The 52,477-nt window shown below is 46.6% G+C and overlaps 2 protein-coding genes across 10 annotated transcripts; one reads left to right on the top strand and one right to left on the bottom strand.

The window, feature by feature from the left end:
* Positions 1-3,657: 3,657 nt before the first annotated feature.
* LYAR (Ly1 antibody reactive) lies at positions 3,658-24,367 on the bottom strand. Of its 4 annotated transcripts, none has more exons than XM_024993353.2 (10): positions 24,195-24,367; positions 18,496-18,712; positions 15,259-15,436; positions 13,841-13,955; positions 12,882-12,989; positions 12,677-12,760; positions 8,701-9,112; positions 8,220-8,306; positions 4,506-4,591; positions 3,658-3,975 (listed from the first exon to the last, which is right to left on the bottom strand). In XM_024993353.2, the coding sequence occupies exons 3-10, from the start codon at positions 15,378-15,380 to the stop codon at positions 3,841-3,843; spliced, it is 1,149 nt and encodes a 382-aa protein (XP_024849121.1). In that variant the 5' UTR covers positions 15,381-15,436; positions 18,496-18,712; positions 24,195-24,367; the 3' UTR covers positions 3,658-3,840. The 4 variants fall into 4 exon arrangements, with proteins under 4 accessions (XP_024849121.1, XP_059743574.1, XP_059743573.1 ...); XM_059887591.1 differs by having other exon boundaries at positions 18,496-18,674; XM_059887590.1 differs by lacking the exons at positions 18,496-18,712; positions 24,195-24,367 and adding an exon at positions 23,417-24,095.
* A 38-nt stretch (positions 24,368-24,405) lies between these two features.
* On the top strand, positions 24,406-51,038 carry ZBTB49 (zinc finger and BTB domain containing 49). 6 transcript variants are annotated; one of them, XM_059887425.1, is made up of 8 exons: positions 24,406-24,494; positions 29,384-29,554; positions 32,871-33,973; positions 37,361-37,407; positions 44,294-44,367; positions 46,109-46,191; positions 46,278-46,439; positions 49,959-51,038. In XM_059887425.1, the coding sequence occupies exons 2-8, from the start codon at positions 29,403-29,405 to the stop codon at positions 50,633-50,635; spliced, it is 2,298 nt and encodes a 765-aa protein (XP_059743408.1). In that variant the 5' UTR covers positions 24,406-24,494; positions 29,384-29,402; the 3' UTR covers positions 50,636-51,038. The 6 variants fall into 6 exon arrangements, with proteins under 6 accessions (XP_059743408.1, XP_005208302.2, XP_005208303.2 ...); XM_005208245.5 differs by having other exon boundaries at positions 24,406-24,533; XM_059887426.1 differs by lacking the exon at positions 24,406-24,494 and adding an exon at positions 29,697-29,968 and having other exon boundaries at positions 29,465-29,554.
* Positions 51,039-52,477: the final 1,439 nt, after the last annotated feature.

The raw sequence follows: 52,477 nt of genomic DNA, 5'->3' as shown, positions 1-52,477 counted from the left end.
AGGCTGAATATATACTGCTGCTCAGTCCTGTTGGACTCCTGGCGACCTCATGGACTGTAGCCTGACAGGCTCCTCTGTCCATGGAATTCTCCAGGCAAGAATACTGGAGTAGTTGCCATTCCCTTCTCCAGGGGATCTTCCTGACCCAGGGATTGAACCTGGGTCTTACACTGCAGGCAGATTCTTTACCATCTGAGTCACCAGGAAAGCCCCTCCAGTTACCACAAAGTACTGGTAAATATATATGCCTTTTCTTTCATGTGAATGAGCATAATAATTGATCTCTAATTTCCTTCCACAGGGAAGGAGTTATAATCTTTAGAGTGCTATGGCATCATGGTTCTGTATTGAGGTAAAAGTTAGTGATGTAAAATTACTTATGCTGAGCCCAGGTTCATCACTGAGACCAAAAACCCCTACAACAAAAACACACAAAAACAAACAAAAAACAGCTAGGAAGATCAGTTTTCAGTGGTGGAATAAAGAACTAAGATACACTATTAATGTGCTTTCACTAATAAAACCACTGATTTCTTAAAACTTTCCTCATTCAACTGCAAAAGTGCTCTCTAAAAGAAAACAGTCTATATCAAAGACTGCTAATCTTTTTCTTACTCCTAGAAATTTTGGGGGGAAACAGAAGTAATTTTAGGCTGCTTTGATACTATCAAAGTAAATTGTTTTAATAGGAATTGGTCAGTTCAAGTTTTAACTTCAAAAGAAAAATGACACGTTTTGAAGGACACTAGGAATTTTTTAAGGATATTCATAAAATCTGCAGATCTGTAACAATGTTATTAATCTTGACTTTGATTATCTTATTCTTGTAATCACCCCGTGGAGGTGGGTTTAAACCGAGAACTAGGAACAGGGTCCTTGAAAGCCTCTTTCCTCAGAGGGGTCGTCTTACTTCACACCAAGGTAACAAGTCACTTATACCTGCCTGAAACAAAATGAACCTGGGGAAACTCCAGTGCTTTTGCAATTTTTAAACTTTCTCCACCTCAATGCCCCCTGTCATCAGCTGTTTGAATTTTTAGACTTCTGCATTACCTGAGTCTGGCTGCTACAACCCATCAGAGGCAAGGGTAGCCCCGAGTTCACTCCTATGTGGCCTCCCTTCACTGTTCTGAGCCTCAGTTTCCTCCTGAGACTGCAAGATGCCTGGTGTGTCTGACATTGAGGAGGACCCCAGCCTGCAACACATCTTAATCTTTTGTTGGGCAGAATACACCCCATCTTCTCTCAAATGCTGTTTGTAAACAGCATCACAGAAAAAGGCCAGCTGACAAAACCAGGAATACTAGAAAGAAATGAATTTAAAAAAAATTTAATGATGTGTCAAAATACATCCCTGGCAGATTTGGGGAAAGCCAAGTACCAGACCCATCAGACCAAGGGGACAGCAGAACATAGAATTCAATCTTACTCTCAACTTAGACGAAACAAAGCTGTAAAGCCCAAAACAAACATTAGACTGGTTCCGAAGTTCCCGGAGCTCCAATATCATGTGTGTTTGAGTTCAAGTCAAGCCGGCAACTGACCAAAGGGTGGTCTCCGAGCTAAGACCACGGGAAGCATCTGTGGGTTGTGCTTTGCAGTTAGAGCCATGAGGCAACAGCAGACAGAGGAGCCATTCTCGCCAGCTGCAATTTCCAATGAAGAGACGCGTGGCCATGACTCTGACTGTCAGAATCGCTGTCTGCTGGCCTTGCTTCACTGCCTTCTCCAGCCCGCTGCTCTCCAGCATTCCGACACAGCCAACCCCGCGTGCTGTGCTGCCAGCAAGTTGTAATGCCGGAGACTCGCAGGTGACGGCTGACACGGAAGGCAGAAGCGAGGACCCACCCCAGTTCAAGTATGTGTTTTCTGTCACATTTCCAAACTCTGCCTTAAAGGCAAGACAGCAAAACTGACAAAGAATAGAAATCCACACAAATCCTGAAGTACTGTGGTGCTCGTACGCACAGATAGTGCTGCATACCCACCCCGCCCCAGGGCGGACAGTGTCGCTTGCTTCTGCTCCTTGCAGCCCCGAGACAGGAAGACGTCCTGGGCTGGACGCAGGGCTCTGCTTTGCCCCTAACTGTGTCCTGGGTTTTCTCAGGTGGTGCTGGTGGTAAAGAATCTGCCTGCCAATGCAGAAGGTGTAAGAAATGCGGGTTCAGTCCTTGGGTTGGGAAGATCCCCTGGAAAAGGGAATGGCAACCCACTCTATTCTTGCCTGGAGGATCCTATGGACAGAGGAGCCTGGTGGGCTACAGTCCAAAGGGTTGCAAACAGTCGGACATGACTGAAGTGACTTAGCACACCTGCACGTGTTCTAGGTCAAGCTTCACTTTCCCACTTTTTCCCCTTTACTTCCAAAATGTCTAAAGCCGCTCATGGCTCAGAAGTTGTTCTTGCTAACAGCAGTGATGGCAACCACTGAACGGATGCCTCTGGCCTCCAGGTATGGTGCTGTCAGTTTTTCACAAATTAGGTCCTTCAATCGCAACCAGAGAACACCCTTTACTGTTTCAATGTCTGGATGAAAAGAGTGAGGTTCAAAGAGGTTAACAATGGAGAGACCAAGCCAGGGCCTGACTCCAGGCCTGATTCCCAGGAGTCTTCCTTCCTCTGGACACAGTGCCCCTGCATCCAGCCACGACACAGCAGCTTGTCCCCAATCAGACCAGAATGTGGGGAAGGTCTGGGGTAAGCTGGCCCATCTGAGACTTAGAGGCCCACAGCATATCTCCATCTACCCCGCTGCCCTTCCTCCTGTTAATCCCCCCTGGCCTAATCCTTCCAACACTTGTTCCACGTCCCACTCTTGCTTTCACCTCTAGCAAAAGGTATTAAAGATGCTAGTTAACACTGGTTAAAGGGGAGATTCTTTTCTTTTAAATTTTATTCTATTATTTCTTTTAAGTCTTTTTTTCTTTTTTATTTACTTGGCTGTGCCGGGTTTTAGTCACAGCATGCACGATCTTTGATCTTCGTTGCAGCGTGCGGGAATGTGTGATCTGGTTCCCTGACCATGGATGGAGCCCAGCTCACCTGCACCGGGAGCCCAGGGTCTTAGCCACTGGACTACCAGGGACGTCCCAAAGGAGTGATTCTTACCACACATACCAGCTGTTGAGGGACTCATGGGCAAAACCTACTCAGGTATCAGAAAGTGGCCTGGCTCTCCTCTTGCACAGTGAACGAGGGCTGAGACCATCTAAGCAGGGCACTGAAACGGTAATACAGCTAAACAATGGATTAGCTGTATCGTTAATACGGCTGGTTCCCTGTATTTGGTCACAGGCCACACACCCCCAAATCCAGTCACCGATCAATCTGTCTTTGGCTGAAGATGAACTGGGTCAGAGTGGATGGGTCAGACTTACATAGAAACCCTGACTGAAGAGCAGAACTGGCTGGGCAAGGGTTACTACACATAAACAACTGTTTCGACCGCTCCTGGGTGAAACACCACAACTTTAAACATACATTTAAACCACACCAAAAATTAATGCCCGTAAACCCTCTAAATGTTTAGAAAATGATGTGATAAAAACAAACGCTTTCTAGTCTGATCAAGTTACTTTTTGAATTGTCACAGTTGGTACTATTTCCCATACAAGAATATTTTAAGTAAAATAATTTTCACTGCTACAGAATTAGAACTTGGGATAAGAATATATTTTATTTTCTCATAGAAGTTCTACCAAAAATATACTTTTTTCTTAACTTAAAAATACGGCCTTGGAAAGCAAAATTCGAGTTGTTACAATTTGTTACATGTTTTACAAACAACTATGAAAGGAAAGAGGTCAACAGAATGGACTCAATTATTAAATATAAAGATGTTCATTTTACAAGCTTGACCTTGTCCTTTAACAACTTCAGGGTGGGGTTCTTGCTGATTTTCTTGTTGAAGATGACCAGGAGTTCCTCTTCAGATTTGTGATGTTCATTTGTCACTGCATAATACTGAGCTAAAACCTTCACAAAGAAAGACAGTGGTCAAATAGGTATTAGTCCTGAAAATTTAGGAGTGTTGGTTCTCTGGCCCCCAACACAGCGGACAGTGACAAATCAAAGAACCCAGGTGCTGGTTACATGGGGGTGTCCTGCTTGTGGCAATTCACACAGCTGCACACGTGTGACACGTGGCCGCCTGTGTCAGACACCAGCAAAAAAAAATTACAAAGAGGGAAAAAAACACTGTTCTGGAATAATTGAAAGACAGTAACACATCTAGAGCAGTAATTTTCAGATTTAACACCGACGCTGCTCTGGCTGAGGAGGTGTGGGTGGGGGGGGGTGACGCCATCCCCATCCGCACCCTGAACGGCTAAAAAGGAGAAGCTGGAATGTCACTGAGACATACACACACCTATGTTTACAGCGTGTGTATATATACACTCAAGTTTACAGTGTTTCAGATGTAGAAAAACAGAACAGAATTATACGTTTTAAAATAAAGAACTGATTCTCCCCAGCATTATATACCTGATTCGCACCCTTCATACCTTTTTCCTTAGCTTCTTGATTGTTATTTCATTGTCTGGGGCCTGTTTCAGAACTGCTTTAATAGTTCCCTTCCAGTTGAATTTACCTACAATGTAGAAAATAATATGTAAAATACTGTGTTTTGTGGTACTACAAAAAGGGTTAAGAAACAGCTGTGTGTGAGAGATCCAGTCTCCCTACACCCCAGTCAACATTTGGTAGTGGTACGACGTTTGTAGAGCAAGTTTTTGGTCTTGATGAAGCCTCATTTCTCCACCACCTATTTGCTACGCAGGATATGAACAAGACCAGAATGAACAGGATGCCACAGTTCTGCGTAGCAGGCACCTGACCTGTCTAATCACAGTGGCCGAGAGGCACTGACTCTCGTCTATAATACTCATTCTCAAAATGAGCAGAAAAACTAAGTATCGTTAAGTACCACCATCCTACAAATTCCTGTAGAAAGACATGAGTTATTTCTAATGAACTCAAGATTTACTAAGGATCTGCTAAGATCAGTTCAGTCGGTTCAATTCAGTCACTCAGTCGTGTCCGACTCTTTGCGACCCCATGAATCACAGCACGCCAGGCCTCCCTGTCTATCACCAACTCCCGGAGTTCACTCAGACTCACGTCCATCGAGTCAGTGATGCCATCCAGCCATCTCATCCTCTGTCATCCCCTTCTCCTCCTGCCCCCAATCCCTCCCAGCATCAGAGTCTTTTCCAATGAGTCAACTCTTCGCATGAGGTGGCCAAACAAAAGAGTTCGAAATGCAGTACTTGGATGCAATCTCAAAAACAACAGAATGATCTCTGTTCGTTTCCAAGGCAAACCATTCAATATCACAGTAATCCAAGTCTATGCCCCAACCAGTAACGCTGAAGAAGCTGAAGTTGAAAGGTTCTATGAAGACCTACAAGACCTTTTAGAACTAACACCCAAAAAAGATGTCCTTTTCATTATAGGGGACTGGAATGCAAAAGTAGGAAGTCAAGAAACACCTGGAGTAACAGGCAAATTTGGCCTTGGAATATGGAATGAAGCAGGGCAAAGGCTAATAGAGTTTTGCCAAGAAAATGCACTGGTCATAGCTAAGATCAAGGGGCTGTGTAAACACAGTAAACAAAGCAAAGATTGACAGCAGGCTAGGACTCATCTAGGGAACCTTTACTTCTGGGAAGATGAAGACGAGTATGCAGAAGGTACATAATTCTGATGAAATGAAAGAAATCAAAGATTTAAATCAACAGACATGCCATGTTCATGGCTTGGAAGACAACACAGTAAATAAAGTGATTGATTCTCCCCAAACTGATCCAATTCCTCTATCATCACAGCAAGACTTTTTATAGATATAGGCAAGATTATTATAAATCTTCTAATTTTGCAACAGAATAAAGTGAGAATAAGCCTACCCCTTTTCAAGACTTTGGATATACCTACTCGAGTCAAGAGTGTGTGGTGGATGGACGGACACACACCAACGAGAGAGAACCCAGAACAGACCCACACCGATGCTGGAGAAAGGCACTTCACTGAGAAAAGACAGCCTTTTTAAATGGTGTGGACCCACTAGACATTGATGAGCAAAGAAATAAACCTTCAACCAAGTTTCATATCTCATAAAAATTAATTCAAAATGCATCATGGACTTGAGTGTAAAATATGCAACTATAAGACCTTTAAGAAAGAAACAGAAAAAAAAAAAAAAAAACCCTCCATGGATTTAAGGCTGGCAAAGAGTTCTCAGATGACTTCAGAAGTATCATCTCTTAAAGGAAAAACTGACAAACGAGGCTTCATCAAGACCAAAAACTTGCTCTACAAATGCAGTACCGCCACCAAATGCTGACCAGGGTGTAGCGAGACTGGATCTCTCACACACTGCTGGTGGGGATACAACATGGTACAGCTACTCTTGAAAAACCTGGCTGTTTCTTAAAAAACTAAACATGCAAGTAACGTCCCACACAGCCACTGCACCTCCTGAACACTTCTTCCAGAAAACAGGACACAGGAAAACCTCTACGTGAGGGCTTACAGCCACTTTATTCATCAGGACCACGAACCGGAAATAACCCAGATGTCCGTCAACAGATGAATGGATAACCAAGCCGTGGGACACTCACACCACAGACCACTGCTCACAGTGCAGAGGAATGGACTACTGAGATGTGCAGCCACCTGGATGAATCTCCCTAGAATAAGGCTGAGTGAAAAGGGCCAATCTCAAAAGGTTACACAGTGTGAAGTGAAAGTCGCTCAGTTGTGGCCGACTCTTTGCAACCTGATGGACTATACTGTCCATGGAATTCTCCAGGCCAGAATACTGGAGTGGGTAGCCTTTCCCTTCTCCAGGGGATCTTCCCAACCCAGGTCTTATGCATTGCAGGCGGATTCTTTACCAACAGAGCTATCAGGGAAGCCCATTACACAGTAAATGATGCCATTTATGTCACATTCTGAAATGACACAATTCCGAAATGGAGAGGAAAACGGAGAGCTACATGGAAGTAAGGGATAGGCTGACCTCTGGGGCAGAGGGGGGATGGGGCGAGAGGAGGGTGGGCGTGGCTATAAGAGGGCAGTGGGAGCATTCCCTTCGGGGACAGGAATGTTTGTCTAATGTTTGTCTCTTGACTGTTTAGGGTCAGCACCCAGGGAAGTTTTGTCCTACGGTTGTGGGAGGTCTCAGCCGCAGAGGAAACTGGGTAAGGCCACAGAAGGATCCCTGAAGTCTAATTATTTCTTAAAAATGCACGTGAATCTACAATTATCTCAGACCTAAAAATTTTAAGTTAAAAAAAAAAAAACTTCACATATACAAAGTTATAAGCTAAGAAATCTAACTACACTTGGGCAGTTACTGAACTTCCGTGAATAAAGCCTCAAATCCCATTTGGGCCCTTGGGCCTGTTCTTAGTGGCAGGCCTGGGGGAGTGTTCCCGGTCTGACCAGTAGGAACAGCTCTGTGGAGAAGACAGCATTTAACAGGAGCCCTGGACTTCCCAGGTGGCTCAGCTGGTAAAGAATCTGCCTGCGATGTGGGAGACCTGGGTTCGATCCCTGAGTAAGATCCCCCAGAGAAGGGAAAGGCTACCCACTCCAGTATTCTTGGGTTTCACTTGTGGCTCAGCTGATAAAGAATTCACCTGCAATGTTCGATCCCTGGGTTGGGAAGATCCCCTGGAGAAGGGAAAGGCTACCCACTCCAGTATTCTGGCCTGGAGAATTCCATGGACTGTATAGTCCATAGGGTCTTAAAGAGTCGGACAAGACTGAGTGACTTACACTTTCACTTTGGAGTCTGACAAGTACACATTCTGGCTGAAAGAGATGGTGGCTGTTGGGCTCCAAGCAAGGGGATACCAGGGACAGACCCAGAGACAGGAGGAGAAACAGTCAAGCCTGTTCCTGTACCTTGGACTTCAGGGTACATCTATGGGAGTGATAAGAGTTAGGAACAAGAAGGGGCTTACTTTAAGCTCCAAAGACCATACATGTCTCCAATCCAGACGGCTCTACATTCTATCCTTACAGCTGGAGAGACCCTTGTGAGACTGACTGACAGAGTACTCACTATTACTCTGAAGTCACACCTTGGAGTATGGGTTTTGCTCCAGACTCTTTCCTGTACATCCAGAGGGCATGACCCACCTGACGGGCCCAACCCTTCCCCTTCTCCCTCAACCTAGAGAGGGCAGAGCTGCAAAGCACAGTAGCCGTACCTTTTGCAGGAGCCTCATGGTTTTCCGGTTCTCCATCCTCAGAATTTTCTGGGGGCTTAATCTTTTTCTTCTTAGAATTTGCTTCAACTAAGTCATTAGGAAGATTAAAAAAAAAAAAACAGATTTCACATTTATAACAGCACCTACTGTTTAATGAGAGGCCTACAGGGCCAAGCCCCTAAAAAAAAAAACCCATCACCTTGCTCATGCCCCCAGGCACCCCAGTCCCGAGGCGTGGGGTTTCTCCTCCAAGGCAGATGACAAAATGGGCAGTCGAGAGGTGGTGTCGCCTGCCCCGGACTAAGCCCAGGTTGGCCTGCTCCCAAACCTTATGCTCTTTGCCGCGAGTGGTTTCAAACAGTAAGGTCTGACATATTTTTATCCATCCCCAACTCACAGCTCAAACATTCTTTAACAAACCCTTGGAGCGTAAGTGAGCCACAAACCTAACAAACCCTTGGAGCGTAAGTGAGCCACAAACCTTCTGAGTGCTTGCGCTTTCTTTTCCCTGGACCGGCGTCTGCCTGCTCCCCCACCTTGGCGCCTCCATCCACCGCCCCATCCTGGGCACGCTCGGCCTTGCTCTTCTTCCTCTGGCTCTTCGTCCCTGAGGAGCCGTCGGCTGCCTCCTGCTCGGCCTCCTGTGCTGCTTTGCGCTTTTTAGGCTTCTGACTCTTTGCGTCCTCCTGGTGGTTTTCTAGTCTTAGTTCTTTCTTTTCTTTTTTCGTATTCTTCTGCCGTTCTGCCTTCCTTTCTCTCTTATTCTTCTTGGCCTCTGCTGGCTCTTCGGTGCTGCTGTTTGCTTTGGAGGACGGGACGTCGGCATTGTTCTCTGCACACGGCTTGGTCACTGGCTCTGGCGGCTGCTGATCTGGCCCCTTACCAACAGGTTCCTTATTATTAAGCAAAACCAAGACACACATAAATACTCATTCCAGACACATATCATTGTGTGTATCTACTGAATAAATTCCTCTAAGGAAACTGTTATTACTTACCATTTTATAACTGCGACCCTCACCCCCGCCCCATTGCTCACATGTAGCAGTTAATACACAAAATGAATAAAACTACCCCCAGCCCACATTCCTCTCTGCCTTTAACAGATATTTTCATTCCACTAGAAAAATGAAGGATCTCTATGTCACGGAAAAGTCAGACCTTTAATTCTGGCTCACTAGCCGCCTGTTACGTAGAAGACAGGCATGTAGGTGTGGCAGAAACCACCAGATTTATGCATCTGCAGGCCTGGGTTCAAGTTCCAGCTCTGTTCACTAGCCAGGTGACTCAGAGCAAGTTATTTATCTGCTTCAAACCTATTTCCTCATCTATAAACAAAAAGGTAGTGACACCTACCTAACACAGTTTATGTACAAATAAAATGAGAAAAGCTAAGCTTGAGAAAGCAGCTGGATGTACAGGAAGAGTTTTATAAACTCCTGAGTACTAGACAGAGGTGCCCTTATCACCATCACTGTTCAGATGGATGGCTACCCTGAGAGGAATGTCAGGGAGGGACACCTGGGCGGAATGTCAAGAATGGTAAGTAAGGAACCATGGAAATACGCGCTGGAATAAGACAAACTTCCTATTTACTGCCCCACCTGACTCAAACCGAGTGACTTCAGCACAGCCAGCCCCACTGCCTGCTGCACTCTGACTATAAATATGCTACGGCTTCCACGCCTGCCCCTTCCTAAGAGAGGACGTGGAGCAATTCACTGAACTGCTCCACAAGCCCTGATGCATCTGCAGGGCTGGGGCCGCTGCAGGGGTCCTGCAAACCCCGGGACTCACGGTCAAGCTCCATCTCTGTTAAGTAACTGGCCAGGTGGCAGTCCTCCTCCTTTCAGAGGCGAGGTCACGAGGGGACCAAATGGAGGAGGACTGGCTTTCACTCCTGTACAAGCACTCTGCTGAGGTCACGTGGCCCGTGAGACCCAGTCATAGGCTCAAAGAGTAGTATTTGGGTATTGAGACTAAACAACTGGAGTTTTTTCAGTAAGAATTCAGAGATCAAATCATCCAGGCACATGCCGGGGAGGCAGGCGATGAGCTCAGAAAGGACTCAAGAGGAAGGGGGACCAGGACACCTCGCCCTGTCCTACAAGTTCCGTCCTATGGTACAGTGTGTTGTGAGCAGCAACCCACCAGGGTCAGAGCACCGCAGCCCCAGGCCTGACCCCTTCAGCCCAGTCTCCAGCTGCTGCCCTGCCTCCACTTCCTAACCAAGTCCGCCCCCTGCACTCCAGCTTCTGGGAGAGAGGGGAGACAGGAGGGAGGGAAGGAAGGAGGGAGGGAGACACACACTCACCCACCCAGCAGCCACTCAATCAATGAGTGAACAAACTCACATCCCACCAGCTTCCTACTTCGTTCCAGACTCTCCTCCAACGTGGTCTCCTTAGACACGATTTCACTGCCTCTGTCCTGACAGCGAGACTCTCCCCTCCTTCACTCTCTGCCCTGTCCTCTGCCTCCCATTTCTTCCTGGCCTGTGTCACCACCTGACATCACAGCATCAGCTCTTAGAGCAGCTGTCGGTCTCTCCTGCCAGAATGCAGCTCTGGAGGGAGGGACCCAGGTCCAAGGATGGCTGGGTCCACAGTTACCAGGTGCCGCTGTGCACTGGGGCAGTGAGTGTTTCACCTGAGAAGGATACAAAGCCTCCAGCCCAGCACCCCCAGGGCCTTGGCACCATCTCCACCTCCAACTCCAGGACATGCTGGGACATTCACTGCCCAAAAGCAATGACAAGCTGCATTTTACAGAGCTCAGAGTTTACCACGAGCTGCTTACTGGTTATCTTATTTAATTCTTATATATTCACAGCTTCAAAAATGAAATTGGAAAACTCTATTTTTTGAACTCTGGAGTTAAGCTAAATAACCACAGACTTTTATGACTGTTAGCTAAAATAATGGAAGTGAAAGTGAAAGTCACTCAGTCACGTCCAACCCTTTGCAACCCCATGGACTATACAGTCCGTGGAATTCTCCAGGCCAGAATACTGGAGTGGGTAGCCTTTCCCTTCTCCAGGGGATCTTCCCAACCCAGGAATCGAAGCCAGGTCTCCCGCATTGCAGGCGGATTCTTTACCAGCTGAGCCACAAGGGAAGCCCCAAATAATGGAAATAACCTTTAAAAAAATAGGTGCCACATAAGTGCCAATTGAATGATTGGTTACAAGGTTTCAAGGGCCCATTCGTGTGTTTAGAGACAAATGCTAGATGCACTGCCAAGAGAAAGTTTCATTTTTTATCCCAATTTGTGGTCACAACTATTCTCTCTGCATAAAGCACATCAACAGCTGACAACTGTGAGGAGAATAGAAGCCCAGTTGGACCCCACTGTTGTTTTGAAACACTAATGATGTCTTCAGATGGGATATAAGCTCCAAGTAGGGGCAAAGTGCAAGTGAGTTAATGAGAAAAAATGTTGAACAACGGAAGCAAGGACATGCCTACAAGACGTCACACCACAACTTTCTGCAGGTGTATTCCACATCTGGGGCCTCTCGAATCAAAGCATCTTCTCGGAAGGTGGTCTACTGATGTGTTCCAAGCAATCCCTCTGGCCACTGGAAGGAAGGAGACCAGCACCTACCGAGCGCCCACGCCCTGCTGGGCACGAGCTGGGAGGCTTGTACTCCCTCATCTGCTTTAATACTAGGACACAATCCCTCACCCCACACCTACCAGAATACCTGGTCACCCTCTCTTGTTCTCACCCTGTTTATTTTTCCTTCCTGCCACGATCACCCACCTGAGATGTTTTTCTGTTTTTTGTTCAGGGCCTGACTCGTATTGGGCACAGTAAGTACTGAGTCTTTTGTGTTGTCGCTTAGTTGCTAAGTCACGTCCAACTCTTTTGCAACCCCATGGACTGTGTAGCCCACCAGGCTCCTCTGTCCACGGGATTTCCCAGGCAAGGATACTGGAGTGGATTGCCATACCCTCCTCCAGGGGATCGTCCCGACCCAGGGATCCAACCCAGGTCTCCCGTACCGCAGGCAGATTCTTTCCACTGAGCCATCTGGGAAGCCCCTACTTAGTCTAACGACCCACCTCTATTTAAGACAAGGAAACGAAGGCTCAGAGAGGTTAAATAAAATGCCCAAGAGCAAACGCCTGGCAAATAGCAAAGTAGGGATTCAAATCGGGTTTGTCAGAAACCCAAAGCCCCTGTTCTTTTCCAATCATCCCACTACTTGATGTCTAAGCCGATCAAGTCTAGTCAGCTGGAACTGTTATCAAAGATCGGGATTAAATATCTTTCTCTGCACAATAAGGAAATCTTCTCTGCAATGCACTCAGTGTATTCCTTCCCATTAATGAAGGCACAAAGAGGCTCTCTGAAAAAGAAGGCTGTCTTGACCTCCAAAGATAAGACATTCCCGTTTCATTTTTACTAACCACTTTTGCCACACTGCAAGTCTAGAGTGAGATTGGACTTACACTGCTGGAAGCTTCGGAAAAGATATTCCACACCTGCTCCAGGATAGATTCATTATGAACTTTTAAACTGTTCTTCATCCAATTCTGTATGGGTGAAAAAGAAAAAAGAAAAAAACCCACTTATCCCATATGCGGAGAGGGACACATAAGCTGTCACTGAGGTGCCCATATCCCCTCCATCAGGGAAGTCCAGTCAAACACATACCTGAAATTTTGCCCTTTTCCTGGGAACGTTGTCAAAACCACTAATTTGCTCTAATAGTTCCCTCACTTTGGGGCTGACATTGGGTCTTTTTATTAATTCATGAATTTTCTACAGAAAAGGAAGATAAAAGCAATAAACAATCGACAGATGAGTTTCATGAAAGTCAAACTGCTGAGTTCACACCTCAAGTCCAGATTCTGGGTTAATGTCTATGTTTACAGATTCAACAGAGTGCTCAAAGGCCAGAGCCATTTATTGTTGCTGTTCAGTTGCTAAGCCATGTCTGACTTTTGGTGACCCCATGGACCGCAGCCCGCCAGGCTTCCCTCTGCTTCACTATCTCCCCGAGACTAAGGCAAGAAATAAAAGGCATCCACACTGGAAAGAAAGAAGTAAAATGATCTCTGTTCCCAGACAACATGGTCTTACATGTCAAAAACCCAAAAGATTTCACAGAAAGAATCTTTAGGACTAAGTTCAGCGGTTGCAGGATACAAAAAAATCAACACTCAAAAATCAAGCTGCATTTCTCTACACTAATAAAGAACAAATTGGAGAGGAAATTAATAAACAATTCCACTTATAATACTATCTAATACTATCAAAAAGAATAAAATACTTAGGGATAAACTTAACTAACCGACGAGGTAAAATACATATATACTGAAAACTAAAAAACACTGCTGAGAGAAATTAAAGAAGATACAAGGAAACAGAAAGACATCCCATGTCCAAGAACTGAAGACAATATTAAAATGTCAATACTATTCAAAGAGAGCTACAGGTTCAGATGTAACCTCTATCAAAAGATGAAACAGTCCTGGAGATGGATGGTGGTGATGGCTGTACAACACTGTGAATGTACTTGGTTGCATGGGATACATTTATTTTTGTCTTCCCAGGCTACTCAAGAAGGCAGGTGACAGATGAAACTGCTTGATGAATTAGGAAGACCTTACCTGAATCCAAGCCTGCTGTTTAACATCGCCTTTGTGGGTTTTACCTTCATACCCTTTGCCACCATACTTCTGATCTTCACTTATGCATTTCACATGGTTTTTATAGTCATCGCCCCTTAAAGTGAGAAAGTTCCACCGTTAGAATGATTCCCAAATTGGAGTCTGTGCAAAGCTAGCATACAGTCCACACTTACCTTCCCATCTGTGCTCTGCACGGCCACCCCACCCCTTTCACTTACTACGCTGATAACCTCCTGGTCACATCACATTTCCTTCCTCCCACCACCAAACTTTCCACCCATTTTTATATACAAATGTCTTAAAATCATATTGATACACAGTATTTTTTTTTAAGTCATAAGGGAATAGTCATAAATAAAAAAGAATTCTCTGCAACAGGGTGGCTTTAAGTTACAAAACCTGTAGGGTTTCCTGGTAATATATAGCGAACAATCAATCATCAGCTGTAGACTAAGTTAAAAGGTGGTATAAAATGGTAGTTATCAGGTCATGAGAAAGTTCTGGATCTTGGGAGTCTTGGAAAAAAAGGACACTCGATTCTGTCTTATATGATCGTTTGAAGCTCTACAGGGTCCTCAGGGAAACACTGGGAAGAAGTCAGGGGCTAAGTCCCTTAAGGAGAAACAGCCCAATTTTCACCTGTTCTGTATATCCTTCCTCCTAGGATTAGGTACGAAAAAAGACTTTACCACCTTCCAAACATTTTTTTTTTTTTAATCACTGCTTTAGAATGAAATTAAAAGGGACTGTTTGCAAATATCTCTCAAATGCTACAGAGGCCAGTAGGGCCCACGTGCCAAAAGCTGAACCCTCTGAAGCTGAAGGCAATCAGTGCAAGAATGAGGGTAGCCAACTGCAGACAACCCTCCCTGAGAAACACTGGATGGGCAGGACCCACCCTGCCCCGTCTCCTCAGTCCTCCCCTCTCCAGAGACCCCTTCACTGGAAGCACCTGCCTCACTCGGGGCCAGGGGCTTCACTCCCCCCGTCACCTCTGATTTTCTGGGGGAGGACGAGTCTCTTCTCCGAGGGATCTCCACTGTGAATGCATAACTTCATTTTCGGGTCTGTAAATCCATCGCTTCCCTGTGATCAGCACAGCACACCCGGAAACCCTGCTCTGCATGCTCACCTCCCTGGCTCCGGTAATGGTGCCAAGGACAGGTCAGCAAGTGCCACGGACTCATCAGATTATGACCAAACCCGCAACTTCCTTTTTTTCTGAGTCTTCTCTTTGCATCAGCTTTAAAGAGCAAATGGTCCTGGCAGGCACTACATTTTTTCCTTAATTTTCTTTCCTCAAATTTGCCTCTTGCTCTTTTTTTTTTAAAATGCTTTGTGGAACCAACAATCCCATAACTGGTCTGGACATTTAGTACTGATCCATACGGACTTACCAGAAGTCTTTGCCACAGTCGATGCAGGAAAGACATTCGCAGTTTCGGCAAAGAGCCACGTGCTTTTCCACTTGTACCTTCTTCACTGATTCACCACATGCATTGCATGTAAAAAATACCATTTTTAGCTAAATGATTAAATTTTTTTTTTTACCCAAGATGGGTTTTAAGCCCTGTCCTAAAAAAAAATTAAAAAGGAAAAAAGATAATTATCATTGTAATGTGAAACTTCTTTTCCAAATATATGACTCAGACAGCTAACTCTTCACATGAAAATAACACAATAGAATCAAAGCTGATTCGTAATCTACATTAACCTTTACCATCATCTAAGTAAAACTGTATTCAACAATATTCACACGGCTGAAAACTGGTTGAGTGTGTGCTCACCATGCGCTGGGCTTTATTCTAAAAGCTTTACGTCTATGGACTTCATTAACCCTCACAGCAACCCTATGAGGGAAGGACTCTCGTCGTTCACAATTTACTCGTGGTATTGGGACTCAGACTAAGGAAACTGTCCAAAGTCACGCAGTAGCAGAACCAGGATTTAAACTTGGCAGGCTGGCTCTAGAGATGAAGTTTGGGGATGTCATGTGCAATATCCTACTTTTTCCAATAACTTTAAGTGCACACATGCAGTCTCTTTCTCTCTACTGCCTCTAGGTGAGCACTTAAAAGTACTCCAAGTTTCCAAATACAATAAGAACACAGCCAAAGGGGAATCATGGAAAGTTCACAAAGTGGAGAAGAGACCTAAAACTCATTCCTATAAGCACAAACAGCACTCATACAGGCATAACCGTGTATCCACAGGTGTTAAAAATGCAGATGTGCGCATCAGTTTCAGCAGACAGGAGCAGATGTGGTCCCCTGTTGGCTCAATCAGAAACCACAGAACCCTTCCAGGTGTCCCAATGCTGGGTGCTGAACTACTGGAGTGGGCTCCCAAACCCAGGCGTCTGGAGCGCTGCCCCGTGATTCAGTGGGTCCATACCTACACATAACTACCATTTAAAAAGTTCATGGAGGTGCTACTGCCCTCAACAAAACACAAATTCATTTAAAAGTGTGCTAGAAATCACTGTAACTTTCCAAGATTCAGTTCAGTTGCTCAGTTGTGTCCGACTCTTTGCAACCCCATGGACTGCAGCACACCAGGCTTCCCTGCCATCACCAACTCCTGGAGCTTGCTCAAACTCATGTCCATCGAGTAGGTGATACCATCCAACCATCTCATTCTCTGTCACCCACTTCTGCTCCCACCTTCAATCTTTCCCAGCATCAAGGTCTTTTTCTATAAGTAACTTCTTCACATCAGGTGGCCAAAATATTGGAGCTTTAGCATCAATCCTTCCAATGAATATTCAGGACTGATTTCCTTTAGGATTGACTGGTTTGATCTCCCTGCAGTCCAAGAGACTCTCAAGAGTCGTCTTCTTCAAAAAAAAAAAAAAAAAAAAAGTCTTCTTCAACACCACAGTTCAAAAGCATCAGTTCTTTGGCACTCAGCTTTCTTTATAGTCCAACTCTCACATCCATACATGACGACTGGAAAAACCATAGCTTTGACTAGAAGGACCTTTGTTGGCAAAGTAATGTCTCTGCTTTTTAATATGCTATCTAGGTTGGTCATAGCTTTCCTTTCAAGGAACAAGCATCTTTTAATCTCATGGCTGCAGTCACCATCGGCAGAGATTTTTGGAGCCAAGGAAAAAAAGTTTGTCACTGTTTCCACTATTTTCCCATCTACTTGCCATGAAGTGATGGGATTCAATGCCATGATCTTGGTTTTTTGAATGTTGAGTTTTAAGCCAGCCTTTTCACTTTCCTCTTTCACCTTCATCAAGAGGTTCTTCAGTTCCTCTTCACTTTCTGCCATAAGGGTGACGTCATCTGCATTTTTGAGGTTATTGATATTTCTCCCAGCAATCCTGATTCCAGCTTGTGCTTCATCCAGCCCACCATTTTGCATGATGTACTCTGCATATAAGTTAAATAAGCACAGTGACAATATATAGCCTCGACATACTACCTTCCCAATTTAGAACCAGTCCATTGTTCCATGTCCGGTTCTAACTGTTGCTTCTTGACCTGCATACAGATTTCTCAGGAGGCAGGTAAGGTGGTCTGGTACTCCCATCTCTTGAAGAATTTTCCAGTTTGATGTGATCCACACAGTCAAAGACTTTGGCATAGTCAATAAAGCAGAAGTAGATGTTTTTCTGGAACTCTCTTGCTTTTTCAATGATCCAAAGTATGTGGGCAATTTGATCTCTGGTTCCTCTGCCTTTTCTAAATCCAGCTGGAACATTTGGAAGTTCTCAATTCACATACTGTTGAAGACATGTTTGGAGAATTTTGAGCATTACTTTACTAGCATGTGAGATGAGTAGAATTGTGCAGTAGTTTTAGCATTCTTTGGCATTGCCTTTCTTTGGGATTAGAATGAAAACTGACTTTTTCCAGTCCTGTAGCCACTGCTGCGTTTTCCAAATTGGCTGGCAATTGAATGCAGCACTTTCACAGCATCATCTTTTAGCATTTGAAACAGCTCAGCTGGAATTCCATCACCTCCATTAGCTTTGTTCTTAGTGATGCTTCCTAAGGCCCACTTGACTTCACATTCCAGGATGTCTGGTTCTAGGTGAGTAATAACACCACTGTGGCTATCTCGGTCATTAAGATCTTGATTTTTTTAATCACTAGATTGTCATTTTACATTATAAATAAGTTTCACAGCAAAAATACTGAGAACAAATGTTTAACCCAGCATGTTCTTTCTCATCATGAAGGTAAGGTCAAGCACACTGATACAGTTTTTTCAGGTAAGACTTCATCTGAGACTCCTCTGGCACAAATGAGACTACTCCTGGTTCATGGGAAATTCTCATGCACGAGATCAGCATCTCTCCTGTACTCCCACCTTCTGAGTCACCGCTAGAGAGGACAAACCTAAGAAAGGAGCAGGGCTACGCCCATCCATTCAGCCTCAAATGAAAATGTACATCCTGGCTGCAACTCCAGGGTTTACAGAGGCTCAGCTGGTCTCTCTTAGAGGTCTCTTGCCCTGCAGTTTGCTTAATGTGCTCATAAAACGTGGGCCCCTGGCCCAGAGACCCCCTTCTTCAGCTCTCCATCAGGGTTACATGGGGTCAGTTACAGCCGAGCAGCAAATCCAAAGGAAAGAAAGACTGACTGTTCTGGGATGTGCACCAACCAAGAGCATCTTCTCACCTGGTTACGGTCAAAGACGTATGAAACAGCCACAGGTCCAGGGGAGCTGGTCTCACGCGGACTGTGATCCTCCACTCCCCCGAAGCCAGCATTCTGCTCTCAGCAGGATGACGACCAGGTTGCTGGCAGGCAACAAAAGCAGCCAGGCTTCCCTGGTGGCTCAGTGGTAAAGAATCTACCTGCAAAGCAGCTTTGGTCCCTGGGTCAAGAAGATGCCCTGAAGAAGGAAATGGCTAACCCACTCCAGTATTCTTACCTGGAGAATTCTATGGACAGAGAAGCCTGTCGGGGTACAGTCCATGGAGTTGCAAGAGTTGGCAGACTACTGAACGCACATGCACACAAGGGCACTGTGGTCTCAGTCTCAAAATGAGAGTAAACCACAGTCACCAAGAGATGGACTGCCACCTTACACACAGGTGGAACAAACTCAAGTACCTGCTGACAATGTTGAAAGTACTTTCAGTGAGATTCGACCATGAAAAAAAGAACCCCCGCAAACTGCAGCTATGGCCTACAGCTTTCCAACCGTCATTTTTAAGGTCTATTCTGTATCTTGTTTGAGGCAGAGAGGGGAGGGGAGGAAGGCTTCGCCAAGCTTTGAGATACAGCTGAGAGATGCAGCCTGCCACGGAAGGTCAGGAATTAAAAGGCCTGGGAAGGACGGCTGGAGACAAAATTTCTCTACTGAATGAAGCCAGTGATGCTGACAAAAAAAGGTGCTCAGCATATCTGTGCAAAACACGTCTTCTCTCTAGTGATTAGACACAGACAGAGTAAACATCAATTCAGGAGAGAATTAGATTTTGGTCACATGTAGATCGGAAAGATACCTCTCCAATCGTTTTCATTTGGTCTTTTGTGGCATATGTTCACATTCAGAAATCTGTTGGGGTTTTTTCAAAGATAGAATGGGTTGCTTGCATAGTAAGCTGGAACTCATTCTCCCAGGGCCTTCCTCTGGAGTTTTAGAGCCACAACTGCATACTGACCCTTAATCTGCACCGCGGGCAGTGTGGCCGCCTGCTTGCTAAGGAGATAAGCTCTGTAAGGAGCTTACCCGTCCCTCTTCACCCAGGCCTCCAGGGAAGTACCTTGCTTCTGTGCGGTAAACAGTGGTATGTGTGTCTGTGGTGGGAGGAAGGGACTACAAACAACCCCAAGATCAAAACCATCCAAACTGCACAGCAGACTCAAGTGTGGCAAATCCTAGAGCAGGTTTGACAATTTCAGAAGTGGACATGCTTCTGAATTTACAAAAAGACACCCCTCCAACTGAAAACAGCAAGCACCTCCTACACACAAAAGACAACTCATTCAAACTTCACAGGACTCAATAAATGTGAAAGAAATTTAAAGTCTCATTTTCAAATGATGTCTTGGTAAATTTGTAACATTTGGACTTCACAAGTTGGAAAAGCTAAAACCATGTTGCATTAAGACTTTCATGACACCTATATACCGTCTAAGTGCCGTGTCTCATGACCATTCATTTAAAAATATTACGACCCTAAGTCTTTTATTCTTAAGCTAGGCCACCCTGGACAAGGAGACCACCCATGTCACAGCAGAGGATGATGGGTATTGAACAGCACTGCTGAGCTGATGGGTAGCAGACAGCATGCCTAGGAGCTGGGAACCTGTGAAGCAATTCAAGCACCTAAGTCTCCTCTTATCAAGCTGGTGGCCACCTTCTGTTGACCTGGGCCTGGACTCAGGGCCAGAAGATCTGAGCTGGAGTCTGCGTCCGCCAATTAAAAACTAAATGACCTGGATACCTAAGCTTCTCAGAATCTGTTTATCTACAAAATGGGTCTAATACCACACAGTATTGTGTGGAAAATTAAAGATACCAGATTTGAAAGATAAATCCTTACTCAATGGTAGAATTTCTTGTGGTCTATTTACTTGCACATCAATGATATTGCTCCCAGTCCCCTCCAAACACTGCTTCTTTAAATATGATCCTCAATCTACCCATCTTCATAAACTCACCCCAGTCTCTGCTGGCTCCCCATCCGCTGGGTGCCTACACTACCACCCTGTTCCCTGATAACATGAACTCAAATTGGTTCTGGGATTGTGAAGTGAACATGTAAGTCGCTCGTTTGTGTCTGACTCTGCGATCCCACGGGCAGTAGCACGCCAAGCTCCTCTGCCTGTGGAATTCTCCAGGCCAGAATATTGGAGTGGGTTGCCATTCCCTTCTCCAGGGGATCTTCCTGACCCAGGGATCCAACTCGGGTCTTCTGCATTACAGGCAGATTCTTTACCATCTGAGTCACCAGGGAAGCTTGTATTTGGAGTGATTTTATTTATTTTTTAACCTTCCTCTTTACATATTTTTGTATTGTCTTCAGTACAGTTCAATTGCTCAGTCGTGCCTGACTCTTTCCAACCCCATGAATCGCAGCACGCCAGGCCTCCCTGTCCATCACCATCTCCCGGAGTTCACTCAAACTCACGTCTATCGAGTCGGTGATGCCATCCAGCCATCTCATCCTCTGTCGTCCCCTTCTCCTCCTGCCCCCAATCCCTCCCAGCATCAGAGTCTTTTCCAATGAGTCAACTCTTCGCATGAGGTGGCCAAAGTACTGGAGTTTCAGCTTTAGCATCATTCCTTCCAAAGAAATCCCAGGGCTGATCTCCTTCAGAATGGACTGGTTGGATCTCCTTGTAGTCCAAGGGACTCTCAAGAGTCTTCTCCAACACCACAGTTCAAAAGCATCAATTCTTCGGCTCTCAGCCTTCTTCACAGTCCAACACTCGCATCTATACATGACCACTGGAAAAACCATAGCCTTGACTAAACGGACCTTTGTTGGCAAAGTGATGTCTGTGCTTTTCAATATGCTATCTAGGTTGGTCATAACTTTCCTTCCCAGGAGTAAGCGTCTTTTAATTTCATGGCTGCACTCACCATCTGTAGTGATTTTGGAGCCCAAAAAGATAAAGTCTGACACTGTTTCCCCATCTATTTGCCATGAAGTGATGGGACCAGATGCCATGATCTTTGTTTTCTGAATGTTGAGCTTTAAGCCAACTTTTTTACTCTCCTCTTTCACTTTCATCAAGAGGCCTTTGAGTTCCTCTTCACTTTCTGCCATAAGGGTGGTGTCATCTGCATATCTGAGGTGATTGATATTTCTCCCGGCAACCTTGATTCCAGCTTGGGCTTCTTCCAGCCCAGCGTTTCTCATGATGTACTCTGCACAGAAGTTAAATAAGCAGGGTGACAATATACAGCCTTGACGAACTCCTTTTCCTATTTGGAACAAGTCTGTTGTTCCATGTCCAGTTCTAACTGTTGCTTCCTGACCTGCATACAGGTTTCTCAAGAGGCAGGTCAGGTGGTCTGGTAGTCCCATCTCTTTCAGAATTTCCGACAGTTTATTGTGATCCACACAGTCAAAGGCTTTGGCATAGTCAATAAAGCAGAAATAGATGTTTTTCGGGAACTCTCTTGCTTTTTCCATGATCCAGCGGATGTTGGCAATTTGGTCTCTGGTTCCTCTGCCTTTTCTAAAACCAGCTTGAACATCTGGAAGTTCACGGTTCACATATTGCTGAAGCCTGGCTTGGAGAATTTTGAGCATTACTTTACTAGTGTGTGAGGTGAGTGCAATTGTGTGGTAGTCTGAGCATTCTTTGGCATTGCCTTTCTTTGGGATTGGAATGAAAACTGACCTTTTCCAGTCCTGTGGCCACTGCTGAGTTTTCCAAATTTGCTGCCATATTGAGTGCAACACTTTCACAGCATCATCTTCCAGGATTTGAAATAGCTCAACTGGAATTCCATCACCTCCACTAGCTTTGTTCGTAGTGGTGCCTTCTAAGGCCCACTTGACTTCACATTCCAGCATATCTGGCTCTAAGTGAGTGATCATACCATCGTGATTATCTGGGTCATGAAGATCTTTTTCGTGTAATTCTTCTGTGTATTCTTGCCACCTCTTCTTAATATCTTCTGCTTCTGTTAGGTCCATACCATTTCTGTCCTTTATCGAGCCCATCTTTGCATGAAATGTTCCCTTGGTAACTCTAATTTTCTTGGAGAGATCTCTAGTCTTTCCCATTCTGTTATTTTCCTCTATTTCTTTGCATTGATCGCTGAGGAAGGCTTTCTTATCTCTTCTTGCTATTCTTTGGAACTCTGCATTCAGATGCGTGTATCTTACCTTTTCTCCTTTGCTTTTCACAGCTATTTGTAAGGCCTCCCCAGGCAGCCATTTTGCTTTTTTGCATTTCTTTTCCATGGAGATGTTCTTGATCCCTATCTCCTGTATAATGTCAGGAACCTCAGTCCATAGTTCATCAGGCATTCTATCAGATCTAGTCCCTAAAATCTATTTCTCACTTCCACTGTATAATCATAAGGGATTTGATTTAGGTCATACCTGAATGGTCTTACTATTCTTAAAAAAAAATTCCTTCACAAACATATACACACAGACCTAAACCCCACTGACATCATCACCACCAAAACTGCCCACCTTAAGGGCCAACCTGTCAACAGCCTCCAGTGAGCCCTGAGACCTGAAGCAAGTCATTGTCCCCTAGGGACTTAAGTTCTTCAGGCTGTGAAACAATGCATTAGGCCAACTAGGCTAGCTCTGAGCTCCTCCTAAGAGGAAAACTCCAAGAAACCAGGGGCATGGTGAAAAGGAAAGACAGACAAGCACACACTGTACACCATCACGCAGAAGCTCCTGACTGCAGGGTATACAGTCAGGCAGGATCTCTCCCTTGCTCTGCAAAGACTCTCAAGGAAGGTACATCCATCTCCACTTGACAGATGAGCCAAGGCCCACAGAAGCTGAGTGGTGTCTCTCAAACCCCAAGTTCCAGTATCACACCCTCCCCACATACTACATCAACAGCAGTGGTTTAAACAGCATCTGTTCACTGGTGTAATAACTACCTGTGGAAGCCGACACGTCAGGCACTACGTTAGGCACCGGGGGGACTGAGGGTGCTATGTGAATAAATCCCAGGTAGGCACTCTGCGAGAATGGTAGGCTTGCAAGCACTCAAACTCCACCTCATGCCTCTAACCTCTCCACAAAGGCAGGGGCTGCAGAAAATCCGGACATTGACGGATCATCTACTATGTGCCAAGCTCTGGCTCCTGTAATACTCACAAGAATCCTCTGAGTTAGGTAGGTTCTATTATTATTTCCTTTTGACAGACCAGGCACAAAGGGGTTCAATAACTGTCAACAAGCTACACGTGCAGTTGGTGGCAAACCTGGATTCACAACGCAGCTACTCCCGGCCCTAAAGCCCCGCGCTCTCAACCATGCCCTAAGGGCCTCCTCCTTGGGGATCGAGCTCCCCAAGACTCAAAGAAGGCAAGTGCCTCGTCCCCAATATGCCGCAAGCCTGCACAACGCAGTCCGGTGGGGGAACCAACCAACCATCCCGGCTGGAACCCCCTCTACGGGTTCCCGGCACGACTTTTCCATTTTAAAACCCTGAGGAACTGGTCATTCTAACTCCAGGACTCCTTCCATTTCCCCCAGAGCACGAATGAAACTTGAATGCATTTCTTTCTTCCATGAGTTTAAGCCAAAGGAAAGACTCTCTAACGGTGGAAACGCAGGCAACGGCCACTACGCCCACCCTACCCCGCTCCACCCCCCGCCCCACAGCTTGAGCTCCAGCCCCACAGGTCGGACCTCTGGGCCACCGCCCCTCACCTCTCAGCCAGCGCCCGCCAACGGTTTCAACCCGCCGAGAAAGGAGCACGTGGAATCGCGGTTTCCCGCAAGGCTCTATAACCTGCACCTCCCTCCAGGGCTTCCGCGCGCAGAATTCGCTTCGGAGGCGCCCCGCGCGCCTGCCCGCCGCGACCACACCTCCTGGCGGAAGTGACGCAACCGGAAGCCAGAGGGCGGGTGCCGCCGACCCAATGCTGTGGGAGGAGCGGTGTTGTCGCGATGGTTCCGCTGCCGGCTGAGCCGGGTCAGGAGCGCTGAGGGCGGAGGTGGCGGCTGCAGGTGAAGAAGAGGCGACGGGGCAGGGAGCGGTCTCTGAGGGTAAGGTGGGGGTTGCCGGACTGGTAGGCCGGCCTCACGAGAGCGTGCGGGTCTGAGGGCGATGGAAACGGCCCGGAACCCCGGGCTGGGCGCCCGAAGGGCCGGGCCGGGTAGGGCAGGGCAGGGACCGGCAGCCGCCCGGCGCATCCCTCTGGCGCCTGGAGGGGCCGTAGAGCTGCTGCTGGGTCGGGCGTGTCTGCCGGCGGCCGTGAGGTGCTTCGGCTAGGAGACGCGACGACCAGGCCGGGCTCCTGAGCGCGTCCTTCACGGCGTGTGCAGCACCTTCGGCCTGGACGCCGCACCCGCTTTCCCCTCCCGGCCGCCCGGGGCACCGCCCGCGGGAAGCCGCGGGTCCCCACTCCTCTCTCCCGCTCCCTCCATCGCCGTGTAAAGTTGAGAGAGTTAGCGCTGAAGACCCTAGAGCTCCTATAGCCCAGCCCAGTCTCGTGGCCGTGCGACCTCTCCATGCCTCGGATCCGCGTCTGTAAACGCGTGTTACACTGCTGTGCTTAACTCGATAAGATTATTGTAGGATTTCCTGCAAAGCACTCAGTAGAGCGCTTATCTGCTCTTCTCAACCCTTAAGGGGCTTCCCTGGTAGCTCAATTGGTCGAGAATCCGCCTGCAATGCAGGAGACCCCGGTTCAATTCCTGGGATCGGGAAGATCCGCTGAAGGGATAGGCTACCCAACTCCAGTATTCTCGGGCTTCCCTGGTGACTCAGCTGGTGAAGAAGCCGCCTGCAATGAGGTAGACCTGGGTTCGATCCCTGGGTTGGGAAGATCCCCTAGAGAAGGGCAAGGCTGTCCACTCCAGTATTCTGGCCTGGGAAATTCCATGGACATGGGGTCGCGAAGAGTCAGACGCGACTGAGCAACTTTCATTTTCACTTTGGGGCTTCCCTGGTGGCTGAGATGGTAAAGAGTCATCCCGCAATGCTAAGGAGTTTGCCTGAAATGTGGGAGCCCCGACTTCAGCTCCAAAGTTCAGTTGGTAAACAATCCACCTGCGGTGCAGGAGAACCCCGTTGGATTCCTGGGTCGGGAAGATCCGCTGGAGAAGAGAGAGGCTACCCATTCCAGTATTCTTGGGCTTCCTGGTGGCTTAGCTGGTAAAGAATCCGCCTGCAATGCGGGAGACCTGGGTTCGATCCCTGGGTCGGGAAGATGCGCTGGAGAAGGGATAGGCTGCCCACTCCAGTATTCTGGCCTGGAGAGAATTCCATGGACTGTATAGTTCATGGGGTCGCAAAGAGTCGGACTCAAATGAGCAACTTTCACTTCAACCCTTAAGACAGGTCCCTTAAATAGCAGTGGTGGTCACTGTGGGGCTTCGGTGAGCAAATGAAGGTTGAACCCAGTGTGAACAGAGAACTGTGAGAAGCTAAATTAGGACTAGGGTGCGGGTGTGGGGGTTATAAGGAGGGTTTCCCTCTGGAGGTGAGCAGTGTCAGGAATGGAATAGAGGGTGTATGCAAGGGCTCCAGTAGCAAAATGCCATAACCTGGAGGGCCTGAACAACAGACATATATTTTCCTCACAGTCCTGGGAGCTAGAAGTCCAAGATAAGGTGTCAGCAGGTTTGTTTGCTCCCAAGGCTGCTCTTCTTGGCTCCCAGCCGCACACCTTCTGGCCATGCCTTCTGGTGATCTTGCCTCTGTGCACAGCATCCCTGGTGTATATGTCCAGCTTTCCTCTTTTTCTATAAGAACAGCAATCAGATTGGATTAGGATCTACCTTAACTACCATTTTAACTTAATTACCTCCTAAGGCCCAATCTCCAAATATAGTCTTCAACATATGGATTTGGAGGGAAACACAATTCAGCCCACAAAAGAATTTGTTGGATGGACAGAGAGGGAAATATTCTCCAACAGAAGTGACAGGTTGCCCAGGTTTAAAAGCTGGATACTCGAGGTGGGTTTGTGTGCAGAGCACATGTGTGAGTCTCTTCCTTGTTTGTGCTCTTCTGCACGTTTTTGTTTGTTTGTTTGCTCTCCCTGAAAACTCAGGGTGAATTCTCTTTGCTCTTTCTCTGGCAGACTTAACCTTCAGGTTTCAGCATAGATGTCTTTCCTCCAGAAGGTTTTCTTCTGAGCCTTGTCCCCCAAATGAATTTGTACCTTCCCCATTTAATATCTCCAGTACAGCCCTATTTGTGTTTCTTTCACTGAACTGACTTTTCGTGAAAGCATAGGATGACTATATCTGAGTTGTTTACCATCTCATCTCAGTGCCTGGTGTATAGTGCGCACTCTGTGAAGTTTGAGTGACTCAAACTGAGACACAGCCTGTGGAGGGCAGGGAGCATTCCATCCTGAGTTTATCAGCTTTCCATCCTCACCACAATATCTTGCCATGTATTAGGCACATAACAGCTTAACTCAATTGGTCTCCATAGCATCATAGAGTCATTGTAGAGCTAAGACCGGAGTCTAGGCTTGTGTGCACGTGGCCAGTGCTTTTGTCATTAGGGTTGGATTAGGGGGCTGGGGACCAAGCCGCTTGAGAAGCATGATGGCCAGAGAGGAAGAGAGGCACTCCAAGGCAAGTGTGTGTGTGAACCTCAGACACTTGGAGAAGTAATCTTTCAGTGGCCCCACTGAACAGACTTCCCAAATTCTTTCCTGTGGTGTTTGGCCAATTGATCAATCACCTCATGGAACCGAAGGGCCTTTGCTCTAGGAACTGTCGCTACAGGATAAAATTCTGTTCTGGTTCTTATTCCCAGTAGAAGCACCTCTTCGTTCGCATGTATCTAAGCTTTTTCTTATGTTTCCCTTTTTCTCCTTTCCCATATTTCCCTTCCTTTGGATGCCATTCAGTCCACCGTCACATTCTCAATGTAGATTTAGAACAGGAAGATACCTTAGAGATTATCTAACCCAATAGGGGACCCTCTATTTTTACAGATTAAAACACCAAGAACCAGAGTCTCCATCCATCTTAAAACCATGTATTGAGCACCCACTATGTCCAAGGCACTCTTCTGGATACCAAAGATATGCTAATCGATAAGACAGTAGATTTTTGTTACTTGTCAAAAAGTGAGCCGCAAAGACAGCACACTGTGCTCCTTGTATCATAGCACAAAGCCTGTGTTGCACACATTCGTCCTCATGTGTGTTGTGCTTTACTTCGGTGCTTATCTGTGGGGTCACCTGGACAGTCAGGCGTTGGTAATAGACTGAAGAGGGTGCTGACTGGATTCCAAGGAAGGCCTTGGAGCTATTTCACGTAACTTGGAGTAGTAGTTAAGCATGTGGGCTTTGGGCTTTCCCCGGGTTTAAATCCCAACTCTGCCCTTATTGATAACCTATTATTATTAGCCACGTCGGTCCTCTCTAACTCTGGTCAGGTTATGTATTTGCTTTGTGACAAACTACCCTAAAACTTGGTAACTTAAAAACTGTTTTGTTTTATCTCACAGTTTTGTGAGTCAGAAATTCAGGCAGGGTTCTGCCGGTGGTTCTTCAGCCCTGCAGTGGTGTGGGTGGGGAATGGGGTTCAACTGGCAGTGGGGCCGGTCTGGAGCCTTCAGCGTGACTTTGCTCTCATGTCTGGTCCCTTGGAAGGGATGACTGGAAGTCTGGGTTCAGCAGAGCCCTTCTCCTGCCCCATATACTGGCTCCAGCTGGGCGTCTTACAGGCCTGTTGGCAACGCAGGCCTTCTGGAGCCATTGTCCGGAAGATGGAAGGTGGGAGCTGTCGGCTCAAAGGCCTCGGCCCAGAAAAGAGCACAGCTGTACACCCTTCCTTTCACCTGTTCTGTTGATTGAAATAGAGGCTGCCCCAAGTCAAGGAGAGGAGACCTAGATCCCACCTCCCCTTGAGTCACGGATGTTGTGGCCATCTTTAATCTGCCATGTGCTTCATTGTCCTCATCTGTCTGTAAAGTAAGGCTAATGGTATGTGGTATCTCTCTTACAGCTATTCTGAGAACTGAATGAGTTAATATGTGTAGAGGGCTTAGATAGAATAGTGCCTGACGTAAAGGAAACATTGGGTAAATACCATGATTATCCTTATGAGGTATGTGATACATTATGATTTGTGGCGGTTATTTGTAAGACACATAAGAAATGTAAGATGCAAATTCTCTTTCTGGAGCTTTTTATAATCTTATTTGGGAAGGTACAGGATGGATATCATGAAGCAGTTAGAGAACTATGCTAAGTAACATAAAAATAGTTACAGTTTTTATAGTCAAATTGTGGGATGTTTCATAACTTTCCGTGTCACTTCTGTATAGCCAGAGAATGTCTGATGTAGATTCAGGATATTAAATGCTGTATCTTAGCATTTAAGTCTTTGGAGGAAAGTTCTGTGTTGTGTTTCTCCTGTCCCTTTTCTCATGGGCATAGGAGCATGGACTTCAGGGTTTAGGAACCAGGATTTAAGTCCTGGCTTTGGAATATAACAGTTTTCTTATCATGGCCACGTTACTTTAACTCCTCGTTTCTTAATTTCCTTGCTTGTAAAATGGTGATCAAAGGGTTCTTCTAGCATTATTTGAGTTAATGGCTGGAATGTTCCTAGCACAGTGCCCAGTCTATATTAGTCAGTAAATGATAGCTAATAATAATAATAAACCAAGATGGCTTTTCTTTTCAGGCAACCATTGGGGCAAGGGTAGGTAACCGGTCACTCAGTCATTTGGACATTCAGCACCCTTGAGGATTCGGCACTGTGGACCGCGCCGTGCCATCTGACATAATGCTTGCCTTTCTGCGTTCGTGTTGCACAGGAAGTCATGACAGTGAAGCACAGATCAGTCAGTCGGTTTGGGTGCCCTTTCGTGTCCGGTCATAGCATCAAGGATCACTGCTTATCAGCGTCCTTTGTCCTAGGTCTCCTGGATGGTGGAGCATGGACCCAGTTGCCGCCCACAGCTGCCACCTTCTCCAGCAGCTGCACGAGCAGCGGATTCAAGGCCTGCTCTGCGACTGTATGTTGGTGGTGAAAGGAGTCTGCTTTAAAGCTCATAAGAACGTTCTAGCAGCTTTCAGCCAGTACTTTAGGTACGTGTTTTAGACTGTTCTAATTGTACAGAGAGAAAGCTTTTCTGGAATGGAATTCTTTTGTCTAAATTTTATTTTCTCCTCAATTTCATTCTCCTTATCTTTTGTAGCACATTGTGGGCTTTTTCGTTTTTGTATTTAGAGTAACCTGAGCAGAAGATCCCCTGGAGGAGGAAATGGCAACCCACTCAAGTATTCTTGCCTGGAGACTCCCATGGACAGAGGAGCCTGGTGGGCTGCAGTCTATGGGGTCACAAAGAGTCGGACACAACTGAAGCGACTGAGCACACATGAGAAGAAGAGTCTTTTTAACTAAAATATATTTAGGGCCATGAAAGTAACTTGGCACTTTGTCTTTGATTTTTGAGTTGTAATTAATATCAGGCTTCTGTATACATTTCTTGTCCTTTCCAGGTAAAAAGATTGAGGAATAGAGTTTCTGATAAGAACATTTCTGTAATAAGAAATCTGAGAGGGGAAAACATCCTATTTGCCTTTTTTTTTTAATTAAAACATTTTCTTTTTTTTTTCACATTTTACCATTCTAAGAAAACAGATTTGAACTCAATTTACTTATCCCTATAATTGTTTTTGCCTCAGTGAAAGATTTACTTATAAACAATAAGATCAAGCAATAGTATTTCATTTAAGTATTCTACACACATTTTCTGGTTAACTGGAATAATCTGTCCTGAAGCACTTTTTCAGGACTGCCTTGTAGCTCTAAAGGTAAAGAATCTGCCTGTGATGCAGGAGACCAGGGTTCGATCTCTGGGTCGAGAAGATCCTCTGGAGAAGGGAATGGCAACCCACTCCAGTATTCTTGTCTGGAGAATCCCATGGACAGAGAAGCCTGGCAGGCTACAGTCTGTGGGGTTGCAAGAGTCGGACACGACTGAGCGACTAACACACACACACACAAGCACTTTTTCAGAACTTTTCCCCCTTAAATATATACTGTTTTACTACTCTAGTAAATGATACATGGAACAGTATTTACTCTTTCCTTGATAATCCTGAATCATCAAATCAAGTCTCAGCTGTCATATGTGCTGCAAGTCGTATTCTAGTGGATTGACTCCCTGAGGCAGCATTCTGCCCATGTGCAAAATGGTCCCCTGCTTGGGCTTTGCCTGTTTCTTCTGTCTTTCCAGGACAGTTAGGTCTATATGTTACGATACATTGGCTAGTTTATTTGATAAAATGTCTTTAACAAACTTACAGGACAACTTACCTGACTCAGTATTTTTACAGGAGACAAATTCATTCACCTGTGAACCTGACTTAGGCCCAGAACAAAGGGCCTGGGCCTTATGGTGCCTTTTCCCTGCATTAACTTACAGGGCTCTCTCACTGCTGGTTTATGGACCATTGGGTTGCTGAGAAGCATCAGATACCAAGATCAGTCAGATTGACCGAGACGGAAAGTGGAAGGGTGGTTGCCAGGGGCTGAGGGGCTGGGGATAATGGGGGTTATTGTTCAATGGATAGAGTTGCTGTTTGGGATGATGAAAAGGTTCTGGAACTGGGTAGTGGTGGTGGTTACACAACAATGCGAATGCACACAGTGCCACTGAATTTATCATATGAACCACATAGCCAGCTGTTTGACATTTTGTGTATTCGGCCATGATTAACAAATTAAAAACCTTTTTTAAAAGAGTGTGTATCTGAACTGTATCTAGAGTTGGTTTATTATAGCTATTTTCATTTTCAGATGTTTTTAAGACACTTAAGATACGGAAGTATTTTTGTATGTGTTTTATGGTTTGAGGTAGTTAATTTTCAGACTAAACATGAAATATTGAAAAGTGTGTTCTTTAGTTTTCTGTAATTTGTCTGTATGCAATGAATAATGCATATGTATAATTACATTTTGGAAAAAAAAAAGAACAATGAGTATATTTTTAAATCTTATGTTGAGATTTCCTTGGAAGTTTGGATATTCAGCTTATGAATTCAATTAATCCAAATTGCTTTATTGAATAGCTTGCAAAAACTTCTTAAAGGATTGAAGCATATTTAATTTTTTTTTTTTTTTGCTTTTAAAAAGGACATGTTTTATTTTGAGTGATTAGAAAAATACTGAAAAACATTGAGAATCAATAATATCACAAACACACCTAGATCTTGACTCGGAATTGACAGACTTGACATTTTTCACTGTGGTAAGAACGCCTAACACGTGTTTAAGTGTGCGGCACAGTGCTGTTAACTACAGGCGCTGTGTTGTGTAGCAGATCTGGCACTTATTCACGTCGCATAGCAACTGTTAGCTTTTTTCTATTTATTCATTTTAATTGGAGGATAGTTACTTCACAGTAATGTGATGGCCTCTGCCATACATCAGCATAAATCGTCCATAGGCATACATGTGTCCCCTCCCTCCTGAACCCCACCTCCCTCCTCCCTCCCCACCTCATCCCTCTAGATTGTCACGGAGCACCAACTTTGGGTTCCCTACGTCACACATCAAACTCCCACTGGCTATCTGTTTTTACATATGGGGGTGTATATGTTTCAATGCTGTTCTCCCAAATCGTCCCTCCCTCTCCTTCTCCCACTGTGTCCCAAAGTCTCTTCTTTGTGTCTGCGTCTCCTTTGCTGCCCTGCACATAGCATCGTTGATACTATCTTTCTAGATTCCATATAATGGATTAATACATGATATTTGTCTTTCTCTTTTTGACTGACTTCACTCTGTATAATAGGCTCTAGGTTCACCCACCTCATTAGAATGGACTCAAATGCATTTCTTTTCATAGCTGAGTAATAGTCTACCGTGTATGTGTACCACACTTCTTTATCCATTCATCTGCCAGTGGTCATCTAGGTTGCTTCCATGTCCTGTGCTGTGCTAAGTTGCTTTACTTGTGTCTGACTCCATGCGACCCTATGGACTGTAGCCTGCCAGTCTCCTCTGTCCATGGGATTCTCTAGGCAAGAATACTGGAGTGGGTTGCCATTTCCTCCTCCAGGGGATCTTCCCAACCCAGGGATCAAACCTGCGTCTCCTGCATTATAGGCAGGTTCTTTACTAGCACCACCTGGGAAGCCCTGCTTCCAGGTCCGAGCTATTGCAGATAGAAGTGTGAAAGTGTCAGTCACTCAGTTATGTCTGACTCTGCGACCCCATGGACTGTAGCCCACCAGGCTCCTCTGTCCGTGGAATTCTCAAAAGCATACTTAATTTTTAATCTTAGCATTTATCAAAGGATAGTCATTTTGAACATTAGCATGCATATTACTTAAAAGAAAAAGCTATCAGAATGTATGGTTTGTTAACCCTGTAAGCAGATATCCTTTCTTTTATCAGGAGCCTCTTTCAGAACTCTTCAGGCCAGAAGAATGATGTTTTTCATTTGGATATTAAGAATGTGAGTGGCATCGGGCAGATCCTGGACTTCATGTACACGTCGCATCTGGATCTTAACCAGGACAACATACAAGTCATGCTGGACACGGCCCAGTGTTTGCAGGTTCAGAACGTCCTCAGTCTGTGTCACACCTTTTTGAAGTCAGCCACCATTGACCAGCCTCCAGGCCTGCCCTGTCACGGCACCTTCTCCCTGCAGAGCACCCTGACTCCCGACACGAACTGTGTCCTCAGTGAAAACTACCCACCTCACTTGCTGCCGGAGTGCTCCGCGGGCGCCCAGCAGTGTAGGGCCGTGGACGGGTCACTCTCGCACGCCCCACCCTCAGTCGGCCTTCATCCGCCCACAGCCGAAACCTCCAAACAAGCCCCCGACCCGTTCGATGGCAGCTGCACAGAACTGCCTTTCAAACAGCCCAATTGTTACTATAAGCTCAGAAACTTGTACAGTAAGCAGTACTATAAACATGCCAGCTGTCCCAGTCATGAGCGTGTGACCGAGCAGCCTTTCACCTTCAGCGCCTCCGCAGACCTTCACGCCGAGGATCGCCGGCCCTATGCGGTCGGCCACACCGAATGTGTCCTAGAGTCCTCCCAGCACCTGCCTTCCAACTTCCTGGCCCAGCCTTTGGGTGAAAATGCCCCAGACCCCGCGTCCGACCACGCCGGCCAACAGCCTACCCGGCAGATGAGGCTCAAGAAGGCCATTCACCTTAAGAAGCTCAACTTCCTAAAGTCACAGAAATCTGCAGAGCAAACCTCTGAACCAAAACCCAATGACAGTTTAACCATGCGGCTAGAAGCTGCCCGGGAACACAGTGTGGAGAAAGTGAACAGCCCCAGCGCCGAAGAAAAGGAAAGCGAGGAACTCAGCAATTCTGAGAACTTTAATGGCGTGAGTGAGACAGAGAGGCCCGAAGACCCCGCGGCCCTGGAAGACCAGACCCAGTTGCCGCAGTCCCAGAGACAGTATGCGTGCGAATTGTGCGGGAAACCTTTTAAACACCCCAGCAATTTGGAGCTACACAGACGGTCTCATACAGGTACACTGATTTGGTCCCTGCAGGCAGAAGGAAAGGAAATAATACCAGACGATCAGACACCACTGCCTGCTTCCGTTTTTGTAAGAAGTTTTGCTATTGCTTGATGATGTCATTGATATTTACCCCCAAAATCAGAGAGTGTTCGCTATCTCCTGCCTCGTGTTTTTGGTGATGTCTTTTAAAGAATAATCTTAAGTTAGTAAAAGCTTTCATAGAGCCATTTTAAAAACATGGTGCACTTTTCATCTTTTAATTGTGGTTTTCTTTGAGAAGATTTCCATCTCAAAGTATGGCAGATTCTTTTGATTCACTCAGATTTTCAAATTAATTCTAAAACAGATAAGCAATATTTAGTTCTTTCTTTAGAATTAGATTTTTTTTTTTTTAAGCATGATGTTGGTTAATTCAGACCAAAGTAGTTTAGTTTGAGTAATTCTGAAAGCTTTGAAAAGTAATTTGAATGTCCAATTTTTTTGTTTGTTTTTAATGTGTTTTTTAAAATTTATTTATTTTTAATTGAAGGAGAATTGCTTTACAATATTGGTTTCATTTCTGCCATACATCAACATGACTTAGCCATAGGTGTACATGTCCCCTCCCTCTTTGAATGTCAGATTTTAAAAATTGTGATTTGGGAGGCAGGAGGCTAACTTTTGAAAGAGGATCAGCTTTAACCATTTGGTATTTTCAAGTGAAAAATTCTTCCATTTGAACACTGAATTTTCAGAGTTCTGTTACCTTAGCTTATACCTCTTCCCCATTCCAAAATATTTATTTTTTCCAAAGCTTTTGAAAAAGTGCTAAACAATATTTATACAGTATGTAATATAATACGTGTATATTACTTTCTTTCTTGCACTTAAGCCTAATGACCCTAGTATACACATTATTGGCAGTTATCTTCGAGGTATGAGAAGGAGTATGTTCTGGAGGCTTCTAAAGTAACTGCTTTCAAGGTGCTTGTGTGATTGTGACTATTGGTGTAATGTCCTGTTATCACTCCTGATTCCCCATTTGCTTAGGTACTCACTTCCTTATTGCATTGTTGAGACTGAATTAATATTTATGAAAGCCTTCTATAAATTTTGTTGTATTTGAATATAAAATACTATCGTTATTTTTACTAGTTGCTCAAAATTATTCCATACAAAGACAGTCCATTGACTAAATTTTGCCCTGAAAAAGCTTAATTTAGATCATTCTGTAATTTTCTGGAGCCTAAAGATCAGTATAATTTTTATTTGAGAAACTTACTTGTTTTAGCTTTAAAGGAAACAAGAATTATTTTTATTCTGCAAGAACGTCTTTGGATAATAGCCGTCAGACAGTTCTGTGGCACAGTTGCTTCCTGGGACATAAACAGATCGAGAAGGGCAGCAGTTCTCAAAGCATGGTTTGGGGAAGCCTTTCAGGGGTCAATGAGGCCAGAACTATTTGTATCCTCATGTAGGATGCTCCTCCTTCCCTCCTGCTCCCCCAACAAGTGTACAGTGCTCAGTCCCTCAGTCGTGTCTGACTCCTTGTGGCCCCACGGACTGTCTCTCTCCAGGCTCCTCTGCCCCTGGAATTTTCCAGGCAAGAAGACTGGAGCAGGGTGCCGTTTCCTCCTTCAGAGCAAGTGTACGGTGGAGTCGGCTCAAGGCTGCAGGATGTGGGATGAGGGCTTCACCTGCTGGCCAATGAAAAATGTCTAGCCGTTCCTTTAAAAAATCATTCCGTTTTGATTTCTAATACAGACTGTACCTTCAGATATGGCCCACGTAAGGAAAAGCTCTTTAGGGTCCTCAACTGTTAAGAGTGTGAAGGGGTCCTGAGAGCAAAAAGTGTGAGAACCACTGGTGAAGGGTTATTAACCCTGGTCACCTGAGACTCTTAGGAACTAGTAACCTCTTTTTTCAGACTCTCGTATCTCATAGTGGGGGCTTTAATGTAACATTATCTGTTATCTCCCTTATCTTCAGACATAAATGTAGTTCAAAATGCCGTATCCATGTGGTTATAATTACAGTTAGCCTTGAACAACTCGAGGCTTAGGGATGCTGACCATCTGAGCGGTCAGGTCCTGGTATAACTTATAGTTGGTCCTCCATGTACCCGTCCCTGCACATCTGCAGATTCAGCCAACCTCCATGATGTACTACTGTAATACTTACTATTGTAAAAAACCCATGTGTGTGTGGACTTGCACAGTTAAAACCTTGCGCTTCAAGGGTCACCAGTACTTGTGGTCAGGAGCTCCCCACTCGTCCTTGGGGAAGCCATTAAACAGTTTGAGGATAAGATCAAAAGTCCTTTAGCAGAAGTCCAGAAAGCTAGCCAACTCCAGCAACACAATAGGAGGGGAAACATTATTTTTTAGAAGGGATCTTAATGAAAGCACTTGATTTGAGGGGAATGGGGAAAGTGAAAGGTTCTTGGCCTTCATGGGGTCTGTTTGTTTATTAGGGTTCTATAGGTTAAAGGCAGTACCTGAAGTACGTCTTTAAACAGACCATTTTCTGGAGACTGTCTTCAGAACCGTTGTGGTTTCTTTGTAGTAGAGTTCCATTCTCTACATCTGTTCTGTCCCAAAATGTGATCATTCAAAGTTGCCGAAATCAGAGGGGCCAAGCAGTCAGCAAGGGAACACGTCCCATGGTGGAATCTTCTTTTCCCCTGTTGGCACGTTTCAACCAAGGCTAAAAGGCAGTGGGGAGGGGCTTTTTCCCAGCACACGCTCAGGAGGTCCTGCTCTGTTTGGATGAGTCCCCCTGGTTCTGTTAGGACTCACCTGTGGTCAGTGCAGGAGCCAGGCTAAAAGATGGGTTTGTGCTGTTCAGCAAGAAAACTCACATTTGATTTTCGACTGAAGGGGAAATCTGTGTCCAAAGCCCCAGTATACTTTTGAGTGCAGATAAATATGTTTGATTTAAATACGGGTTTAAATTTGAAGAACCTTTTTTTTTTTTTTTTTTAAGAGAGAAGTAAATATAGATTGGGACTTCCCAGGTGGCTCAGTGGTAAAGAATCCGCCTACCAATGCAGGAGACTCGGGTTTGATCAGGAAGATCCCCTGGAGGAGGAAATGGCAACCCCTTCAGTATTCTTGCTGGAAAATCCCATGGACAGAGGAGCCTGGCGGGCTACAGTCCATGGGGTCACAGAGTCAGACGTGACTGAGCACACACACACACGCAGATATAGATCTCACTTTTATCATCTCTGCCTGTATCTGAGGGTGAGAGAGATGGTGAGGACAGAGGCTCCCCATGTTCGTACCCTGATGATGAAGTATTATATGCTGTTTTGAATGGTGGGACACAGAAGGCAGTTTAAACATTGTAAGTGGAAAACTGTCGTGCAGGTATTACTAATGATTTTACCCGCTGTTGTTTTCTTTTGTTTTAGGTGAGAAACCTTTTGAATGTAACATTTGTGGGAAACACTTCTCTCAGGTGGGAATACTTTTATTTATTGTTAATAATCAAAAACCTGAAAACCAGTGTTTATTTTTATTACAGATGACACATAATTTTGGAACTTGTGAGAGAAGACTCTGATGATATCTGTAACTTAAAAGACTTCAGACTAAATCAGGAGAAAATAATTTTCAAGAAAAAAAATTTCTAGCTCATTGTGGGGGGTACCATTCTTTATAAACATAACTGTGAACTCTCACAATACCTTTTCCCTCATTAACGATGGGTCTAATTCGAATATATTTCTTCTCTTCCTGTGCATGATATAAACCATATTGAGCACCACTTGAGGGCTGCGGGATTCCTAGGAGGCTCAGTGGTAAAGAATCCGCCTGCAGTATGGGAGACAAGGGTTTGATCCTTGGGTGGGTAAGATTCCCCTGGAGAAGGAAATGGCAACCCAGTATTCTTGCCTGGAGAATCTCGTGGACAGAGGAGCCTGGCGAGATACACTCCGTGGGGTCGCAAAGAGTCTGAACAACTGAACACACACGTGGGGGCTGCAGTTTATGCCAGGCTGGACCCAAGACAGATGCCTTCTTACTCTTATTGGGGTTGTAGGTGTTAGGGTGTTGGAGAAGAGACCACACACTTGGCATTCCCTGCCTTTGCACACGTCCTCTCACTTGGCCAGTATGTGTTGTGTCCTCCTGTAGGCTCTGTACTGACCTGGGCGCCAGACAGAGAGAGCGAAGGTTTCGGAGGAAATTCTGAACGCAGTAGAATGGCTGTGGGAACCTGCTTATCCTTCTGTGACAGAAGGTTGCTGTTCCCAGAAGCTGCTCGCAAGGCCCAGTGCCCAGAGGAAACAGTTCACAACCGTTTCTACACTCGCATGGTAATCATGGAGTAAGAGCATGTACAGATGCTCCTTGACTGGGGAAGGACCCTGGGGCTGGGCCTTGGTGGGGGAGCTGGACCCCCTCACCCCGTGGAGCACGGGAACCGCAGGCGTGGCCCCAGCGCTGACACGTCCCCTTCTTCAGTCTCCCACATACCCAGACCTGCCGTCTGGCTGCTTTTCACTCTTCCTGCTGGCTGTGAGCCACAACTCGCCATGCCCCAGTGTGTTCCGTGGCCTTATCAGTCCAGTCAGGGGCTGTGCACCCCACCAAGCTTCTGCTGAGCTGAGTGGAGGGATTGCTGGTCTACCTGCCATGCACTCGAGCTGAGGCCGGTGCTGCTTCCAGCCAGCCTCCCCTGGAGGTCAGAACTTGGCCTCTAGAGCCAGACAGTGTGGATTTGGATCCAGCCTCTGGTTTTCTGCTTTGACCTTGGACAAGCTCCATGTTTGGCACTTTGGCTTCCTTATCTGTGAAGCAGGGGTGGGGGACCACTGACCCCTGTGGTGTGTGAGGAGTAAATGAGTTTATAAGACAGTCAGCTTCCCAGGTGGCTCCGTGGTATAGAATCTGCCTGCAAATGCAGGCAGAGGAGTGTCTGATCCCTGGGTTGAAAAGATCCCCTGGAGAAGGACAGGGCAACCCACTCCAGTATTCTTTCCTGGGAAATCCCATGGACAGAGAAGCCTGGTGGGCTACAGTCCATGGGATCACAAAGAGTCAGACACGACTGAGGTCGCAAAGAGTCAGACACAACTGAGCAACTAAAGATGTTCAGCATCACGCCTGGCCTGTGGTGAGTCCTCAGGACACATCAGTAGTCCCTCTCCTGTGGCCATTGCCTCTCATTTCTCTGTCCTCTCTGCTCTTACAGACCAGTCTTCCGAAGGCACACTCCCCCCCACTCCACCCCCCACCACTTTGATCTTTCCAGCTTTGCTGTAATGGGAAGCCGTAAAAAGTGGCTTAATGGCCATTAATAGTTAGCAATCACAACTTCTCTGGGTCTCATTTTTCTAATTCTTAGAATAGAGATGATACCACCGCATGGGAATATTATGAAGATTAAATGAAAAAAAAATGGACGTGAAAGTCCTTTATACGTTTACACTGTGGTAACAGTTTAGGTTCTATCCTTTTCTTGCTCGGAATCCCATGGGTTTTCACTGTTAGCCAAATAAAGTGAAACCAGACATTGAGGCATTGAGTCTGCCTTCAGCCTTCTCTCTTGGAGTTAATGCCGGGGCTCACCCTCAGAGATTCTGACGCTGCTGGTTGGGGCTGGGGCTTCAGTGTTGGTGCGTTTGAGTACAGTGGTTTTGATAGCACCCTGTCCTCTGCTTCAGACCTGTCCTACACGTTCCTCTCGAGTCCCACCAAGGGCAGCCGTGTCTGATAGACGCTACAGAAATCCTCTTCTATATCGGTGTCTGTGTTTTTATCAGACTTTTATAAACATCAAGGTTTTTTTTTTAATGAACATAACCATATATTTATGGTTTTTAGATGTATATCACTGTTTTACCTCCTAATGATGAAGTTTTTGTGAATAAGGACTCTTTCAACAAATATTTATTAAAAACCTACAATGTCTGAGGAGCTCTGCCTGCGCTGGGGCACAAAGATGAATAAGGCTTCAAGGAGCTTTGTGTTTAGAGGAAGAAACAGGTGCATAAAGTGGTAAAGCACAATGAAACGGTGGAACTTCCATGGCTGTTTTACAGGGAACAGTTTGGGTGAAGAGGGGAGTGGTCGTTCCTACCTGAAAGTTGTGATGTTTGGGTGGGTGAGGTCATGGGATGTGTCCCTGGGGCGGGGCCCTGAAGATGGGAGGCCTTGATGGGCCTGAGGCTCTGGCGTTCCAGGCGGAGGGAGCAATGGCGGTGTTTACACTTTAGTAACCTGTCCTTCATTTCTGAAATGAACTGGAATACATGTGGTTACAGTGGACTGGAAATAACCCTCCGTTCTGGAAGATTCAGAAATCAGAAAGCAGACCTACCAATAAGAATTAACTTTTTATTCATTGTAGTATTTAATAGGGTTGGTTAGTCTTTAAAAAAAATTAAAATAGCCACCACCTTAATAATGAGTCAGCAAACAGTTTACCTCAGCTTTGGGAAAGCTGTGATAAGCCTAGATTGTGACAGCCGGCTCTGCGTGTATTAATGCAATTTTGGACTTGGCCCTTGCCTGGATGACAGCAAGTGAGAGTCATGCAGGAGCTGACAGTATGCACGAGGCCCCATTTGGAGCCACGTGTCTCCCGTGTGCAGGAGAACCCGGCTGTTCAGTGCAAACAGGAGAAATCTAAGACCATGGCAGGTAGGGAATACCTGTCACAAGAAAAACAGGCAAAGGGAAACTCGGTGTGTTCAGCTGTCTTGGGGGAGAGGAGTGGAGTTGCCTCGCCTCTCCAGTGAAGCAGAATAGAGACCCTGAACAGCTGCTGCAGAAGGACGGGTTCTGAGAGGTTCAGTACCCTCCCCGCGTCTCCTTTGTCCAGGGTGTGATTGACAGGGCACTGCATCCCTAGGAGGCTGCTTACACATGTTCCAGGGTGCTGATGCGGCCCCATGCCAGAGGTCGCAAAGCTGCATCCCATCTGTGGTGAATGTGCCAGAAATAATACTTCAGTGAACCTAAATTATTCTTCAACTCTGAGGTGGTATTTCCCACGCTTTTGATGTTAAATGTCCTTTTATCAATGGAGTAATCATTGTTCCTTAGGTGATAGCCTTATGTTAATCTCCAGATTTTTTTTTTCCTGTTTTATAGTCTTAAAACTTCTCAAGATGACTTTTAAGATCTGAGTTCTCTTTTGTCTCTAAAGTTTCACAGTTCCCTATTCTGTACAGAAACAGTCACCCACCACTAGAAGAGTACTCTGCCTAAGAACATGTGTTTGATTTGATCATGATTAAATGCTGAGGTTCAGGTGCCTATTGGAAGGAGTTTGTTTTTTAAATTATTCAACAAACCAGGTGTTAACTTCTTTTCTGCAGCAGAGTTTTTGAGTTCTGACAACTCCATCCTAAACTAAAGTGGTGTCCACTTAGAAAGGGTAGAATTCCTTTTTTGCTAATATTTTTCAGCCCAACAGCTGAGTCCACAGACAAAGTCGAATTGGGGAGTGTTCCGTCCCAGCTGTAGGGGCCATGGCTGCTCCCCTCCCAGGGCCTCTGTTTACCTCCTGGAGCTGGTGAATTACACTTTATGAGGACATTGTGAGGATTCTCTGAAAGTCAGTTTGTAACTGGTGAGCCAAGTGTTCCACTCATAGTAAACTCTTAACAAAGGAGACCTACTGGTATTTACCACTTGCTGGAGTTTTCATGGATCCAGCAGTATATAGATAATTTCTAAGATGTTGTCTGTGTACTTAGCATATAATTAGTAACCTGGTGGCTCAGTGGTAGAGAATCCACCTGCAATGCAAGAGCCTAGTGTTCAACTCCTGAGTCAGGAAGATCCCCTGAAGGAGGGCATGGCAACCCACTCCAGTATTCTTGCCTGGAGAATCCCATGGAGAGAGGAGCCTGGCAGGCTACAGTTCATAGGATCACAAAGAGTCGGACATGACTGAAGTGACTTAGCATGCAAGCACGCAGAGCATAGCAAAATTTACTAAAAATAAAGACTTTTGACTAAAGGGCAAATAATCAGGGCCCCAATTTGCTATGTAATTTGGTATACATTATCTGAATGCATGATTGAATTTTTTTTGCCTGAATCTTTCCATTATTTAATCTACTTTTATGCCATTTATCAGACTAATATATGCTTCTTTATCAGGGGGAACGATAATTATTTTCATTATACATTATCAGTATTAAATAGCTAAGAAAACATCTTAAAGTTTGTTTTACTATTGTTTACTGTAATATTTAAGCTTCCCTTGTAACTCAGTCGGTAAAGAATCTGCTTGTAATCCGGGAGACCTGGGTTCGATTCCTGGGTTGGGACGATCCCCTAGAGAAGGAAATGGCAACCCACTCCAGTATTCTTGTCTGGAGAATTCCATGGACAGATGAGCCTGGTAGGCTACAGTCCATAGGGTCCCAAGAGTCAGACACAACTTAGCTACTCAACCACCACCACTGTAATGTTAAGTAGAAGACTATTCAGTTTTATTTACTTTGAAAACAAGTAATTGTTAAGCTGTATTTAAAAAGGAAAGATGCACCATTGCTAAGAATTGAATCCGAATGTATTTCAACCATAATACATGGTTTATATAAAAACTTGAAACCGAGGATCTAATTAAACTATTGAGCAGATGGTGCCATACAAATTGTTATTTAAATGACCAACTTTTCTGAAAGTTGGAAGTGACTGATTTAAAATGTGTGTTATCTTAAATCCAGTGAGCTGTTTCCTGGATAGCACAGTCACTGGCATACTGAGAATTCAGCCCAAGCTAGCTTATTCACAGAAGCTTGCAGGCCCTCATGGAAGACAAGAGTTTAAGCTCAGATCAACCAACGTTAATTTCTGGCCTACTGTGTAACCAGAGCAACTGATTTATTTATCTGAATCTCAATTGTACACCTAGAAAACAGAGACAATATACCAGTTTCTAAGGGTAATTTGTTATGTGTGAGTAGACCAAATGTCTATTGCTGTTGACATTTGCTGTTTTATTGTTATTAATAGTCATTCAGTTAAAAGCTAGTTATTTCCCATTGTTTTGCCAAATACTTTCTCTTTGGTTACCTAAAATAAACCAGCTTTTTTCCCTTAAGCCATATTTATCATATTTTGAAATATAGTATCTAACTCAGTGGTTTCAGAATCTGATAGACCTAAAGAATCTTCTGTCACATAACATAAAATCCACAGTTTTCTTTATACTTTCAGTCCTATAACCATGAACTGTCTTTGAATTTCATCTAAAATACAGTTTAAGCCAGCCACTCGTGCCTTCTGAGGTGGCCCACAATGTCTGTGTGTTTCTCTCTAAATAAATCCACTTCTTACCTGTCCAAAAAAAAAAAAATTAGAAGCCAAATTTATGAGTTGGAGATTATTGCTCATTCTATTTTTGGCTTATTTTGTACGTAAGGCCTGCACATTATTACCCTGGATATCTTCGTCCTCCTCAGTGTTTTTCATAGCAGAACACTATAAAAAATTAAGTCGGGAAGTGACAGATTGAGACTGTTAACGTACAGTACAGCGGTGGAAGATTGTGTTTTCCAGTCCCAATTTGAAACTTTTGCCAGTAGCTTTTGTAATGTCAGGCCTTTGCAGGTTTAATTTCACTGTACTTTAGGCAATTTAGTGTTGATTTCCTGTTGATTAGCACATGGAAATCTATTTTGTGATCTCCATTTAAATCACTTGCTCTTCGTAAAGCCCTGCTGTTTCAGAGATTAGAAACAGAAGGCCTGCAGCTGAAGGACCACCCTGCATCTCCTGATTCGCTTTTTTTGCACAGAAGTAAAAATGACCAACCTGTCAGTAAGAGCAACTGTACCACCAGGGGAAATACTTTTTGGAAATGTCTTACCTTCCTTATGAACAAAAGCATGTTTTTCAAGAAAAAACAATGAATACTGAAATGACCAAGTACAAGTGCTACCTTTTTTCAAATGATGTTTGCATGTAGGTGGTCGAGGTTAAAAAAAAAACAACAAGAAATATAATACATCAACAGCTGTTCAAAATACAAGCTTAGCAACCCTAAAAGCAGCCCCCACAGAATGTTGGGCCCATTTTACAGGGACATGGTGGCCTGTACCCCTGATGAGGGATGGGCCAGGGGCTGGCATGGAGCCGAGCTGAAATCAGTCACCCCCTGTTCAGTTCATTGCCAGGCAGGGGCCGCTCCCAAATCAGAACCAGGCTGGGTCTCCATCTCCTTGCACGTGGCTGCTTCTGAGTCGTGCATCTGGGATCTTCACTGGGAAGTTGGACTGGAACCTGGCTAAATCTGTCAGTATCCCTTTGGAATGTATGTGCCCTTAAAAAAGTTTTTTTTCCATTATTGGCATATTTTTTCTTTTCCTTTTCCGCAGGCGGGTAACTTGCAGACTCACTTACGTCGGCATTCTGGGGAGAAGCCATACATCTGCGAGATCTGCGGGAAGAGGTCAGTGCAGGGCTCGGTCAGCCGCCCGAGAGGAACCGTCTCGGCATCTCCGAGCCTCGAGGGGGCCGCTGTCACCCAGGAACACAGCAGAGCCGAACCTGCTGGCCTTTCATGTGACACACGAGAACAGTGGAAAGAGATGGACATGTTAATCAAAAGGAATCTAGGACGCAGTCGTAGGAAATGGGATTTTACGGGAAACAGAATTATGCTAAAATGTCCATACATTCCAGAAATGTCTATTAAAAGATGACTGGTCCCACAGAGGTGACCATCTGGTAGGGAAATGAGACTCGGCAGCCTCAATTCCTGGAATCAGGAAAGGGGGGCTGGGGACACACCAGCCCTGCTCACAGACCCGTGAGAAGGCTGAGAGTGCAGCCATAGGAAGGACGGGCGAGCCTCAGGCCAGGGAGGCCAAGCACTTGGGAGACCACAGTCTGCCCCTGGAGGTGGAAGTGCCCCCTCCTGTGGGCATACCGGCCTGCAGCCTGTACCCCCTGCCCCTTGGGGGGCGTTTGTCGGGATTCCACTCCCTCCGTCATCTGGTGGTTGGTTGTTCTAGGAGGCAACAGGAGGCAACAGCCAGGCCTCTACCAGTCACTAGTGTTTTCTTCATCCATTTAACCATTCAGCCATTTAGCATTTATTAGGCACCTACTATATGCTAAGTCGGAGAAGGCAATGGCACCCCACTCCAGCACTCTTGCCTGGAAAATCCCATGGATGAACGAGCCTGGTGGGCCGCAATCCATGGGGTCGCTAAGAGTCGGACACGACTGAGCGACTTCACTTTCACTTTTCCCTTTCATGCACTGGAGAAGGAAATGGCACCCACTCCAGTGTTCTTGCCTGGAGAATCCCAGGGACGGGGCAGCCTCATGGGCTGCTGTCTATGGGGTCGTACAGAGTTGGACACGACTGAAGTGACTTAGCAGCATATGCAAAGTGCTATGATGGGAACACTGACATTTTCTGCCCCTGATAGGCTCGTATTCAGGAGTCGGGGGTGGGGGTGGGATGATATGGGGCAGTTATAGTCACAGTCTTCTACTGGGATAGGGCAGCACCCTTGATTCAGTTCCAGAAAAAGCAGTTGTCTCTGCAGATGGTAGAAAACAGAGAAGTAAAGGCTTCCTGGCCTGATAGTGTCTCTGCAGCTGCCCAGACACTAAAGGCCAGGTTTAGCGCCCAGGTCCCGGGTCCTGCCTGTCTTGGGTGCCTTGTAGCACAGGCCCTCTGCTGTTTCGCTGGGGGCGGGTCCTTGAAAGTCTTGTTTCTCAGGGTGTTTTCAGTGTGAGCCTTCTGAACTCCCATTTAGAAGTAAAGCGTGCGTTTATAGTCTTCCCAGATACATCTTCCCAGATGCAACCTGTGGTCTTGCGATCAAGTGAGGCAGGACAGAGAGGGACTGAGCTCCACACCGGGGCTTGGGTTGGGCTGGGATTGCCCCTCCACCCCCCCAGCCCACCTAGCGATCACCTCTGAGGAAGAAAGGTTAACGCAAGTAGGTAGGGAAAAACTGTTTTAGAAATGAAACATTAGGATCATTCTCTATTCTTCCTTTAAAAAGAAGAGGAAAAAAAGATGTTCTTTTCTAATGAGCATCTCAAACGAAATCAGGCCACTCCTGGTCACATTCCGAGGGAGCAGCTCGTCTCCTCCCTGGGCGACTTGGAGTTAGAAAGGTCTGCAGTGACGCAGGCAGGCTCTTAATTGACTTTCCAAATTGCATTTGCAGGTTTGCAGCCTCGGGAGATGTCCAGCGTCACATTATCATCCACTCAGGAGAAAAGCCACACTTGTGTGACATCTGTGGTCGAGGTACGGCCGAGCGTCTCCCTTCAGAAGATTTCCGACTAAAATGTTCTCCGTCCCTCAGCCTAACTCCAGTGTGTGGTCTCCTCTAGGGTTCAGTAACTTCAGTAATTTGAAGGAGCACAAAAAGACGCACACGGCTGACAAAGTCTTCACCTGCGATGAGTGCGGGAAGTCTTTTAACATGCAGAGGAAGTTGGTAAAGCACAGAATCCGGCACACGGGTGAGCGGCCTTACAGCTGCTCTGCCTGTGGTAAGTTTCCGCCCCCCTCAGACCCCGTGCTCACCTGCTCCTCCCCGTGGGAAGGATGCCGGGCTCTGTGCCCACACACCGTCCTCGGTCATTAGCGGGGGCTCAGATAAGTCACCCCTCTCCTCGTGGGTAGCATGGAAGTGATTGCTATTTCTTGATCACCTTGGTCTTTGATTCATCTGTGTCCATGTGGCATTTACCCAAAGTCTCGGCAACTGCCCTAGATACAAAGGTGACTGATAACAGAGTCCCAGGTGCCACGGGGCATTGGCAGTGGGAAAAGTGGGGGAGAGCGTGCGGTGCAGCTGCAGGGCCAGGGCACAGTGGCCTGTGGGGCATTGGGGGCACACAGTGGGCTCGGGAGGGGTGCTTCTTGAGATCGTGTCACGTGTCACAAAGCAAAGGTCACCTCTGCGGCATTTAGTGCATCAGTGACGTCATCGGGAGGCTCAGTTTCCAGGCACATCACTTCACAGGCCAGGGAACTGGGGCTTCGAGTTAAGTACCCATGATCACAGAGTGTTGGAGCTTCTAAAGAACTAGGGGAGGGCGTGTGTGTGTGTGTGTGTGTGTGTGTGTGTGCGCGCACGCGCACGCGTGCGCACACGTGTACATGTGTGCCACTGGCAATGTGGACTGAATGAGTGAGTAACCATTTTTATGATTACCTGGTTAGAACAAAGAGGAAAAATGCTCAGAGTCAGGCCGTGGGGAGCCTGGAATTGGGGCATCCTCGGAGCGGCTCTGTTCTCGTTGTGGTTGGTCCCTAAAATAGGGCAGGATATGTGGGACGTGGCCGGAGGCAGCTTCCTTCATGTCTCCCGCTTAAGCTGGGTCAGATCCCCTGGACACCAGTATCGGCAGCTCCGTGACTTGTCTGCTCCCTCTTAGAGGATAAAATTGCATCACTTTCAATCACAGTTGCAGTCTCAAATCCCTAGTGTAGGATGTCGGTTATTATTATTACGACTGTGAACTTGACCTCAGATTCACTGTTCTCTTCCTTCCAGCCAGGACCTGCTTTTGCCCGCTATGACCCTGTAGGAGAGGCAGCGCAACGGGCCTCTGTCTCCCCCCGTCCTTCATCTCCACCCCTCCCCGCTGCTCACTGCCTGAGGCTTCTGACCCAGATGAGGTCAGCTTTCGGGGAAAGCAGGGAGAAGAAGGGAGCGAGAGTGATTCTGTGTGACCGGTTCGGATCTGTAGTAACAGCTTTCCTGAGTTGAGTCCTGTCTATGGGACCTACCCATTTGGAGTGAACATGTCAGCAGTTGGGGTGCATTAGTGCTGTGCTGCCCTCGCCACGGTCTTAGAACATTTCCATCACCCCAGAAAAGAAACCCCGTGCCCATGGGCAGTCACTCCACACCCGCTCCCTCGGCAACCCTTGGCCTGCTCTCCGTCCCTAGATTTGCCTGTTGCAGACAGTTCATAGAAATCGCATCCTGTGATGTGTGGCCTTGTGTAACTGACTTCGTTTCACTTAGCACGTCTGCTAGGAACATTCACATGCAAGTGTATGTGTGGGTGTATGTTTTCGTTTTCTTGGATTCAAAAGACAGTTTCCACTTCATGGTGGCTTCACAGTCTGAGCTTTGCTGACTTGAAAGCCGGGCCCTCTCTGCCTCTTCCTCCCTCCCTCCTCCTCCCCCTCCCGCCCTCTCTGCCTCTTCCTCCCTCCCTCCTCCTCCCCCTCCCTCTCCCTCCAGCATTTCACCTTCTTTGTAAGACAGCCTCCCCCTTACACGCTGTTCTCCTTCCCCAGCACTTAGCTGCACTTTGCGGGATGGAAAGGTGCATTTTCTGCTGGCTGGACTTTCTCCTTTAGCCCTCGGTTTTGTAGCCGTTCATCCTGAGGAGGCTTTCTCTGTCAGGGTCCCATTGCCCCTCTGGGCAGTCCTCTTAGGTTCTGAGGCTGGCTTCCTTGCAAGCATGACCCTCGTCTGATCTGTGGAAATACTCACGTTCTGTGCTCTGGGGTCTGTAGGCCCACGCGGGTGAAGAGGTGACCGTCTGCTCTCTCTCTGTCTGCCGCCCATACAGTAAGCGAGCTGTCTCCATTTTCCCCATGCCGGAGGCAGGTGCTGCTCCACTGTGACCTCCTAGGGACCCGCATCAAGCCCCTGTCTTGACTTGTACAAAGGAAAGACTCCTCCTCCTCCCATTTCCCCTCTCTAGGGAACTCTCCTGTGGCTGAAATGAAATTTATATCCTTTGACGCCTTTTGCCACATAATGTCCACTACTGAGAATTTATCTTAAGGAAACAAGGGGAAGGATGATGTGAGTTGACCCTCAGGTATAGTAGCAAACAGTTGGAAGCAGTCCAAACAGCCCACCATTGCTTGACCAGGGCTGGATAGCTGAGAATTCAAATACAGGGACATAGGATTACGTGAGAAGTTCTGAAAGGTGTGTCCATGTAAATCATGTAGTTTGTTTCAGTTCAGTTCAGTTGCTCAGTCGTGTCCGGCTCTGCAGCCCCATGGACCACAGCACGCCAGGCCTCCCTGTCCATCACCAACTCCCGGAGTTCACTCAGACTCATGTCCATTGAGTTGGTGATGCCATCCAACCATCTCATTCTCTGTCATCCCCTTCTCCTCCTACCTTCAATCTTTCCCAGCATCAGGGTCTTTTCCAATGAATCAGTTCTTTGCATCAGGTGGCCAAAGTATTGGAGTTTCAGCATCAGTCCTTCCAGTGAACACTCAGGACTGATCACCTTTAGGACAGACTGGTTGGATCTCCTTGCAGTCCAAGGAACTCTCAAGAGTCTTCTCCAACATCACAGTTCAAAAGCATCAGTTCTTCGGCGTCAGCTTTCTTGATAGTCCAATTCTCATATCCATACATGACTACTGGAAAAACCATAGCTTTGATTAGACGGACCTTTGTTGGCAAAGTAATGTCTTTGCTTTTTAATAAGCTGTCTAGGTTGGTCATAACTTTTCTTCCAAGGGGCAAGCGTCTTTTCAAACAAAGCATAGTTTGTTTCAGTCCTTTGTAAATGGCTTCTATAAGGTTATGTATTGGTTTTTCTCTTCTGGTGTTCTGACCTCATGGTAGGCCTTAGATCACCTACCTCTAGCTTATACCTAGAGAAAGGAAATAGTACCTGGAGAAGGAGCGTAAAATTACGTTAAAAATTGAGTGTATAAGTAACTTTCGAAAAGATGCTTCTCAAGTAGCGATTGGCTGTGTTCGATTTGGGGATAGCAGAATAGCGCTGATGTGGTTTCCCAGCGTGGGCTGTCGGGCAGGCGCCCAGGCCCCCAGGGGATGCTCCTGGACAGGGGGATGGGGCTCCGGAGCCCTCAGGTGACACGGCACGTGGAGACCGAGGCTGCAGGTTGGGGGGCTGCAGCGGAGGGGCGTGGAAGGGTCTGGAACCGGCATGAGTGGGTGACAGCAGGGCGCAGCCGAGTTCACAGGAAAGCGGGGTCGTTTGGCACTTGGGGGCGGCGGGGACATCCTCCCGAACGTCCTCCTCTGAAGAGCGCCCTGTCTGTCCCTGCAGGGAAGTGTTTCGGAGGGTCGGGTGACCTCCGCAGGCACGTGCGCACGCACACCGGGGAGAAGCCGTACACATGCGACGTGTGCAACAAGTGCTTCACACGCTCGGCCGTGCTGCGGAGGCACAAGAAGACGCATTGCCGGGCAAGTGACGAGGGGCCGGGCGCCCTGGAGGCGCTCGCGCGGGCCATCGAAGCCCCGGACCTGGAGCGGTCCCAGAGCTCCGACTCCTTCTCCCAGGACGTGTCCGTGCCTCTGATGCCCGCCGTGACCGTCAAAATCCCCGCGCACCCGGTGGATGAGAACTCGGTGGCGGGGTTTGACAGCCCCTGTAAGTTCCAGCCGGTGGCTCAGCCCCAGCACGGGCCGAGTGAGTCAGAGAAGCTCAGCCTGGAGCCGGTGAAGCTGGCCAAGCCCCCGCACGTGCCGCTGGCGCAGCACCAGGCCTACGGCTACCCGGACGTGGACGCCCCAGCCGGCGCTGAGCCGCTGCAGGCCGACGGCGTGGCCGCCCTGCGATCGTCCCTGGCGGCCCTGGACCACCCCCCCTGCACCGACCCCCTGGGCAGCCGCGCCGCTGCCCCCGCCTACAGGAACTCGGAGGGCCAGTTCTTTTCTAGCATGACCCTCTGGGGGCTGGCGATGAAGACGCTGCAGAACGAAAGCGAGCTAGACCAATGATGCCCCTGTCGGGTCTCACTCAGCGTCGGGCGCCGGGGCCGGGCTTCGGGGCAGGACGCCTTCTCACCAGCTCCAGACAGAGCCCGATCCTGACCTGGAGGGGCTGAGCGCCCCAGCACCTTGAGCTCAGCGTGCGGAAGAAAGCCTCCCGGCCCCTCGCGGAGGGGCACGTGGGACTGAACAAGGCTCATGGACCGGGCGGTATGGACTGCGGGGAACGCCGCACATTTTGGTCATGGTAAAGGGAAAATACACATCTATAATAATCCAGATACTATTTTTGCATTTTTACATGGTTGAAATTTGTAGCATTTTGTATTTTTATTTACAAAAAAGGTTTTATTTGTATAGGGAACTCATACAATAATTTAATTTGAATAAATGGAAGTTGCCTTTCTGCATACTATTGTGTTTCCTCCAACATTCTTATTAACCTAAAGACCATGTGGCGGTGGTGGTTTAGCTGCCAAGTCCTGTCTGACCCTTGTGGACCCCATGGACTGTAGGCCACCAGGCAAGAGTATTGGAGTGGGTTGCCATTGCCTTCTCCAGGGGATCTTCCCGACCCAGGGACGGAACCCAGATCTCCTGCTTTGCAGGTGGATTCTTTACTGACTGAGCCACCAGGGAAGCCCTAACCTAAAGACCATGCTGCTGCTGCTAAGTCACATCAGTCGTGTCCGACTCTGTGAGACCTCATAGACGGCAGCCCACCAGGCTCCCCCGTCCCTGGGATTCTTCAGGCAAGAACACTGGAGTGGGTTGCCATTTCCTCCTCCAATGCATGAAAGTGAAAGTGAAGTCACTCAGTCGTGTCTGACTCTTAGAGACCCCATGACTGCAGCCTACCAGGCTCCTCCGCCCATGGGATTTTCCAGGCAAGAGTACTGGAGTAGGGTGCCGTTGCCTTCTCCGATAGTGGAATAAAAATCAACATCAGGATTTCCCTGGTGGTCCAGTGGTTAAGAATTCACCTTCCAATGCAGGGGACACAGGTTGGATACCTGGTCTGTAAACTAAGATCTCACATGCCTCAGGGCAACTGAGCCAAACTACAGAGCCTGTGCCCCACAACTAGAGAGCTTGCCTGCCGCCACCAGAGAAAAGCCACACACCCCGATTCTGCATGTGTAACGAAGACCTGTCAGAACCAAATAAATAAATTGAAAGCTTAAAAGAAAAAGTTTTTTTTTTTTTTTTTAAAGGGACTCCCCTGGTGGTCCTGTGGTTAAGAATCCACCTGCCAGCACACGGGACATGGACTTAATCCCTGGTCTGGGAGGATCCCACATGCAACTGAGCCCTCAGGCCACAACTACTGAAGCCCGTGCACCTAGAGCCTGCGCTCTGCAACAAGAGAAGCCACTGCAATGAGAGGCCCGCACGCCGCAACCAGAGAGAAGCTCCCACTCACCGCAACTAGAGAACGCCCGTGTGTAGCGACAAAGACCCGGTGCAGCCAAAAATAAATAAAAAGCGTCCAGGAGGGCTCACCCTGAGGATGAATACCTGGTTCAGTTCTTCCGTCATCCTGGACAGTGGCTTCAGGAACCCACAGATCAGAGCCTGGGTCCTGGCTGCCACATCCCAGTCAGGTCACGGGCAAGCTCCTCAATCTCCCAGAAACTTCTGTGGGTTCACTTTTCTGTGGTGGTTTAGTCACTAAGTCATGTCCGATTCTTGCAACTGCATGGACTGTAGCCTGCCAGGCTCCTCTGTCCATGGGATTCTCCAGGCAAGAATACTGGAGTGGGTTGCCAGTGCCTTCTCCCACTTTTCTGTAGTGCGAGGTGAGTAGCTTTCGGTAGTCTTACAGGGCTCAAATGATCTCCTCATCCACTT

This window comes from Bos taurus, chromosome 6, assembly GCF_002263795.3.
Source record: "Bos taurus isolate L1 Dominette 01449 registration number 42190680 breed Hereford chromosome 6, ARS-UCD2.0, whole genome shotgun sequence".
In the NCBI taxonomy this organism is placed as follows: domain Eukaryota; kingdom Metazoa; phylum Chordata; class Mammalia; order Artiodactyla; family Bovidae; genus Bos; species Bos taurus.
This window is presented reverse-complemented; position numbering and strand designations above follow the sequence as displayed.

What these genes read in the sequence shown, in the direction of transcription:
- LYAR (XM_024993353.2), bottom strand. Translation starts at nt 15,380, where the DNA reads ATGGTATTTTTTACATGCAATGCATGTGGTGAATCAGTGAAGAAGGTA. An exon ending in AACAGCAGGCTTGGATTCAG is followed by an intron (nt 12,990 to 13,840) that starts GTAAGGTCTTCC and finishes CCTTTTCTGTAG; the next exon opens with AAAATTCATGAATTAATAAA. An exon ending in AAAGCGCAAGCACTCAGAAG is followed by an intron (nt 8,307 to 8,700) that starts GTTTGTGGCTCA and finishes CTAATGACTTAG; the next exon opens with TTGAAGCAAATTCTAAGAAG.
- ZBTB49 (XM_059887425.1), top strand. Translation starts at nt 29,403, where the DNA reads ATGGACCCAGTTGCCGCCCACAGCTGCCACCTTCTCCAGCAGCTGCAC. An exon ending in GTGTGACATCTGTGGTCGAG is followed by an intron (nt 46,192 to 46,277) that starts GTACGGCCGAGC and finishes GGTCTCCTCTAG; the next exon opens with GGTTCAGTAACTTCAGTAAT. An exon ending in TTACAGCTGCTCTGCCTGTG is followed by an intron (nt 46,440 to 49,958) that starts GTAAGTTTCCGC and finishes CTGTCCCTGCAG; the next exon opens with GGAAGTGTTTCGGAGGGTCG.